The sequence below is a fragment of the Petromyzon marinus genome, chromosome 1 (genome assembly GCF_048934315.1).
Source record: "Petromyzon marinus isolate PM22_M1 ecotype Great Lakes invasive population chromosome 1, UKy_Petmar_22M1.pri1.0, whole genome shotgun sequence".
In the NCBI taxonomy this organism is placed as follows: Eukaryota; Metazoa; Chordata; class Hyperoartia; order Petromyzontiformes; family Petromyzontidae; genus Petromyzon; species Petromyzon marinus.
The window spans coordinates 12035139-12104784 of NC_133667.1; the positions used below are offsets into that span (position 1 = coordinate 12035139).

A 69646-nucleotide genomic window follows, 5' to 3' on the forward strand; every position below is an offset into this window, starting at 1 on the left:
ATACATACAACATCTACAATGACATCTAGTTTGTTAGTTTAGACGGGTAGTACGAACGAGACAAACGAATGCAAACAAGATGGAACATACAAGATTCACTCCGTGACCATCTGCGGTGGAGCACATACAATAAATAGAATAACAATATATACAATAATATCTATCACATACAATAACATCTATCACATAAAATAACATTTATCACATACAATAACATCTATCAAATATGAAATGTGAATTGTTATAATCACAGTCAGGCTATCTTAAACTATCATAAACCACGTGTGTGTGTTTGTGGGTTATCAACTTATTTTTTTCTCCCGAGACACCCAATCATTGTCAGCTTCAACACGAGCAGTGGGTGCGGGTGGCTGGGGGAAGAGTGGGGTGGCGACGGGCGACGTCTCACCGAGGAAGAGGATTCGGGGGATGTAGCCGCCGTCCGGACTGAACTCCGGTGCCTCCGGCTCGTCCTCATCCTGCATGGACGACGCACGGGTAGGTCGGTTGCGGGGTTGGGGCAGCAAAGAAGCAGCGTCAGTCAACAAGCGGAGCGTCGGGCGGCCAGAGCACAGCAAGTTGGCATAGTAGGGGGCACAGGTGGTGCATTGGCCAGTCATCAGTCGGTCAACCTATGGCACCTGGGTGTGTTCCGTGACCTCCTGCCAGCGGGTGTTCCACACTTCACGTGGCCTTAAAGTGCACATAGCCTGGCACAAGCACCGCGAAGACATCAGCGCCACTTCGTGGTGAATGGTGGTTCTTGTTGTTGTTAGTCGTTGTGTGCCGTGCCGGCCTTCATAGGTGCTGATCGCTAACAGCACTTGCCCTAACATTTTGTTCAGCTATACGGGGGATCTTTGTCCTTTGTCTTTGCCCTCCAGCAACAATGGAGGGCAGAAGAGCGATGCTCACAACAACGAGCGGAGCGCTGGGCTGCTACAACGCACAACTGGTGCATCTGCCAGTCATCTCAGTCGGTCAACACATGGCACCTAGATCTGTCCCGTGACCTCATACCACGTGGCCTTAAAGTGCACATAGCCCGGCATAAGCGCCGTGGTGAAGTAACCGCCACTAAGTGGCGAATGACGGTTGTTGTGGTTATTGTCGGTGTCAAGATCGGCCTCTGTGGAGGAGGCTCGTGAGGGGCACTACTGGGCGGTTGAACGCAGTCACCCCACAACAACGGTGGAGGAGCAGAGGAGCGACACTCACAAAGTGGTACTCATTTGATCTATCCCGGAGGGTTATCCTTGACACAGCGCTGGTCCCAGCCACCCACCGACCGCTGCGCCGCTCACCTCCACGTTCACCATCACAAAGTTGTGGCTCAGCTCGGCGATCTCTTTCGACAGCGCAAACTTCGGCTTCAGAGCTGCACACAGCAGAGGTGGCATCGTCGTCATCATCGCTGTCGTGATTGACATCGTCGTCAATAATATTGGCAAAATCATTGTAAGAGATTGTCGTTGTCAGACCGAATTGTAGATATGTACGTTGAACTCCATTCGTAGCGTGCATAGCCAACCGTGCTCATCGGAGGTGCGGGGGAAAGACAACAAACTAAACGCATAAAGCAGTTCTAAATAATTGGCACTTCCAGCATTAAATATATTCATTGCCATTATCTTCATCGTCATGAATTATCATCGGCACCAACGTCATAATTATCATCATCATAAAACACCATCGACATTTATCTCCATCGGCATCATTGGCATCGTCATTATCGCCGTCGTATTAATCACCATCATCGACATTATTAGCTGGATCACAGGGGTGATGCTTCAGATAATCGTCACCAGTGTTAGAGGCTTGAGCGGAAATCACACTCAGGTCGCCGGGTTCGTAGTGCAGCGAGCCAATCGGTTACACTACCGCTCCCCTATAGATTGATGCGTCGTGCGTAACGCTTGGGTGTGTGCGTAGTGTAGCGGGTAGCGCGCTGCGCTACGAACCTGGCGACCCGGGTTCGATTCCCGCTCGCGGCCAACGCCGGTGACGATTATCTGAACCAGTCCTGGGCCTCGCCTAGGTCGACTCAGCCTCGAATGAGTACCTGGTGCGGTTTGTAAACATCGCCACTGGGGAGACAAAGGCGGCCGGGCATGGTGCTGGCCACCCACCCCCTCGTGTGCCGTGTCGGCCTTCATAGGTGCTCGCTATAACAGCACTTGCTCCTACAGTCTGTTAAGGCTACACGGGGGATCTTTGTCTTTGTGCGTGCACGTGACATTAGTCTGTACATAGACTATACTAATTTCTAATTGCCATTGTGACTTCCGGCACAGTAAAAAAAACACACACACAACAGCTTTCAGGCATGCAGGAATACAGGACAGGCCACCACTAGCTGTCTCTGGGGGAGGGGTGGGGAGAGGGGGGAACAGACCCGGCTAAAACAAATACGTGGATAATGCAAACCATATGTAAATGAGGCGAAACCAGCGGTCGGAAACCAAAATAACAAGAGGGGCCATTTTTTTTTCGAATTCGGTAACACAAAAAAAACCCGTCAATATTTCAAGAGCCGCAATGCACTGTGATGGTGAATACTTAGACGGTGGTGGGTCCTTAATAAATAAACGTCACGAAGCAGTCCCCCTGAGGTGCCGCACGCGGCTCTAAGAGCCGCAGTGGTTTTGCCGACCCCTGGGCTATACACACCCAAATGATCGTTTCCCTATGCAAAACACAGGGGGTGAATACAAAGGACGTCTGATCTGGTTTCACTGCTTCTTCAAGCCACAGGGGACTCCTCCACTTACGAGCTATCAGAGATACGACCCAAAGCCGTCCGGTTGCCCGTTCGGACCGAGAGTCGTAAGTTCAACCGCCGCGCAATATATGCCGGTGGTTGTTCGGCGTCATTACCCAGCATTCCCGGCATTTCTGCCTGGGCCCCCGCCGTCGTCTGTTGTTGCCGTAGCTGTCGCTGTGCGGTTCACTGCGACGTTCTCTCTGTGCCTTTCACGAACATCATCAACCCCCCCCCCCCCCCCCATCGTGTCTCAGAAGCGTAAGAGTGGTGATGGTGTTGAGGGTGGTAAGAAGAAGAGGCGCACTCTCAGTGTGGAAACTAAAGTGGACATTATAAAGCGTTGTGAACGAGTGGCATCTACACCTACAGGATATGATACAACTTGAAAGACATTCCCCGTGTTTGGTGTACACGCCGTACAACATGTTTGGAATCGACGGGAGTAAAGTTGGATTAACGAGCAAATCGACTTGCGAACAGACCTCTGGAACATAACTCGTTCGTAAGTAGAGGAGTCCCTGTAATAGGATTACTTGCGGAGGTTTTACGGCCACGTGGGCAGAGCCACTGAACCTTCGAGGAGTTAAGGAGGGGCAACTAATAATCAAGACAGCACGCACGTAAATAATGTCAGCTGCTGCAGCGCGCAGTTTTCTCTCTCCATCAAAGAGAGAAATACGTAGAGGAATGCAGAACTTGGGCAAATTGTTGGCACCGGCTCATCGCGTGGCTGCCTTGTTGCTGGTCTGTGGTTCCTCCTCACGTCCCTGAGTCTACAAACATAAAAAATGTTTTGCTTTACCATGTAAGGCCCGACTGAGCTCTTTTTCAGAAGCGACCTGTCTATCACAAATTACAGCTCAACTAAGTGGCTTATCACGTGGAAATCTAGAGCAGCCAAATACTCTAAACGCATGCTTCTAAACGTGGAGGGATAAACCGGAGGACCCGGGAGAAAAATCCACGCGACCACGGGGAGAACACGCAAACTCCAAATATACAGCAGGTGTCGGGGTCGGGGTCAAACCCACGACCTCCTGCACACCAGACGACGGAGTTAACCTCTCGTCAGCGAGGCGCCCCAACGTCGGTGAATGGCAAGGCGTGCGGGTTACCTTTGCACGCACCACACCAGGACTTGTGCACGATGAGCATTATGGGCAGTCCGCTGTCAGAGAGAAGGGGTAGGGGGGGGGCGCATTTTACACTGTTGCATACGAAACATCGTACGTCATCATTCGCCCGTCCCCTTCAACTTCTGGATGGTGGTGTCTCTTTGAGCGATATATATGCCGGGCGGTGGTGGCTATGCACGTGGCCTTTAATCCGTCACTGTGGAGGCGAGGGTTGGTGTATCACGCGAATGCTGCAAAACATCCTTCCAGTTAAGTATCGAAGTAAATGAATGTATAAATGCGCAACTCTTATCACCTAGGTGATCAGAAGTGTGCACTATTCATACATCATAAGCTCCATTAAACTGGTTAAAGGTCTACTGAACTGGTTAAATGTCTGTAAAGAGTCTCAAACATAATGCAGCGGAAGAGTTCCACGCCGATAGATCGCTGAGTAGGTGAGTGGGTGGGTGAGTGGCTGAGTGGGTGGGTGGCTGAGTGGGTGGGTGGCTGAGTGTGTGGGTGGGTGGCTGAGTGAATGGGTGGGTGGCTGAGTGGGGGGGTGGATGACTGAATGAGTGGGTGAGTGAGTGGGTGGGTGAGTGGGTGGATGAGTGGATAAGTGGGTGGGTGAGTGGGTGGGTGGCTGAGTGAGTGGGTGGATGACTGGATGAGTGGGTGGGTGAGTGGATGTACTAGCACACACACCACGTGTCCATCAGACAGAGTGGAACAGATTGGTGTAGACACTTGTACACAAAAGGGCACACAACTCCTAAATCAACCCTTTGTTTTATTGCTAGCCAGTGGAAGTAATCATGAATGCTCGGTGTGTGTACGTATGTGCTCAGCTGCTCTCGCCAGGAGAAGGCGTTATAGCAAGTGTGGTCTAATATCAGCCGTTTCATTCTCATGGGATAGTGTGTTGCCCCCCTAGCACGTGTGGGTTTTCTCCGGGTGCTCTGGTTTCTTCACCACATGCATAAACACTCAATGAGTTATTATTCTTAGTTTTTTCGGTAAAGTCACGTTGAAGGGAAACAACAAAATAATAAAATATATATAAAACAATAAAAAATTCTCACGACGTTTCGACCATACTGCAGTCACGAAAGCTTTAAATCAAAATTTAAAACTCAATTAGTTCTCTGAAAATAAACTCTTTATATAAAAAAGCCCCAATACAGGACTTTCCTATAAAAAAATAGTAATTGGACTGAGTATGTGTATATGTTGAACTTCTTTCACACCGTACGTAGCCAACCATGCTAAACGGAGGTGCAGGGGAAGGACGAAATTATTCTTATAGCTATTCATTCATTGATTAGCTATTCATATAGCTAATCATTCATTTATCAATTACATGTATGTGCTGAGCTGCATGAGTATATAAGTACAGGTTCCATTGCGAGTGTAAATACAGCCTGCATGTATGTTGAACTTTTTTTGCACCGTGCGTAGCCAACCGTGCTATGTATGCATCTATGTTGAACTTCTCACGCACCCAACCATGCTATGCTATGTATGTACCGCTGGGAACTAAACACGCGTGACGGTGAATACGAAACACCCTCGGTGTGTTCGTGCGTTTCACCTGGCCTTCGCCTCCTTTAGCGCGTCATCGTACGGCCGCCAGTTAATGTGCTCTCCAAATCCTGCGGCGACAGCAACATCAGCGTCAACGTCAGCACATGGGTCCATCCGGTGAGCCGGGGGGGGGGGGGGTAACACTTACAGGTGCCTTCGTCTGCCTCTCTTGAGCCTCAGAAAACGAAAAAAAAAACTGAATCCTAAGATGCGCAATAGTGCCACGGTCTTCCCGATTGAAAGTTTGACAATGTAGGATACTAAGAATCCTTAAGGTGGCTTATTGTGATTCCGATCGTCAAGGCATTATTAATCAAATAAAGTGTTCACTCGTTATGCACGAGAGATAAAGTGATGAGATAATTTTCACGTATTTAATAGCATATTTAGGTATTCGTATACGGTAATAGGTTTTCTTAGGCCAAAATCTATCTTGTACATTGACGATGAATCTTAAAGGTGCCTTAGTCTGGCTCTCTGAACCTTGTTAATTAACAGTGAATCCTAAAGGTGCCTTAGTTTGGCTCCTCTGAGCCTCAAACATTAAACAATGGTGTCAGTCTGGCATTATTAACAACTCAGCCCTATGATTCCTAAGGAGGCTTACCTGTCAACCCCTTATCAGTGCCTACCTTTTTACAGACCAATTAAGACCTAATTGGTCACCCCGTGCCCTTATAAATCTAAACGTTCACGCTACAAAGTGCCATCACAAGGGAGAAACACAAACAAATGGACAAAAAAAAATTGCCCGTATTGAAACGTCTGTACGACGTATGGACCGGAAAACTCAATTTCCCTGCACATGAATATGGGGTAAACCGTATGGGTTGACAGGTAGGCTTTCGTTTGGCTTGGACGTGTCTCAAACATTAACAATGGAGCCTAAGGAATTACAAAGGTGCACTTGGTCTGGCTCACCCGGCGCTGATTCACAACCCTTCTGAACCGACAGATCTGCTGGAGAACACTGACTCACTTTCTGTGTCGTGTCAAAACAGGTTGATCGAGAAGCCACGTGTACAATTGACATTCTTTTGCACATCATAACTGCCAACTTTGTGCGTATGTTGAACTTCTTGAGCGCCCTACGTAGCCAACCGTGGTGATCGGGAGGTGCGGCAAAGGACAAAAGGGCACTCGCCACTACACACTACTCGCGCCTACACACTCACTACTATACTACATTCACTACTACACTACACTCACTACTACACTACACTCGCCACTACACATTCACCACTACACACTCACTACTACACTACATTTACTACTAGACACTCGCCACTACACACTACTCGCTCCAACACACTCACGACTATACTACACTCACTACTACACTACACTCGCCACTACTATCCTTAAATGAGTACCTGGTGCGGTTTGTAAACATCGCCACTGGGGAGACAAAGGCGGCCGGGCATGGTGCTGGCCACCCATCCCCTCGTGTGCCGTGTCGGCCTTCATAGGCGCTCGGAGAAAAATCCACGTGAACACGGGGAGAGACAGAGACACCGCAAACTCCAAATATACCGCAGCAGGCGTCGTCAGGTTCTGGATCGAACCCACGACCTCCTGTACACCAGGCGAGGTTGTTAACATCTCCTAGCCACTGTGATGATGATGAGAGAGATAGACACCGCAAACTCCAAATATACCGCAGCAGGCGTCGTCAGGTTCTGGATCGAACCCACGACCTCCTGTACACGAGGCGAGGTTGTTAACATCTCCTAGCCACTGTGATGATGATGAGAGAGACAGACACCGCAAACTCCAAATATACCGCAGCAGGCGTCGTCAGGTTCGGGATCGAACCCACGACCTCCTGTACACCAGGCGAGGTTGTTAACATCTCCTAGCCACCGTGATGATGATGAGAGAGAGAGAGACAAGCAAACTCCAAATATACAGCAGCAGCAGGCGTCAGGGTCGGGATCGAACCCACGACCTCCTGTACACCAGGCGAAGTTGTTAACATCTCCTAGCCACTGTGATGATGATGAGAGAGATAGACACCGCAAACTCCAAATATACCGCAGCAGGCGTCGTCAGGTTCGGGATCGAACCCACGACCTCCTGTACACCAGGCGAGGTTGTTAACATCTCCTAGCCACCGTGGCACTCGCCACTGTCGCGGAACGCTTCTCGCTCGTTAAGCGAGGTGGCGCCTGCAACTTTCCCATTAACACGCGTCGCCTGTCGATCTCTCCCGAGGGGCTCTCTCTGTAGAGCTGCCTCTGAGGCCGTGGTTTTTTTACCAGGGGGTGCACGCATCACAGTTGCGAGATGTTGACTACCTCGCCTGGTATACAGGAGGTGTCGTGGGTTCGATCCCGACCCTGACGACGCCTGCTGCTGTATATTTGGCGTTTGCGGTGTCTCTCCATCATCATCATAATCATCACAGTTGCGAGATGTTAACTACCTCGCCTGGTACGCAGGAGGTCGTGGGTTCGATCCCGACCCTGACGACGCCTGCCTGCTGCTGCTGCTGTATATTTAGAGTGTGTGGTGTTTCTCTCATCATCACCATCACAGTTGCGAGATGTTGACTACCTCGCCTGGTACACAGGAGGTGTCGTGGGTTCGATCCCGACCCTGACGACGCCTGCCTGCTGCTGCTGTATATTTAGAGTGTGTGGTGTCTCTCTCTCATCATCACCATCACAGTTGCGAGATGTTGACTACCTCGCCTGGATTACAGGAGGTCGTGGGTTCGTTCCCGATCTCGACCCTGACGACGCCTGCTGCTGTATATTGGGAGTTTGAGGTGTCTCTCTCTCATCATCACCATCACAGTTGCGAGATGTTGACTACCTCGCCTGGTACACAGGAGGTGTCTCTCTATCATCATATTTGCGAGATGTTAACTACCTCGCCTGGTACGCAGGAGGTCGTGGGTTCGATCCTGACCCTGACGACGCCTGCCTGCTGCTGTTGTATATTTAGAGTGTGTGGTGTCTCTCTCATCATCATCATCATCACAGTTGCGAGATGTTGACTACCTCGCCTGGTACACAGGAGGTGTCTCTCTATCATCATAATCATCATAGTTGCGAGATGTTGACTACCTCGCCTGGTACACAGGAGGTGTCTCTCTATCATCATCATCATAGTTGCTAGATGTTAACTACCTCGCCTGGTACACAGGAGGTCGTGGGTTCGATCCCGACCCTGACGACAACTGCCTGCTGCTGCTGTATATTTAGAGTGGTGTTTCTCTCTATCATCACCATCACAGTTGCGAGATGTTGACTACCTCGCCTGGTACACAGGAGGTGTCTCTATCATCATCACCATCACAGTTGCGAGATGTTGACTACCTCGCCTGGTACACAGGAGGTGTCTCTCTATCATAATCACCATCACAGTTGCGAGATGTTGACTAACTCGCCTGGTACACAGGAGGTGTCTCTCTATCATCACCATCACAGTTGCGAGATGTCGACTACCTCGCCTGGTACACAGGAGGTGTCTCTCTATCATCATCACAATCACAGTTGCGAGATGTTGACTACCTCGCTTGGTACACAGGAGGTGTCTCTCTATCATCATCACCATCACAGTTGCGAGATGTTGACTAACTCGCCTGGTACACAGGAGGTGTCTCTCTATCATCACCATCACAGTTGCGAGATGTTGACTACCTCGCCTGGTACACAGGAGGTGTCTCTCTCCCCGTGTTCGCGTGGAGTTTTCTCCGGGGTCACCCCCCCCCCCACAAGCCCCTCCAAATTTACAATCAACATCACGCGTTTAATAGTTATTTGACGAACTGCTATACATTTTCCACATCATGATGATGATGATAAAAGCGCACACTTTCTTGAGCCGATCATTTGCGCTGGCCTTACGCCCGGTTCAAAATAAAACGTGGACATTACCTCAGAAAATCGAAGAATAGGAAAAGGGATCAGTGGGACAATGTAAATGTGTTTGCAAGGCGCACGCGTGGGGGAGTTGAGAGCCGTAAAACGTACACATTGGCGCAAGAAACCCTTTAGCCGTAACTTTAACATTAAGTATTTTTTTTTAGCATTCAATGAGATAAAATCTGCTCAATTTTTTGATGTTTGATGTTCGGCCGTCTCTCTCTCTCTCTGTGTGTTATCTACGAGTCCGCAATGAAGAAATCAACTTTATTTTTTTTGTTTGACCAAAGGTCCCATTGACGAGCGACATATACAATTAAACGAGACCGGGTAGGCCTTCTCGCGGAGCCTTACGGCTTTCCTAGCCGCGCTGCCGGCTTCGGCTCTCCAACCCCCCCCAACCTCCCCACCACCCCCCACCCGGCTTCGTGGTTTTTTCACCTCGCACTCACCGCGGCCCCGGTTCCCTTCCTGCACGTCGGTCGCAGATCCCCACGGGAGAAGCAACATCGTCGGCACCACAAGCAACAGCAGCAGCAGCATCTTTATTGTTTACGAGGCGCGTCGAGGCGTTCCTCCGTTTGCTCTTCGATTTTAAAAAAACTTCGCCTGAGCAAGAGCGGAAGCGGCGTTTTAAGGGCACGAAATGTCGCGATCCCATTGGTCGCTTCGCAGTTTCATCGCCATCGAATTTTGCATAGACATCGCAAAAAAATGTCAACTCCCTAATATCAGTGGTCCTTACATAATCACGGATCAATGCAGAACTTATTGGTCACCTCCTTGCCCATTGTGAATCGCAACGTTCATCCTAATCACAACTACACCATACACTGCATTGTACACTACACTACATTGTACACTACACTAGATTATACACTACACTATATTATACTATACACTACATTATACACTACACTACAATATACACTACACTACAATATACACTACACTACATTATACACTACACTACATTGTACACTACACGACATTAGAGACTACACTACAATATACACTACATTACAATATACACTACACTACATTATACACTACACTGCATTATACACTACAATATACACTACACTACAATATACACTACACTACATTGTACACTACACTATACACTACACTATAACATAGCTGTCCACCCCATTATATCAGTGTCCTACCTTATTACGGACCAATTTAGACCTTATTGGTCACCCCCGTGCCCCTTATTAATCTCAACGTTCGTCCTGCAAAGCCCCATCACAAGGCAGAAACACAATTAAATTGACAATTTTTATTTGCCCGCATTGAAACGGCTGTACGGCGTATGGACCTGAAAACTCAATTTCCCAGTACAATAATACGGGGTAAACCGTATGGGTTGACAGGTATGATGTGTTGAGTTTTTATTTATTAACACGTAGCAGTAGTGGTAGCAGGGGTCTTTCTTGACCAATATTATTCATGATAGACAGGGTTTTTTGTCGTTGGGTTAGAGCACGTAAATATGAATGTGTCCTTAACCCCGCCGCCACCCGACACGCCGAAATTCAGTAAGGGTTTGTGTCACATCAACAAAACGTGGCCAATTCGTCACTAGTTCTGCACACCGGTGCGTTAGAGAAATAACCTTATTATTTGGCTGTCGGGTGGTGGCGGGTTTAATGACACATTTATCTTCTTTGGTTCTTTCGGTAAAGTCACGTAGAATGAGAATAAAATAATAAATTGATAAAATAAAATAACACAATAATACACATTTATAATACACATTTATGTTTACGCGATCTAACAAAAAACCCAATAATCTTGATTTGAAGCTTTACGTGACTGCAGGAATCCATACTCTTTGTTTCTTTCCGTAAAGTCACGTAGTAGGTAGAAAAATAAAATAAATCACGACGTTTCGGGCGCAACACAAGCGTCCATCATATCGGTAGTGAAAGCCAAAATGCATTAAAACCAATCATGTTTACCATAGACAAGCCGGAAGGCAGCAGCAGCAGCTACCTGATGGTGGCGAGGAGAAGTTTACTCTATCGCCTGGTATGCAGGAGGTCGTGGGTTCGATCCCGATCCTGACGATGCCTGCTGTATATTTGGAGTTTGCGGTGTCTCTCTCTCTCTCTCCCGCGTGGTCACGCGGATTTTTCTCCGGGTCCTCCGGTTATCTCCTCCACGTTTAGAATCGACATCACCACGCGTTTAGAGTTAATTTGTCTGCTGTGCGTTTCCACCCGACGGATAAGGCCACTTCGTTGAGCGATCATTTGTGGCCAGGTCGCTTCTGAAAAAGAGCAGCCGCGTCGCTCTTTGGGCCTTACCGTGTAAAAATAAAAGAGTTTACATTAGCAGGTGCCAAAAATTGCCAAAAGCTCTGCAGTCCTCTATATATGTCAATGCGTTATCGGCCAAGTTATGAGTATTTACATGTGGGAGGAAACCGGAGCACCCAGACAACAAAAAAAACCCACGCGTGCGAGGGGGAAACACTCTATCCCACACAGATGGAACCCGTGGAGCCCACGCATCTTGCCGTGCTGCCTTCTCCTGGCAGAGCTCGGGGTTACGGGCAACTCCTCGACGCTCATGCGAGTTTCACAGCAACATCTGTGTGCGGTGATCCACTAAACCCTCGCTGCTGCTGCTGCTACTGCTGCTGCCTCCACATTGCGCTGGATTGCAGAGAGCAACGCGGGTGGAGCAATCCACAGCCCACTTACCACCAGCGCCCGGCTAAACGCTTCTTCAGTGCCATCAACATTGCGAACGATGGGCAAACACGCCGGCAGGAGGCAGTATAACACAGCACGGAAGACGCAGACTCTTACCACTGGTAAAATAGGTAAACTCCCCCCCCACCGCGCCAACCGGCATGTGCACCCGCATGTACACCACCTCTATGCTAAGTCGGCCAATCAAATGCTAATTTTTTTACGCTAATTCCTTTGTCAAGGCACCTTGTTTCCTCGCACGCAGCTTAAAGGTCGCGGTCTGAGCGTGGCTGTGTTTCACTCCAGCGCTGTCCTCGAGACAGCCCGATCCCTTCACCTGATGAAGGCCGCTTGCGTTGTGGCCGAAACGTCGTGATTTTTGTTGTTTTATTTTTTTACCTACGTGACTTTACCGAATAGAACCAAAGGAGTATGGATCCTTGCAGTCACTAAAGCTTCAAATCTAGAATCGTACCACTGCCCCTGCCAGGCGCGAGGTGGCCCAGTGAAGGTTCGGAGGTCAAAGCCATGAGCTCCTGCCCGCCACCCGCCGAGATCCTGGGTTGGAATCTGGGCAGACGCCCGCGGACTCGGCGCGATCACCAATTATCGCTCAAAACGATTGCATGATCTTCTTCCTCCTCGATCGTACGGCTTACAAACTATTCGATTGCATTCACGCGCCGTGGTGGCGACATGTTGTTATCTCGAGCCTCGCCTGGTGTGCAGGAAGCCGTGGGTTCGGTCCCGATTCTGACGGTGCCTCCGTATTTGGAGTTTGCATGTTTCTCCCCGTGGTTGTGTGGCGTTTGGAATCAACATCACGCGTTCAGAGCATTTGGCTGCTATGTATTCCCACACGATAGGCCGCTTCGTTGAGCCCTATCGTTTCGCGAAAGCCAGGTCGCTTCTGACAAAGAGCTACGTTGCTAAGTGGGGCCCTACACCTGGGGGGGGGGGTGGGAAATAAAAAGTTCAGTTTCGAGATCGGCGATCGGGGGACTTTCTCACCAATGCCATTTTGGCGCCCGTGAAAAAAAAACTGTCGCTAGTTATCTGCAGCGGCGCTAAAACCAAAATGTTTTACGGGGGGTGGGGGCCCATCGGCTGGACAATTTGTCACGACCTGACCCGGCGGTTCGCTGGACTCTGTAGATCTCTGGGCAGATTTGGATTTGCCCGGATACGCAGCCGCTCTTTTGCTCGTCCTGCAGAACTCGCGAGGAGGGGGATGTCGAACGGGCCGACATCCACTCGTGGAGGGAACCGTTTAAGAATCGTCCACGGTGGCCGTATTCTTTTCACGGCACGGTGGCAAATGGCGCAATGAGGAAATACGGTCGATTTGGATTTTTCATAATCATGACATCCATTTCGCCTGTGGAGGCTATGGCAAGTCACTGTTAGTCTGCGCTCCTTCAACGGATGAGTAACAGCAAAACTACGGCAACTCTCTCTCCTGAAGTCCTCTCGTCCCGGCTGGCAGACCTTGACATTCGCCACGAAAGAGGGGTTTTTTCGGTAAGATCGCGTACATATAAATGCGTCGTTAAACCCGCCGCAGCCAATGAGTAAGGTTTGTCACGTAAACAGAACGCGTCAATTCGTTACTAGTTCAGGACACCGGTTGTGTGCTGGAGAGGGAACCCACAACATTTACAATACGTTTCGCCGGTAATTACAACAACCAGCCTCATCAGGCGACAGCCAGAGTTGTGGAGAAATCCTCCTGTTTGGGAATTTTGCTCCTAAACCATATTGCCATCTTAGGCTAGACTAGAATAAAAAAGTGTAAATGAATGACACACATTCTTACAAATTACTCCAAAAGTGCTTTAATTACAGGCATAATGTGTATAAAAATTATAGTCATCACAAACACAGTAAAGCAAAGGAATTTGTTTAACACGGTCACAATGACCACCGGCACAAGATTCATAGACAACTCTGCGGGTTTTAGCATCTTCCCCGAGATTCATTTATACGACTTCTGTCTTGCCAACCACTGCACCACCGATCCACTCATGCACCACTTGGTTACGAAGCCCAATTCTCATGGGCAACAAGGGATGCTCAAGTGGGGTGCCACGGTGGCTAGGAGATGTTAACTACCTCGCCTGGTATACAAGAGGTCGTGGGTTCAATCCCGACCCTGATGACGCCTGCTCTATATTTGCAGTTTGCGTGTCTCTCTATCATCACGGTGGCTAGGAGATGTTAACACCTCCGCCTGGTATACAGGAGGTCGTGGGTTCGATCCCGACCCTGACGCCTGCTGCTGTATATTTGGAGTCGTCTCTCTCCCCGTGGTCACGTGAATTTTTCTCCGGGTCCTCTGGCTTTTCCCTCCACGTTTAGAATCAACATTCGCGCGTTTAGAGAATATTGGACTGTGGCTGTAAATGTTCACGTGATGAGCCACTTCCGTTGGGGCTATCATCTGTGGCCAAGTCGCTTCAGAAAAAGAGCAACATAGCTTACCTGATCAAATAAAACGTTTAAATACTTTACATAGGAGATGGATCGCAGCAGCATTGGAACCGCGAGGAATCTGCAGCACCAGTGCTGGTCTGGCAAAGTCTGCCGAACAGCCGTGATTTTCGGCGCCAGTCCATCTCGGATGTTTTTCGTTGTTGCCGAATATGGAGCGTTATTAATTCTTGGACTGATCGATTGAGGAATAGAGACAGCGAGGGAAGATTTGAACTCGGGTCGCCGGGTTTGTAGCGCAGAGCGGTAACCGCTACACCACCGCTCCCCACGAAATACACATACACACAAACAAACACACACAAAATGCACAAGCAGATTCCTAGGTTGTTTTCACTTTCGGCTCCAAGCAGGGCCGTCCATAGAGGTTGGGTGCGGGGCCCCCCATAGCACGGGGCCCGGGACCATCACCCCGATTCGCCATACCCTAGGTGGGACGTGTCTGGGTTGCGAGCATCATACCCTTTGGTGTACACATTGCATTCAACATCTTATTAGTTATTCTTGGTTCTTTCGGTAAAGCCGCGTAGAAGGGAAATAATAAAATAATACAAATAAAACAATGGAATTCTTAACGTTAAGAAAAAAACGCCACTTTCTTCAAATTTCCTTGCTGTGGCTTTCACACCTGATGATGATTGCTTGTGTTGCAATCGAGACGTCGTGATAATTTTATTGTTTTATTACCATTATTGTATTATTTCCCTTGTACGTGGTGACTTTACCGAAAGAACCAAGAATATGAATCCCTGCAGTCACGAAGCTTAAAATCGAAATCTTATTGCTTACCATGGAATCGCTAAATCCGGTTTTTTTTTTACAAACGAATGCATAATACAGCACAGCACTCCCTCGTTATTCGCGTGGCACAGATTCCGGAGGAGTTCTTGAATAGCAAAACTGTCGCGGGTGATACTGGCCTACGAACATCGTACACGCAACGTCTGCAGATGATACTGAAGCTTCGAGAAGTTCTCTCTCTCTCTCTCTCGCATCACCTTTGCTCTCATCACTTTCTAGATGCTGCAGCCGTGCAGCGTTCCGGATGCGATTCGCGGACAGCCAAAATCGCGGACGGCCAAGTTCGTGAATACGGAGGGAGTGCTGCGAAGCAGTCGCACGCACGCACGACCGCCACCTATCCGCCCCGACGAATTAATCGCCCATATCCAGTGCAGTATTTCAAAGTTAGCATAGTCTTCATGTCTAAAGCACCGGTGAAACATTGCCCCACCCCCAACCCCACCCCCCCCCACCCCACGTGTAAAGCACCGTAGTTTACGCTTTGTAAATATATATCCAGTAACGTTTGTTTGTGTTTGTGCGATGGTACAACTGAAATTTACGTAGAATGGGTTTGGAGTGGGTAGCGGTTAGTGGTTAACGCTACCCTGCGCTACGAACCCGGCGACACGAGTTCGATTCCTGTTCACGGCCAACACCGGTGACGATTATCTGAACCGTTCCCGGGCCTCCCATAGGTTGACGCAGCCTCAAATGAGTACCTGGTGCAGTGTGTAGTAAACATCGCCACTGGGCGTGGTGCTGGCCACTCACCCCTTCGTATGCCGTGCCGGCCTTCATAGGTGCTGCTTCTCGCTAGCAGCACTTGCGCCAAAAAGTCTGTTAAGGCTACACGGGGGATCTTTGTAATTTCCATATATGCATGTTCACATGTGTGTGACCTTTTTACACATTGTTAGCTCGTTAGCTCAACATACATCAAGTCCCCCAGCGGGTCGGACATGTGCGACGTTTGTCCCTGTACACATTATTTCCGGCAAATGTGGAACGCTGCCCCCCCCCCACCCCGATTAGGTTTTCGTCACCAAATGCCAACGTCACATATTTGCTGGGTTGCCGCATTGCACTGCGCAGGACTTTGGAAAACCGCGACCCGCTGAAGTCGTGCAGAGTGGTATAAACGAGGGATTGTCGTCCCGCACGGGGAGTTGTAATTTTCACCGTCGATAAAATTGGGGACGTATTCTTGTCTTTCGTCTTCCTCTTCTTCTCCGACACGTATTGGGAACAAAACGTAGATTTTTTTTTTCAAGTTTGAAAGCAATATATATTTTTTACGTTTAAAAAAAACACAAAAAACACGAGTTCAATTTACAACACCACGGGCAAAAAAGGAAAAATAAAAAAAAACACTTTTTTTTTAAACAAATTTTTACCCGACAATGAGCGCGCACAGGCTGAAAAGGGGACTTTTGTGGGAATCTCAAACAGGCGAGGGAGGGAGTGGAAGCTAATTAACCCTTTCCCGATCCGAGACGTCCTGCAAGTTGCAGCAGGGTGGGTTGTCACCCCGTTGCGCCGCCGAATCTGTGAAATACTCGCGCGAGCGACTCGGCGTTCGTTTTACTTTAAGAGAGGCGTAGCGGAGGCGCCGTTGTTTTTATGAAGACGCCGTCGCTCGCCGCGGAGAACCGCGGCGACACCACCGCCGGCACCTTACGATAGCCGGCGGCCAACCAACTGCGCCACGTGTACACGTGCACACGTCATCGAAGCGAAATCGGGAGACAAATCGATGACGAGGGAAGGGTTAAAAGCTTCACGCTACCTGTCCAGACCTCTCCACTGTGAAGGAGAATAGAGCCACATTTGGTTCTCTCTTACAAGTGAAATGAAGGGACATCGTGAACAACCGATTGCTATTCTTTTTAGTTTGCGGTGTCTCTCTCTCTCCCCACGGTCGCGTGGATTTTTCTCCGGGTTTTTCCACTCCCCCACATTCAGAATCGACATCGCGCGTTTGGGGGGCATTTGGCCACTGCTAGCGATTTTCGCACGGCGATAAGCCACTTCGTCGCACTATCGTTTGTGATGGCCAGGGCGCTTCTGACGAAACAGATATATAGCTCATGTGCGCCTTAACTGCTGAAATAAAAAAAATATATATCGTATAGTCTAATGGTTTTTGTTCATTGTTATTTGGCCCTGCAAAAACATAACACGGTACGAGCCAGATGTACATTCATCACGTTGGTGGGCTACCACGCTATGATGGGGTCATTGCCCGATATGTTGCCTGTTTTATGTATACCTTCTTCATTTTTCGGGCCGCAAACACACGCGGTGGTTCTGCAGCTGCCAACCGTAGCTGCGGATTGCCAAAATAATTTGCTTGCCACAAATCTGGTGGGGGGGGGGGGGGGGGCGCTATGTTGGCACGCTACAGCTTGTAAGAAAAACTCACCGTCGTGGCCTTAATAGAAATAAATTAAACAAAAATATATAGAAATCGGCGATGTGTCCGAGAAATGCTTTACCGATCCTAAATTTGTCACTTTTTTTTATTGTTTGTTGCCACACTGGCGAGATGTTAACTACCTCGCCTGGCACACAGGAGAACGTGTGGTTCGATCCCGACCCCGACACCTGCTGTGTATTTGGAGTTTGCGCGTTCACTCTTCCCGTGATTTTTCTCCGGGTCCCCAGTTTTTTTCCCCCACCTCCCCCTCCGCATTCAGAATGAACGTGCTGTTTAGAGTGTGCGGCTACTGCTATGAATTTGCACGCGATAAGCCGCGTGGAAATTTAGCCCGCGCAGCTCAAGGGGGCCCCCCCCCCTTGCCTGGTAAAATAAAAAGAGTGTAAATAGTTCATAGTTCCCAGCGACACAACCCAAGCGCCACTAGTGGGCTGCGCAAGATGAGACCCCCTCCGGCTGGATTGTGAAAGAAGTTTCAGTGCAAGGGTTAACGAACCTCCATTGTGCGCACGCTGTTCGTTAGGCACCGCGGCAGGACGTGGCGGCGGACAGCTGAGAGAGAGGGTCGTCAGACGAGACATCTTCATCGACCCGCCGCTGCTAGCTCGTTCCGCCGCCGCCGCCGCCGCCGCCACCACCCTCTTTAACCTTCCATAAATATTCTCGCCGCGGGGCGTTCCAGTACGAGGAGTCCCACGGGCCTCGCCAAGAGCCCCGTTCGCGATCGGCCGATCGCCGCAAAATTGAACGGGGCATTTTCCCCCCCGAGCGATGGCGGCAAACAAGGCGGTAACGTCATGCTGGCGAGGCGTCCCCGTCGTTGTCGGTTCACAGTTGTGCGCCTGTGGGTGTCACAGTGTTTTTTTTATAAGTATGAAAAAAAATCAGCACTCGCTTTAAAAAAAAAAAATATACCTGCAAATATATAAATATAGATAGAAAAAAAAACCTGCCTCTCGTTTTCAGCAGAACGACGCTCATCCCAACGCACCTCTCTCCTGTCAGGGTTTACCGGGCGACCGCACGTTGCACGTGGCGCGTGAGAGGGCACTGCAGGACACGCTCGGGGGCACATTCCCGCAGTCCACGGCCACGCGGGAAATAAAATCCATCCCCTCCGGCGGAGCAGAACGTCGTGACAATGCCGTCATAAACAACGCCTTATAACCGAGACGCGTGCGCGCGTGTGTGTGTATATATATGTAGCGTAGGCTAACGTTTCAGGCATCGGGCCCCCTTTTCACAACTCCTTAAATGGCCTAGATCTGCGAAATAGAATTTTCTTTTTTCTTTACAAAAAAAAAGGCGGAGAGCCTTGACAACAACAACAACAAAGAACACTGGTCGCCGTTTTCTTGAGACGGGAGCAGTTCTCCAGAACGCAAATACAAAGACAGCGAGCGGTGGGACGGTGGATTGCGATGCGCCGGGCGGGTGGGGGGGGGGCGGCTGCGTTAAGCCCCCTCCCAATTAGCACGGTTGGCTACGTACGGCGCGAAAGAAGTCCAACGTACGTACACAAGCCCTGCTCGCGACGCGCTCGTTGGCCCCACCACTCGGGTGGGAGGGGGTGGGGGGGTCAGGAGGGGTCGGGATTATGGGGGGCGGGGGGGGGGGAGGGATCTTCCCCCACCCACGCCAAACTCCGAGCGGAACCCCCTGGTAAACCGCCGCCGACACGTGAACGCGCTCCCGCGGGGGAGTTCGGGGGGGACCGGGAGGAACGACGATGACCACCACCCACCCCCCCCCCCCCCCCCCCCGCAGGGCCCGCTCGTCATTTCACGACCCCCAAATCCCCCTCCCCACTGTGGGGAAAGCGTCGCGAGAGTCCCCTGTCCGCGTAACAGCAGCGGCAGGCGTCGCGCCCAGCCCGCGGGTCAACGCCTCCGCTCTCCTCCGGGTGTCGCGAGATCATCTTCTACTGCATCATCACCGCCACCACCACCACCGCCACCACCAACATCATCGTCATCCTGTGACGTGTCCCCGCTCAAGAGGTGATGGACCCTGAACTCGACCCCCCTGGCCCCCCCCCACCTCCTCCCAGACCCCCCCCCCCCCCCCCCCCACCCCACCGGCCGTCACATGGGCGGCAGCTCCTCGGCCTTGCCCCCGCAGCGGATGCGGTAGCGCACGTTGCGCCAGCCGATGGTGGACGCGCAGAGCGCCGACACGAAGATGAAGACCGTCATGGACTCGCGGATGAACCAGGCGAGGGTGAAGTCCACCTTGGAGAAGGGCAGCGGCCCGCCCTGCAACGCAACGCGCCGACGGAGGCGGCGGAGATGCCGGCAACCCCCTCCGATTAGCGTGGGGTGGCTACGCACGGTGCGCGAGACAAGTTCTACTTACGCATTCTTTGGGCCTTTCGGTAAAGTCACGTAGATTTGTTCAAAGAAAATAACAAATAGCAAAAAAAACAACGACGGCGTTTCGATCGCTGCTGATGACGACCGCTTGCGGTTGCGACCTATCTGCGTTACTTTACCAAAAGACCCCAAAGAAAATGAATGCCTGCAGTCACGAGAGTTTTAAGTCCAAGATTCAAGTTCTACTAAGGTGCGTGCAGTAGCGAGTGTGCGGTGCGACGGAAGAAACGCGCGACGTTGCTTAGCAACGCGCGACGTTGCGCCCGGCAACGCGCGACGTTGCGCCCGGCAACGCGCGACGTTGCGCCCGGCAACGCGCCCCGCTGCTGCCCAAGCTGCCGCCACCCCTGCTGCCCCCGCCGCCCGCGAGGGATATTCGTGGGGGGGTAGGGAGGGAGGGAGGGAGGCACCTGGATGAGACGCAGTCGCAAGTAGTCGAGCAGCATCCAGGCGAGGCCGTGCGCCGCCAGGAAGATCGGCACGGGCGCGCCGAGCGCCAGGTTAGCCGCAGCGCCCGTGATCATGCCGGCCAAGATGCACTCGGACATGGGCTCCAGCAGCACCGTCTGCGGCAGCATGTGGAAGCGCAGGCGGGCCCACCTGGACGCACGCACGCACGCGCGCGACCACGCACGCACCCACGTGTCACACCGAGTGTACGTATGTGCGCATGTATGTTGAACGTCTTTCGCACCAGACGTTGTTACATTTTTTTTAATTGTTATTTTCTATCTATGTGACTTTACCGAAAGAACCAAGAATATGTAGTTACGTAATTTTTTTAATAAATGTTAAATATTGTATATATATATAAATATCTAACTACGTATAGTTATAAATGTGAGCATATAAGTGTATTAATATTTATTTCATTTATAATAAAAAAAAATATAAATATAGTTTATATATTAATGTAAAGTTATATATAAATAACTATATATTTATTTCTGCATACAACTGTATATGAATTGTATATATATAAAACTATATATTTGTGAGAATGTTGACCTCTGTGGGGGGAGAGGGGGGGGGGAGTTTTGCGTTGTTGTGGCTTTTTGCACAAGGTAATAACTTTTATCGTTCACTAGATATACTTGATATTTAAATATTAACACGTAGGCTTTCGCGACCAATATTATTCATAATAAACGTTTTTGTTGGGTTAGATCACGGCACAAACAGTTCACTGTTTTGTCTTTTGTTAATGTGACACTTTTTTACTGATTGGCCGTGTCGGGTGGTGGAGGGTTACGACACATTTATAAATAACGCGATCTAACCCATAAAAAAAAAGTTTACTTATACAGTAAAACCTTGGATTGCGAGTAACTTGGTCTGCGAGTGTTTTGCAAGACGAGCACATTTTTTAAATAAATATTAATTTGATAAACGAGCGAGGGTCTTGCAATACGAGTAGTAGTACGTATACACTTTGTACTGCCGAGCGTCACGTGATCACAACTGATATACGAGTGCTTTGGATTACAAAACACGTTTCCGGAACGAATTATGCTCCTCGCAATCCAAGGTTTTACTGTATATAAATTTGGCCATCTGGGGTGTGTACCGTGCCGTAATTATTTTATTTGTCACTCACTGCCCTCCTCCCCCCCCCATCTCGTTTGCGTGGCGTTTGTCTCGGGGTAGGGGTTTAATGACCACACTTCACCACGCCGGTCAGCCCGGGTTGGTGAAGGGGGGAAATGAAAACCCTCCCGTATGACCACGTGGACGTTGAACTTCTTTCGCGTCGTACAGAGACCGACTGCACTTAATTGGAGGTGCCGGGGGGGGGGGGGGCTGGGGAAGGACAACAAACTAAACTCAAAAAACACTTGTAAAGAAATGAGTTTTCAATCTACTACACACTACTACAAAGACAAATATCCCCCGTGTAGCCTTAACAGACCGTTGGGGCAAGTGCTGTTAGCGAGCACCTATGAAAACGGCACACGAAGGGGTGGGCGGCCAACACCGCGCCCGGCCGCCTTTGTCTCCCCAGTGGCGATGTTTATGACACACCGCACCAGGTACTCACTTGAGGCTGAGTCGACCTAGGGGAGGCCCAAGACCGGTTCCGATAATCGTCACCGGTGTTGGGCGTGGGCGGGAATTGAACTCGGGTCGCCGGGTTCGTAACGCAGCGCCTTAACCACACTACACTACCGCTCCCCACACTCACTACTACACACACGGCTATACATTAATTATGAGACACTACTTGCTACACTCCTATACTACTCATTACTACACACTACCTGCTACTATTCACTCACTATTATACTACACTCACTACCACACAACACATACCACTGTATGTACGCTGAACTTATTTCGCACCGTACGTAGCCGACCGCGCTTAAATCGTAGGTGCCGGGGGGGAAGGGCAACAAACTAAACACAAAACGCAGTTCTAAACGAATGAGTTTGTCAATCCAGATGATGATTTAAAAGTTGCACAGCCCCGGTGGGCTTCCTAACATCGGAAGGAAGAGAGCGTTCCAGACGGTCGCGGAAGCGCGGCCTGAAAGCGCTGCGCAATGCGCTGCCCAGGTACTCATTTGAGGCCGAGTCGACCTAGGGGAAGCCCAGGACCAGTTCAAATGCTCGTCACTGATGTTGGTGGCCGCGAGCGGGAATCGAACTCGGGTCGCCGGGTTGCCGGGTTCACAGCGCAGTGCCCTCACCGTCACACGGGCACGCCCCACACGCGCACGCACGCGTGGGGTGTGTGCGTGTTGATGACATGCGTGACAGCGTGTAACGTACCGATGACCTGCGTGTGTGCGCGTGTAGTCTGCACGTCGATGATATTCATTTTCCCATGGGCGCGGCGATTTACGTCACACAGTTAATTTTAAACGCAGACACACAACAGCTTTCCGCAGGAATACCACAGGGACACGCTACCTACCACCCTGATGTGTGCAGGGTGGGGGGGAGCAGGGGTGGGTGGGGGGGGATGTCCCCTCTTGCCCTCTGCCATCAATTACGGCCCATCCCTTATTTACAAGCCTGGCAGGTTGAATTAAAGCGAGGAATTCCATTCTCTTGCCAGAGCCTAATGATGTCACCCCAAACCCCAGCGCCTGCCTCCTCCCCCAAGTCTCTGAAACACAACGCATTTTTCTCATAATAAATCACACCTCTAAGCTCTGTGGCAGTCGTAAAAAAAAAAAGTATACATGTGTAGAGAAAAAAATACATCTCGCTGCGGTGCCGTGGTGCGTGCCGTGATTCGCGCCTCCAATTGGCACGGTTTGCTAACGTACGATGCGAAAGAAGTTCAACATACCCACGGTACATTCACGCACCGTTCCACGAGCCTCAGCAACCTCGAGTGCGATTCCTAGGACACGGCTAACATCGCCGGTGAGCAATATCCGAACCGGTCCTTGGTGGTCACCGCGTCGCGCCAACTTTCAGGTGCGCCGGATCTGCGGCCCTCTGGAACGCTCTTCCTTCCGATATCAGGAAGCGGCTGGATCTGTGCAACTTTTAAATCTGAATTGGAAACGAATTTCTTTAGAACTGCTTTTTGGGTGAAATTTTGTTGTCCTTCCACCCCCCCCGCCCACCCGCACCTACGATCAGCACGGTCGTTCTACGTATGATGTAGCGGATGAGGTTCAAAGTATGCTCATAGATACGGGAGGGTTCTTGTCTTTGCCTTGTGTGTGTATGGACGTAGAACTTCTTTCGCACCGTGCGTAGCCAACCGCGCTTCACTAACCCGCACTGAGCCGGCGTGGTGAAGTACGGTCATACAACCCGTGCACCCCCTTCCCCCCCCTTCCCCCCCCAGCCACCCTCGCCACCTCCCGAGACAGGCAGTGAGCGACAGAACGTCATTACGGCGGCACGGTACACACCCAAAATGGGCAGATTATTCTTTTCTATACGTGTATAAATATATTTATTTTTTTTAAACATAGAAATGATTACCTTGTGTGCAAAAACCACAAAAATAATTCGGCGTCCCTCCACCCCCAAATGTCAACAGCGTCACACGGGGAACCTCGCCGCTGGCGCCCCCCCCGCAACATCTAATTCTAACCACTCGAGGGGGGTGGGGGGGGGGGGTTGTCCCCGCGACCGGTCTCTCCGCTCTCTCCAAGCATGAACCATCGTCACGCTGGGCACGTGTCAGAGCCAGGGTGTTACTGCCGTGCTGGGTGAGTGTTGCCGGATCGGGGCGGGCGAGGGGTACCGGATCATGCGGGACTGGAAGAGCGCGATGGAGTGAGTGCCCGCGTTCTGCAGAGCCACGTCGTGTGCCATGGCAAACTTCCAGCCCCTGCGGCGGAATTGGCGCGATGTCACAACGGGCACGGTCACGCAGCGCAACAATGACATGGCGCTCGCACGCACGCACGCACGCTCGCACACACGCACGCTCGCGATCGTCGCAACCATCACACCGCATCGACGCAAAGAGGGGCCCGGCTGGAAGGATAACCCCGGACCCGGCGACGCTTCCCGGGAACTAAACCCGGCACGACCTGCACACTGGCACCGTAACCCTGACCCCGTAACACTGGCACCGTAACCCTGGCACCGTAACCCTGGCACCGTAACCCTGGCACCGTAACCCTGACCCCGTAACCCTGACCCGTAACCCTGACCCCGTAACCCTGACCCCGTAACCCTGACACCGTAACCCTGACACCGTAACCCTGGCCCCGCTATGACCCCATGAAGACCTCGTGAAGAACCCGTGGCAACCCCGCGTCAACCGCTCGCAACCCGGCGACGACCTCGTGATGACCCCGCGACCTCATGAAGACTCCGCGACGACCCCGCGACCCCGCCCGCCACCCCCCCCACCACCGCGACGACCCCGCTCACGTCCTGGCGACGGCGTCGGCGATGAAGTAGTCCTCGGCGAGGTACGGCGAGAAAGCGGCGAGGCCCCCGGCCTGCTCGAGCACGGCGCGGCGCAGCAGGCACGACATCCCCGTCACGCACTTCACGCCGACCGCGTGGGCCGCCACGTAGGAGCGTGCGTGTGCCGTGCCGAAGTACACCTGCGGGCAGCAACGCGCGCACACGCACGCACGCACAGAGACTCAAGCGGCGTTCTTCAACGCAAGGCCCCCGCACGGCCACTGGCGGCCACTGGCGGCCTTTTTAGCGCGGCCCACTGACGTGCCGTCCCCCGCCAACCGGCAGTACACAAATGTGAAAATACCCCCCCCCCCCATCATCATCATCATCGTCATCATCATCGTCATCGTCACGCTGCAATGGTCGCAAATGTGTGGCGGCCCTCACGCACCGATGATGTCTTATCGGCGGAAGTGGACCACCTCCCTCTGAAAATTTGTGAAGAGCACTGGACTAAGCGATGTAGGACGAATCGGGGCGCCGTGGTGGACGAGATGTTAACTACCTCGCCCGGTATACAGGAGGTGTCGTGCGTTCGATCCCGACCCTGACGCCTGCTGCTGCTGTATATTTGGAGTTTGCGGTGTCTCTGTCATCATCATCACGGTGGCTAGGAGATGTTAACTACCTCGCCTGGTACACAGGAGGTCGTGGGTTCAATCCCGACCCTGACGCCTGCTGCTGCTGTATATTTGGAGATTCCTGCGTGTCTCTCTCATCATCATCATCATCACGGTGGCTAGGAGATGTTAACTACCTCGCCTGGTATACAGGAGGTCGTGGGTTCGATCGCGACCCTGACGCCTGCTGCTGCTGTATATTTGGAGTCTCTCTCTCTCTCTCTCTGCCCGCGGCCGCGTGGATTTTCCTCCGGGTCCTCCGGTTTTTCCCCTCCACGTTTACAATCGACATCCACGCGCTTTAGAGAATTTGGCTCCGGCTATGTGAATGTCCACGTGATGAGCCACTTCCGTCGGGGTCATCATTTGTGATGTCGCCTCCTGAACAAGAGCTACACAGCTCAGTGGGGCCTTACCTGGTACAATAAAAAAACAGTTACGACTAGCGAGTCCGTAGAGATGACCGCATAGAGATGGCCCTGAGACTAAAATGAAACCATAGTAAATCCTTGGATTTACTATGGTTTTTTGCCAAGACGAGCAAAAAGTTGTTAAATGAATATTAATTTGATAAACGAGCGAGGGTCTTGCAATACGAGGAGCAGCACGTATAGACGCATTGTACTGCCGAGCGTCACGTGATCACAACTGATATACGAGTGCTTTGATATACGAGTGCTTTCGATTACAAAATGCGTTTCCGGAACGAATTACGCTCGCAATCCAAGGTTTTATTTGACCAGGTATGGCCCACTGAGCTATAGAGGGGGGGGGGGGGGCAAGGGGGGGGGGGGTGGGTCACCTGCTCGAGCGTGGCGGAGAATCCGCGACGGTCCGCCACGTAGGGCAATCCGTGCACGAGCCCCACGCGCTCCGTCATGAGAGCGGCCATGCGCTGCAGCGACTTCTCGACCACTGCAAAAACGACACGGGCAAAGATGAAGGCCGCCCCACCACACCGCACAGCCACGGGCAAAGATGAAGGCCCCCCCACCACACCGCACAGCCACAGGCAAAGATGAAGGTCCCCCCCACCACACCGCACAGCCTCGGCAGACTGCCGGGGCGAGTGCCGTGAGCGAGCAGCGGCACGGAGGAAGGGCCCGGCACTGCGGCACATGCGATGTTTACCACACGCCACACCGGGTACTCAGTTGAGGCCGAGTCCACCTAGAGGAGGCCCAGGTCACACACAAAGACTAAGATCCCCCCGTGGAGCCTTAACAGACCTGTTGGGGCAAGCGCTGTTAGCGAGCAGCGCCTATGAAGGCCGGCACCGTGGGACACACGAGGTGGGTGGGTGGCCAGCAACCACGCCCGGCCGCCTTTGTCTCCCCCAGTGGCGATGTTTACACACCGCACCAAGTGCTCATTTGAGGCCGAGTCGATCTAGGGGAGGCCCAGAACCGGATCAGATGATGGTCACTGGGTGTTGGCCGTGAGCGGGAATCGAACTACACGCACGCACACACGGCCGTGTCTGTGACCATCAACGGCACTCGGGGCCAAGCCAAATTTACTCCCGGCGGGAAAAAAAATTGCGGTCTCGGTATTATGGATGGCACTGTGGAGATATAATCCTGGGTCTTTCGGGTCAAGTCAAGAGAACATAACAAATTAACAAAAAGCTACGACGTTTTGATCGCAACACAAGCAATCGTCGTCCATCAGGAACGTGGAAATTCGTCATTAGTGCAGCAACGCACAGGTTGTGTGTTTGGAGAGCAAAGCCATTAACAATCCGAGTACGACGTTTCGCCAGTAACGACAGCTAGCTTCACCAGGCGGTGTGTCATCACATCGACCCCTCTCTCTGTGTGTTGCGATCGAAACGTCCTAGTTTTTTTTGTTATTTTCTTTGAGCCTATCTACGTGGTGACTTTACCGGAAAAAAAAACCCAAGAATGTGAATTCCTGCGGCCACGAAAGCTTTCGGTCAAGATTTAGCCGTGGAGATATTTATAGCAGCTCGTAGTGGGGCGGGGGGGCGGGGGCGTTTGTGACAAAGGTTAGCGCCAACGCCGATGGTCGTAACGCGGCGACCAAGGTCCCCCCCCCCCGCTCTGTGTTTGTTTGCGGCGGATCCGGCTCGGCAATAAACGCAACAGTAAAAAGGGGGCCGTTTGTCCGGGTCACCTGCGTGCGCTTGAGAGGGCGAGTGCGCGCGTCTGTGCACGACGGGGGTCACGCCGCCGCCGCTTAGTGGCGAACGGCGGCTGTCATTGCCGTTGTTGTTGTTGTAGTGCGTGTGTGCCTGCGCGTTGATTTGCCGAAGACCGGTATCAGGGGTCACAAGGTCGGCTCCTGTGGAGGAGGCTCGTAAAGGACGCTGCTACTGGACTGTTGGAGGCGGTCGCCAACAACAACAACAGAGGGCGGAGGAGCGACGCTCACAACAACGAGCGGGGCGCCGGGCCGGTTAAAACGCAGAAAGTTGGCACAGTAGGGGGCACAGGTGGTGCATCTACCAGTCATCTCGGTCAGTCAACCCAAGGCACCTGGGTCTGTCCCGTGTGACCTCCTGTCAGCGGGCCTTTGACGCTTCACTTGGCCTCGGAGTACACCTAGCCTGGCACTAGCGCCGTGGCGATGTCGCCGCCACTTAGTGGCGAATGGCGGCTGATGTTGTTGTGTATGTGCAGGTAGAGATGGGCGCTGTGGTTAGTGTGCTGCGCTACAAACCTGGCGACCCGCGTTTGATTCCTGCTCATGGCCAGCACTAGTGACGATGATCTGAACCGGTCCTGTAAAAGTGTCGGTAGTGGGGAGGCAAAGGCGGCCGGCCGTGGTGTTAGTCACACACCCCCTCGTGTGCAGTGCCAGCCTTAATAGGTGCTCGCTAACAAGACTGTGCTCCAAAGGTCTCCTCAGGGCTATGCGGGGGGATCTCTGTCTTGCAGAGGGGGCCCCAACTCACGCGGCACAGGAGGATGTGGAGCTGAGTGGACTTGCCGATGACCGGTACCAGCGGTGTCAAGATCGGTCTCCGTGGTGGTGGGGGGGGGTGGGGGGGGGGTGGTGAGGAGGCTCGTCAAGTGCCGCTAGTGGCCATTCGGAGGCGGCCGCCCCTAATGCCTCCTCCAACGTGGCAGCGCGGTCGATGGCCGATGACGACAACGCTGGCGACGGTGGCGACCGACGGAACGCCGGGCTCACCTCTGATGCCGCTGTCGCAGATCCACACGAGCTCGTACCGGGCCGCCTCGTACGCTGGCATCAGGTTGTTGATCTTGGGGTTGATGCCGACCTTCTTTCCTCCTGAGCGTGCAAAGACAGAGGTGGGGGTGGGGGGTCCCCCGGCATAGCCCTTTAGCAGACGGGTCGGGGGGCAAGCGCTGTTTCGCAGCGACATGGCGCCCGTGAAGGCCGGCGCCGTGGCCCACGACCTTGGCGGGTGGCCAGCGCCACCGCCCGGCCGCTGTTGTCTCCTCGGTGGCCGACGGTTACTACGCGCCGCACCGGGCGCTCATTCGAGGCCGAGTCGACCTAGGGGACGCCCAGAACCGATTCAGGTAATCGTCACGTGGTGTTGCGCCGTGAGCGGGAATCGAACCCGGGTCGCCGGGTTCGTAGCGCAGCGTGGCGATAACCGCTACACTATCGCTCCCCTACACCACCACCACACCACCACCACCACACCACCGCCACCACACCACCACCACCACCACACCACCACCACCACACCACCACCACCGACGACGACGATAGACATGGTCCGGAGCGTGGCGATAACCGCTGCTACACCGCCGCTTCCAAAGACAAAGATCCCCAACCTGTATAGCCTGTAACAGACTGTAGGGGCAAGTGCTGCTAGCGAGTAGCAGCACCCGCGAAGGCAAGGCACAGCACACGAGGGGGCGGGTGGCCAGCGCCACGCCCGGCCGCCTTTGTCTCCCCAGTGGCGATGTTTACTACGCACCGCACCGGGCGCTCACTTGAGGCCGAGTCAACCTAGGAGAGGCCCAGGACCGGTTCAGGTAATCGTCGCCGGTGTTGTGCCGTGAGCGGGTATTGAACCCGGCTCGCCAGGTTCGTAGCGCAGTGCAATAACTGCTACACCACCGCGCGCACACCACACACACACCACACACACACACCACACGCACACACCACACACACACCACACACACACACCACACACACACACCACCGCGCGCACACCACACACACACCACACACACACCACACACACACCACACACACACCACACACACACACCACACACACACACCACACACACACACCACACACACACCACACACACACCACCGCGCGCACACCACACACACACCACCGCGCGCACACCACACACACACCACACGCACACACACCACACGCACACACCACACGCACACACCACACGCACACACCACACGCACACACCACACACACACCACACACACACACCACACCACACACACCACACACACCACACACACACCACACGCACACCACACGCGCACCCCACACGCACACCACACGCACACCACACACACACACCACACACACACCACACACACACCACACACACACCACACACACACCACACACACACCACACACACACCACACGCACACACCACACACACCACGCACACACCACACACACACCACACACACCACACACACCACACACACACACCACACACACACCACACACACACCACACGCACAATACGCAAACAGGCATGCGGGCACACTCACGTACCTATGAAGAGCCGTGCGTCAACATGGGGGTATTTGTTGATGAGCTTTTTGCAGACATCAATGGCTGGGTCGTCCGAGTCTTGAACGCAGAGCAAAATCTCGTACTGCACACAGAGACAAAGGTCACCCATTTAGCCTCAACAGACTGTTGGGGCAAGTGTTGTTAGCGAGCAGCACCTATGAAGGCCGACGTGGAAGCTGAGAAGGTTGGGATGGGTTGGTTGGGTAGGTGGGTGGGTGAGCGAGTGGGTGGGTGGGATGAGTGGTTGGGCGAGTGATTGTGTGGATGAGTAAGTTGAGTAAGTGGGCGAGTGAGTGAGCGAGCAAGCGGATGGCCGAGTGGACAGGCAAGTGAGTGAGCGAGCGGGTGGGCGAGCGAGCGAGCGGGAGAGTGAGCGAGGAGTAGGTGGGTGAGTGACTGAGGAGTGGGTGAGCGAGTGGGCGAGTGAGAAGCGGCTGAACTAGTGGGTGAGTGAGGAGCGAGCGAGTGAGTGGGTGAGCGAGGAGTGGGCGAGTGAGGAGCAAGCGAGCGAGCGGTTGAGCGTGCGAGCGAGTGAGCGAGCGAGTCGGCAGCGTCGAGCAGTGTGACGGGCGAGAAAAGACGGTCAGCCCCGGTCGACAAGTGGGGTGGATTTCGATTTAAAGCTTTCGTAACTGCAAGCATTCATCTTCTTTGGTTCTTTCAGTAAAGTCACGTAGAATGATAATAAAATAATAAATTGATCAAATAAAATAACACAATAAAATTCTCACGACGTTTCGGCCACAACACAAGCGGCCTTCATCAGGTGAAGGGACGAGACTGTCTGGAGGACAGCGTTGGAGCGAACACAGCCACGCTCAGATCGCGACCTTAAAGCTGTGTGATCTGAGCTTGGCTGTGTTCGCTCCAGCGCTGTCCTCCAGACAGTCTCGTCCCTTCACCTGATGAAGGCCGCTTGTGTTGTGGCCGAAACTTCGTGAGAATTGTATTGAGTTATTTTATTTTATCAATTTATTATTTTATTCTCATTCTACGTGGTGACTTTACCGAAATAACCAAAGAAGGTGGGGTGGAATCGAGGGGCGCGCTTCGCGGGAGGCAGAACGGGATTGGGCGTTGGGGGGGGGGGCGCTCGTACCTCCGGGTAGTCGACCTCAAAGAACGTCTCAAGGTTGTCCTCCAGGTTGGGGTCGACGTCGCACAGCGGCTTGAGCAGCGAGACGCCGAGCGGCGGCTTCCCGTGCGTGGGCGGAGCCTCGGCGGTGCGGCGCCTCAACCAGAACCAGCTGCGCACGCGGAGAGACGAGCGGAGAGACGGCGTGGGGACACGCGAGGGTCGACGCACTCGGGGGGGGGGGGACGAACGTACGCACGCCTGGGACAACGCGGACGGACAAAGATTTCGACAGGCGTATACGGTCACCACGGCGCTTGTGCCAGGCTATGTTTCGAACGCCCGCCGGCAGGAGGTCACGGGGCAGACCCAGGTGCCACGGGTCAAATGACTGAGATGACTGGCTGGTGCACCACCTGTGCCCCCTACCGTGCCAACTTGCTGCGTTTTAGTCACCCGGCACTCCGCTCGTTGTTGTGAGCGTCGCTCCTCCGCCCTCCGTTGTTGTTGGAGGGCGACTGCCTCCAACTGCCCAGTAGCGTCCTTCACGAGCCTCCTCCACAGAGGCCGATCTTGACACCGCTGGTACCAGTCATCGGCAAGTTCACTCAGCTCCCCGTCCTCCTGTACCACATCACTCCATCTCTTCTCTAGCCCGTGCCGTGCCCGTTTAGCCCCCTCTATCCGGCCGAACAAAACCTACTAGATAATATGATACTACATTCACTACTAGATGTTAACTCCCTCGACTGGTATACAGGAGGTTGTGGGTTCGATCCCGACCCTGACGCCTGCTGCATATTTGGAGTTTCCACGTTCTCCCCGTGGTCACGTGGATTTTTCTCCGGGTCCTCCGGTATTACTCTCCACATTTAGAACCAACGTGCGCTTAGAGTATTTGGCAACTGCTATAAATGTCCACATGACGACGAGCCACTTCGTTGAGCTATCATTTTTGGCCAGCTTGCTTTCTGAAATAAAGAGCTATATAATATCTCAGTGGGCTTTTCCCAGTAAAATGAAAAATAAACAGTAGTAGTCGGTTCCACTGCCGTGGGATGAATTCACACAATCCCCGACTCCCACCCACGCATGCACCAACAGCAACAGCAACAACATTCGCCACGAAGTGGTGGGGACGCCAACCAGGCCGGGTGCACTGGCCATGAGGAAACACTTGCACGTGCATCAGCCGTGCCCCCTGAGCGTGCCACACCCTTTTCCCACGCTCATCACCTGTCTTGACCAGGATAAAACTAAAACTAATAAAAACTCTTCATTTTACCATGCAAGGCCCCAACTGAGCTACGGAGAGCTTTTGATCAGACGCGACCTGGCCATCACAAATGATAGCTCAACAAGGCGCCTTACCGTCGCCGCGTGGAAAATGTTTGTCGCGGCCAAAATGCTCCGTAGAGGCGTGACGTCGATTGGAAATGTGGAGGGACAAAACAGCGGGAGGCACCGGAGAAAAATCCACGCGAACACGGCGAGGGAAGAGAAACACCGCACACTCCAAACATACATCAGCGGGCATCGTCAGGGTCGGGAATCGGAACCCACGACACCTCCTGCGCACCCGGCGAGGTAGTTAACATCTCCGAGCCACCGTGATGATGAGAGAGAGACACGCAAACTACAAATATACAGGAGGCGTCGTTAGGGTCGGGATCAAACCCACGACACCTCCTGTATACCAGGCGATGGAGATAACATCGCGTGACCTGATACCTCACCGACAGGTCCTAAGCTGCAGGGGGGGGGGGGGGGGGGGAACGATTTACGATTAAAAGTGTTGCCTGTGCCGCACCTTCCCCCCCGAGTGAGGACGCGGGGCGTGCGGGGACCTGTGGAGATTCGTCGGGCGACTCTTTCTCCTGTTAGTTTTGTTGTCAAGGCAGAATCGAGGCTTACAAGCACCACGATTTGTATGCAGGAGGAGGGGGACGGGGGGGGGGGGTTTCACTGCCGCCGTGGGGAGTCGTGGTTTAAAATTTACAAACCAATAAAACCGGTTTATTTTTTGTCTTTTAATTTTAACAGGCAAGGCCCCAACCGACCTATTAATGTAGTCTCTCCGATTCAGAAGCGACCCCGCGATCACAAACGATCGCTCAACGGAAGCGGCTTTTCCGTCACGTGGTCATTTATAGCAGCGGCCAAATGCACTCGAAACGCGAGGATGTTGACTCTAAACGTGGAGGGGAGACCCGGAGAAAAATCCACGCGACCACGGGGAGATACCGCAAACTCCAAATACACAGCAGCAGCAGGCGTCACGATAAGCCACTTCGTTCCACGTGATAAGCCACTTTGTTCCATGTGATAAGTCACTTCTCGTTCCACGTGATAAGCCACTTCTCGTTCCACGTGATAAGCCACTTTGTTCCACGTGATAAGTCACTTCGTTCCACGTGATAAGCCACTTCTCGTTCCACGTGATAAGCCACTTCTCGTTCCACGTGATAAGCCACTTCTCGTTCCACGTGATAAGCCAATTCTAGTTCCACGTGATAAGCCACTTCGTTCCACGTGTTAAGCCACTTCTCGTTCCACGTGATAAGCCACTTCTCGTTCCACGTGATAAGCCACTTCTCGTTCCACGTGATAAGCCAATTCTAGTTCCACGTGATAAGCCACTTCTCGTTCCACGTGATAAGCCACTTCTCGTTCCACGTGATAAGCCACTTCTCGTTCCACGTGATAAGCCACTTCTCGTTCCACGTGATAAGCCACTTCTCGTTCCACGTGATAAGCCACTTCTCGTTCCACGTGATAAGCCAATTCTCGTTCCACGTGATAAGCCACCTATCGTTCCACGTGATAAGCCACTTCTCGTTCCACGTGATAAGCCACTCCGTTGAGCTATAATGTGTGGCCAGGTCGCTTCTGAAACACATTACAGCGGAACGTGGAACGGTAACGTATGTGCACCTGTACGGCAAACTTCTTTCACACCGTGCGAAGCCATCCGTGCTAATCCTGGAGGAATCCGATGAGCTGCGTGAAGCTCGGCAAGTTACAAGGACAAAAAAAATACGGACAAAAAAACCCCGATAAGAGTGTAAAATAGAGAAAAGAGTGAGCGAGTCACGGAAATAATTACAAATTTATATAAATCGACCTCCCCCCCCCCCAAACCAACACCTCTCTCCGAGCTACGATTCGCCCACGCACACACACACACACACCAAAGCAGTGCGTGATGACGTGAGTTAATTGAAACAACTAATCTGGCCATCGTGAGCAGAGGCAAAAACCAACCCCCGCGCAGTATTGTGAGCACCTTTTAGTTTATAACAGGAGGGGACGGACCGTCATTGGCCACCGCCGCCGCCGCCGCCACCGACGACAGGGCCACCGTGTCCATTCGGCAGTCGTCAATTCTTTACGGTGGTTCACTTAGGGGCTCGTTAAACGCGTCCGAATGCAAAGGAGACACCAGACTTTCTCCGACGTGCTTTGGGGTGAGGTGGAGCGGACGTGTGGCCACTTGCACGAGGTGTGACGTGACCACCACCCCTCCTGCCCCCCCCGCCCACCGACCTAACCCCTTAACATAACCGCCCCCCCCCCCGCCCGCACCCTACTCGGTAACTATAACCCAGTAGCTATGAATTAAACATTTTTGTTGTTGTATCTTACCGCTAAACTACGCAGCTCTTTTTCAAAAACGACCTGGCCACAAACGATAGCCCAACGAAGTTGGCTTCTCGTCGTCACGTGGAAGTCCACAGGAGCAGCATGGTGACTCTGAACGCGCGATGTCGATTCTAAAACGTGGAGGGGGAAACACCAGAGGACAACGGACAAAAATCCACGCGTCCACGGGGCGAGAGAGAGCGGAGAGAGAAAACACGCAGACTCCGAATATACAGCAGCAGGCGTCGTCAGGGTCGGGATCGGACCCACGACCCTCCTGCATACCAGGCGAGGGAGTTAACATCTCGCAACTGTGATGATGAGAGAGAGAGACACCGCAAACTCCAAATAAACAACAGGCATCGTCAGGGTCGGGACTGAACCCACGACCCTCCTGCATACCAGGCGAGGGAGTTAACATCTCGCCACCGGCGGTGCCCCGGTGAAGGGGGGGGGGGGGTTAGGGCGCATTTAGGGTAGTTTCATCCGGGGTAGTTTACCCCACTTCATTTTTACACTCAATATCGTAAATATCACCTCCGAATTTTGAACACCGTCATCATTTCTGGATCAACCTGAATTTGAATCACAGCCCCACGGACCACTTGCATGTATGTTTGTACGTTGAACTTCAGCCAACCGCGCTAATCAGAGGTGCAGCGTTGTGTCTATGGCGAGTGTTCGTCTATGGGCAGTGTGCGTATACGTTTGGCTCATTTTTTGCAATGTACAGCACTTAGGTAACAGCGCCAATCGGAGGTGCCGGGGTAAGGGCAACAAACTAAACACAAAAAGCGGTCATGAAGAAACGAGTTTTCAATCTAGATGACTGAAAAGTGCACAGCGCTGGTGGCTTCCAGACGGCCGCGGAAGCGCATCTGAAAGCGCGCGGTGATCCGGAGACCACCGTCTCTGCTCGGTGGCTTAGCCAAAAGCCGCTGCTGCTGCTGTGATGACCGAGGATGACTGTGGTTCATTTGTGGCCAAGAAACTTTGTGTGCTAATGAGCTGCATTGGCGTCCAGGAGGCAATTGTAGCTCGGCAAGCACTGGTTGGGCATGGGGGTCGGATCTTGCAGCACCCTTCGCGACACGTGACAAAGAGCTTTGTGTAGATGCTGCAGCCTCGGTGCCTGCACGTTTCTCCTTCCCCATTGTTCTGCTCGGGGTTTTTTGTTCTTGTTGTTCTTGTTGTTGTTCTTGTTGTTGTTGTTGTCATCCTCCACGGTTCTCCGGTTTCGTTCCCTCCTCCCCTGGCTACAAAACCACCCCAGCGGACACGCGACGTGCTTAAGGACAGCACGTTCCAGACGACCCCGCAGGGGCGCGTCCGAACAGCACGGTGCGGTGGCCCAGTCTTCGTTGGATGGCCGGCCGCCCCGCCCCCCCCCCCCCCCCAGAAAAAATAAAAAAAAATAAAAAAATAGCACGTGGAGGACCACTTTTTTGAGAGCCACCACGTTGGAGAGGCCTCCTCGCACGGTCTCCGTCCCCCCTCCTCGTTTCATCGACAAAGAAGACAAAGTCGTCGTCGTCGTCGCAGAAGGTTTCCCAGCTGGAAGAGAGAAGAGACAGAGAGAGAGACCACGAAGCCCTTCACCCCCCCCCCCCCCCCCTTAAGTGATTGGAGGAAACCATGAGAACAGGAGGAGCAGTGGGGGCGGCAGGTGGTGTGAGCGCGCCACGAAAATCCCGGCAGGCCCCCAGGGGTCCGAAGTGGTCCTGGGCGGGCCTCTCCCCTAGGTCGACTCGGCCTCAAATGCGTAGTAAACATCGCCACTTGGCGGAGACAAAGGCGGGGGGGGGGGCGTGGTTGCCGGTCAACCGCGCGCTCCCCCCCCCCACCCCTCGTGCGTGTGCCACAGTCCCGGCCGGCCCTTTCATAGTCTGTCAAGGGGATGGATCTTTGTCTTTGAGCATGGGTGGGGCGGGTGGGTGATTCCAGGGGCAGGGGGCAGTGCGCGTGTGGTGGTGGTGGTGGGGGTGGCGGTAAACGGCTCTTAAAAATGCAGCTCAGCCAGTTTAGTTGCTCACGACCGGTCACGCTCGGGTGATGAGACGAGGTTGGTGTCTCCGTGACGGTGCTCTCACCTGGCTCCCTGGCTCGCTGGTGAGCCAGCGAGTAGGCAAGACGTCACCGGCGGCGGTCAAAGCAGCGGGGGGGGGGGGGACGCTTGATGCGGTGTGCCGGGTACCAGAAAATAACTTTTCCCCTGTGCACAGATCGGACTCAAATTAACCTGTTTGTGCTGTCAAATAAACATCGCTGTGGGTATGTCAAACACGGTCCAGAGTTTGGTTGTCTTGTCCTTGTGCTTGTGCTTAACTTCTTTAGCGCCATACTTAGCCAACCGTGCTAATCGGAGGTGCGGGCGGGCGGGCGGGCGGGGGGGGAATGACAACAAACTAAACGCAAAAAGCCGTTCTAAACATATCCATTTTCATCCAGGATGATTTAGAAGTACATCGCTCCCAGTGGCTTCTGAACGTCGGAAGGAAGAACGCTTCGGATGGCCGCAGAAGCGCATCTGAAAGCGCCGTGCAGCAATGCGGTGGCCACCGTTTTTGTCCGATGGCTTAGCCAAAAGCCGTCGCTGTGAGGAGTTTGCGTGGCGGTGGTTTATGCTCCCCAACGAGATCAGCGGCGAGGTGATTGCGAGTTCAGCACGTCGGCTTTGGCGACCAATATCATCCAAAACGCAGGTTTTTACGGAACGAAACGGGAGCATTTCTCCACAAATCTGTCACGCACGCGTGGCGCACGGCTGTATTTGCGTTGTTGTTTTGCTAACACGGTACAAACAGACAAGCAGACTGCGGATGAAATTGAACGAGGCTCATCAGCGGGGTGGAGGGCCCGTGGAGTCGGTTCAACGCGGAGGCGTTCGCGTCCGACATTATCCACAATTCTGGGCGGGTGTCAAATACCGGCGAAGCGTCACGCGGTACTCGAACTGTAACCGTCGTCGTTGCTGTGGATTCACTCTCCCAACACGCAACCGGTCAGTGCTGAACCAGGTGAACGAATTGGCCGACGACGCGTTGACGCGACGCCAACCCCCCTTACTGATTTGGCTGTGCGTCGGGGCGCCGGGCGTCGGCGGATTTCAACGACGCATAATCGCGCGATCCAACCCTCAGACGCCGCCCGCCGCCCTCCACGATGGCCATTTAATATGCTGACGTCGATAGAATGCAACTGGTTTGGATTGCACAAAAAAAGAGGCGAGAAAGAGGTGGCCGGCTTCGGGTTGGCGGAAGGGGAGGGGAGGGCACGTTGCACCACGACGCCGCACCGTCACGATCTCCTCGCGGCTCCACGCACGTCGCTCTCGTGATGCCGCTCCTGCGACGCCGTGCCGGTGACACTCAGCCGGCGGCGGCCGGATTTGTGGAGCAATCCGCCCGTTCAATTGCTTAAACGGAGGGGTAGATTTTGATGACGGATCGCCTGACGATGCCGGTCGTAATTAGTGGCGAAACGTGTCTCTCCAGCACACAACCGGCGCGCTGCTGTACCAGGGACGAACCGGGCACGTTCCGTTTGCGTGACAAGCCTCAAACGATTGTCGGGTGGTGGCGGCGGACTTGGCGACACATTTATATATGTACGTGCTCCAGCCGAAAAAAAAAAAACACAGAGACAACCCCGCATCATGGGGGTAATTGTGGTTCGTTTGTGGCGAACAGCTTTGCTTGCAATGAGCACGAAAGGATGCTGCCGAACCGACGCGCTCGCAGAAGGACGTGCGCGTGGCCGACGGCGTCACGTGACCGCGGTCTCGCTGGCCCCGTCTCTTTCTTTACCGCAAATCCGTACACTGTATGCGTATAAAAGGGAAATTTGTGCACGTGTGTGCCCGTTCCAAATGTTTAGCATACTTCCCGACATGCAACAAACTTGAAATTTGGCATGTGGGTAGCTTCCAGACTGTACACAATGCAAAAAGTATAAAAATAGACTTTGTATTTTGGGGGGTTGGGGGGGGGGGCGCAATAATGGATGTAATATTTTGCACGGCAAGTGAGCGGTGACGTCACGGATGTGACGTCACCGCTCACATCCGTGACGTCACCCGCATGCGGCAGCGTCACGCGGTGTGCCTGCTGACGTCACGCATCCCCCCTCCCCGCACCCTCCGCGTAGGCCGTGTATTAATCCAAGACAAGAATCCAAGTCTCGGGCGAAGCCGGCTAGCAAAGACAGTCTGTGATGAGAGCCTCATAGGTCGTTGGTCCCTCCAGTCCAAATGAAGGTTCCAACGAACGGGCTTTTAAATTTGCCTAACGGTGCGGCGGGACAAAGGGGCCGTCCATAAATGACGTCACGCACCTGGTGGGTGGGGGGGGGAGGTCAGACATTTGTGACGATGTGTGACGAGGGGGGAGGGGCGGGGGGTTTGAGAAATGTGACGTCACGTCAAAATGCGCAACTTTAAATAAATATAGAATTGTTATAACAACACTAATTGTTATAACAGCACTCCTACAACGTCAGAGTGCAGCGCCACATTCAATACGCACTACAATGATAATAGTTTAAAGCGATTTGAAGCATGTTTTATTTTCAAAATGGAAATATGGTTTTGGGGGGGGGGGCAGAGCTTTGTGACGTAATATTTGAGGGGAGGGGGTCTGACTTTTTGTGACGCCGTGTGACTAGGGGGGTGGGGGTTGTCAAAAATCGTCCAAAATCGCGTGAAGTCATTTATAGACGGCCCCAAACACAAACAGACTAAATCAAAGCTGGTTTAACACGTCGGCTTCCGCGACCAATATTATTCATAATAAAGGTTTTTGGGTTAAATCGCGTTATTTATAAATGTGTCGTAACCCTCCACCACCCGACACGGCCAATCAGCAAAAAAGTGTCACGTTGACAAAAGACAAATAGTTCACTACTTTAGCCCACCGGTGTGTTGAAGAGTGAATCCACAACATTTACAGTTTGAGTGCGACGTTTCGCTGGTAATTACATCCAGCATCATCGGGCAATTCGCCAGAATGGTAAAGCCCTCGCTTGCTCCCGGTCTTAAATAGAGCAGCAGGGTGACGTCATAATTTAACTCATTTCAGGTGCAGTGATTTGAGGCGGAGGGGGTATTGTAATTATATAATCGATTGGTAATCAGTCAATGGTTATGATTAGTAATGAGTTGTAGATTAGTAATTAGTTGTAATGTGTGTTATTGTGATTATATGCTACGTTAGTAATCCGTTAATTAGTATGCGTTTCCCCTATAAGGAATTGTAATATGTATTATTTAATAATACGCTTCCAAGCCGCACTAAGCCTATAGCTATCAGAGCGATTATTACGAATAAATTAAAGCCATTTCATTTTCGCAGGCGAAGCCCACCGAGCTATTTGGCTCTTTTTCAGCAGTGACCTGGCCACCACAAGTAATAATGGCTGGACGAAGTGCAGCAGCCAGACACTCCAAATGCACAGAGATCATCCATGGAGACCCACAAGACTAAAGCTCAACTATTTTATAATCACCGGGTAAAGTGATGGCGACGTTGAAAAGCAGAAACCTCGCGCTTATTTACTTTGCCGTTTTATATTCTCCAACAGGAAGACGCATGTCGTCTGTAAAACAGAGAGGGCCGCATTGAGCCATTGCCCCATCTCACTCCACTTCCGCATGCACAGCGCAGCGTTGGGGGGGGGGGGGGGAAGAGGGGTTGACGGAACTAGAACAGAATGCGCGCCCCCGTGTACATATTTGCATACCACCATCCCAAAGATCCCCCCTCGTGTAGCCTTAACAGACTGTAGGCCGGCGCTGTGGCGCACGAGGCTGTGGGTGCCCAGTAGCACCACACCACGCCCGGCCGCCTTTGTCTCCCCTAGTGGCGACGTTTACTCCACACCGCACCAGGCATGACTCACCGAAGGCCGAGTCGACCGAGGGGGAGGCCCAGGATCGGTTCAGATTACTCGTCATTGGCGGTGGCCGCGAGCGGGAATCGAACCCGGGTGGTCGGGTTCGCGGCTCGGCGCCGCTCACCACTCGCCCTACCCCCACCACCCGGGACAAAGATCCCCCCTTGTATAGCCTGTAACAGACTGTAGGGGCAAGTGCTGTTAGCGAGCAGCACCTGCGAAGGCTACCGGCACCGTGGCGCACAAGGGGGTGGGTGGCCAGCGCCACGCCCCCGACCGCCTTTGTCTCCCCAGTGGCGATGTTTACCACGCAACTCACCGGGTACTCATTTGAGGCCGAGCCGACCTCGAGGAGGCCCGGGACCGGTTCAGATAATCGTCACCGGTGTTGGCCGTGAGCGAGAATCGAACCCGGGTCGCCGGGTTCGTAGCGCAGCGTAGTGCTAACTGCTACACTACCGCTCCCATACACCACCACCACACCACCACCACACCACCACCGACGACGATAGACATGGTCCGGCCACGGGATTGGCTTCCAAGCGTCGTTAGCCTTGCGGGGTTGGTCACGCGTTTCTGGGCGCTTGAGAGGTAAATGTGCTCGTGGAAGAATTCTGGGTGACGAAAAAGAAATCAGACATGTTAAGTGGGGGATACAGCGTAAATGAAGTGAATATTCAGTGGGGGATGCAGTGAATGTTCAGTGGGAGATTCCGTAAATGTTCAGTGGGAGATTAAGTGAATATTCAGTGGGAGATTAAGTGAATGTTCAGTGGGAGATTCAGTGAATGTTCAGTGGGAGATTCAGTGAATATTCAGTGGGAGATGCAGTGAATATTCAGTGGGAGATTCAGTGAATGTTCAGTGGGAGATTCAGTGAATGTTCAGTGGGAGATTCAGTGAATGTTCAGTCGGAGATGCAGTGAATATTCAGTGGGAGATTCAGTGAATGTTCAGTGGGAGATTCAGTGAATGTTCAGTGGGAAATTCAGTGAATGTTCAGTGGGAGATTCAGTGGGAGATTAAGTGAATATTCAGTGGGAGATTCAGTGAATGTTCAGTGAATGTTCAGTGGGAGAAGCAGTGAATGTTCAGTGGGAGATTCAGTGAATGTTCAGTGGGAGATTCAGTGAATGTTCAGTGAATGTTCAGTGGGAGAAGCAGTGAATGTTCAGTGGGAGATTCAGTGAATGTTCAGTGGGAGATTCAGTGAATGTTCAGTGGGAGATTCAGTGAATGTTCAGTGGGAGATTCAGTGAATGTTCAGTGGGAGATTCAGTGAATGTTCAGTGGGAGATTCAGTGAATGTTCAGTGGGAGATGCAGTGAATGTTCAGTGAATGTTCAGTGGGAGATTCAGTGAATGTTCAGTGGGAGATTCAATGGGAGATTCAGTGGGAGATTCAGTGAATTTTCAGTGAATGTTCAGTGGGAGATTAAGTGAATGTTCAGTGGGAGATTCAATGGGAGATTCAATGGGAGATTCAGTGAATTTTCAGTGAATGTTCAGTGGGAGATTAAGTTAATGCTCCATGGGAGATGCAGTGGGAGATTCAGTGGGAGATGCAGTGAATGTTCAGTGGGAGATGCAGTAGAAGATAGACGAGGGGATGCAATGGCGATGCAGTGGGAGATTAAACAAAACGAAACTATTTTTTACTTGACCAGGTAAGTCCCACCGAGCTCTTTTTTCAGTAGCGACCAGGCGATCACAAACGACAGCTCAACGAGGTGGGCTTATCATCACGTGGAAATCTAAACCGGTGGGGGCCTTATAATCCAAACGTTCGAAACGCGTGACGTTGAATCCAGTGGGAGGACTCGGCGAGAGAACAATCGCCGCTCAAAATAGTTCCCGCTATCGCAAGTTTCCGAACCCTCGACCTCCGAGAGGCTCAAGAGTCGACCAGGTGACACACGCGCGCACGCGCGCGTGTGTCACCTGGTATCCACGGGGACCCGCGTGCACTCCGGCACTTAAACGAACCCACGTGGCAGTCACGCAGTCCCCGCTGAACTCCCCTCTCATTCGGATAACGAAAGACGAACGGACTTCAACCCCTTTCGGCAACATCTTAGCGGGTGTGAAGATGCTCCCGACGCCAAATCGAGGATTGTCGCCATCAGCTGCGCACAACCGTTGCACGTGCTCGTGGGAAAACACGTAAAGTGTACGTGTTCTGACGATTGAAAGCGATCGCTCTTTTACTATTTTACCAGGTAAGGCCCATGGAGCTCTACGGCTATTTTTTTCAGAAGCGGCCCGGCCATCACAAATGATAGCTCAACGAAGCGGCTTATCGTCACGTGGAAATTTATCTAAGACGCGCGGTGTCACTTCTAAAAATGGGGAGGGAAAAACCGGAGGATGCGGAAGAAAAATCAACTTGAGCATTGGGGAGAGAGAAAGACACCGCAAACTCCAAATATACAGCAGCAGCAGCCATCGTCAGGGTCGGGATCGAACCCACGACACCTCCTGTATACCAGGCGAGTTAGTTAACATCTCCTAGCCACCGTAATGATGATGAGAGAGAGAAAGACACGCAAACTCCAAATATACAGCAGGCGTCATCAGGGTCGGGATCGAACCCATGATGAGAGAGAGAAAGACACGCAAACTCCAAATATACAGCAGGCGTCATCAGGGTCGGGATCGAACCCATGACCTTCTGTACACCATGCAAATAAACGCCCTTTGATAACGTAGGCATTGTCCTTGCCTACAATCTCCATTTTGGCCTTATCTCACCGGTGTTAAGACACCCACCTCCCCGAGAAACGCCAAAAGGCCGAAGGGGTGCAAAAGCGATGCAAAACGGCAAAATCATCTCGGGTTGGACCAGTTGCATCGTTGGGACCCTTTGGTTTGCCAGCGTCAAGATGATAAGAAAAACAAATCAGACTACACCCTTTACACGTCATCTCGCTTACGCATCATGTTGCCATTCCGCCGGGTTTTTTTTGTTCCCTCGTTCAGAATGTTTGGCTGCTGCCGAGAAAAAAAAACACCCCTGTGGCGACGATGAGAGAGCCGCTTTGTTTGGCCGTCATTCGCTGTCGGCCAGCTCGCTTCTGAACAAGAGCTACTTAGCTCGGCGGGGGGGGGGGGGGGCTTGCACGTGGTAAAACAAACAAAAAAATTACGAGAATTAAAAAAAAAGTTGACTATCCGTCCGTCCGTCCGATCTGTTCGTCAAATACTCTGAACACGTGTTTCTAAATGAGGGAAAAACCGGAGGACCCTGGAGAAAAATCCACGCAACCATGGGGGAGAGAGACACGCAAACTCCAAATATACAGGTGTCGGGATCGAACCCACGACCTCCTGTATACCGGGCGAGGTAGCTAACATCTCGCCCCTAAAAAATTCCGAATCTCTCTTCCCACATCCCCGACCTTCGTCTGCATCTCGTCTCCCCTCGTCCAACCCCCATCTCGTTCTCTCGTTGACATCTCCCCTCCACAGCACCGCATCGCCCTCCATCTCCTCTCACCGCCCTGCATTCCACCTCTCTCCTGTCCCCTGCCTGTCGTCTGGCGACGCGTCCGCTCACCCCGGAAGGGCCCGCCAAAATAAATTTCGCGGATCCTGTCCGTCGTCTGTAATTTAACCGGGACAGCTACCGGGAGCTACCGGGAGCCACCACTAACCCTCCCGCCACGACCCGAGTTCGATTCACGCTCACGGCCACCAACACCGGTCCCCCCCCCCCCCCCCCCCGAGGTCGACTCAGCCTCAAACGAGTACCCGGTGCGGTGCGTAGTAAACATCGCCACCGGGGAGACAAAGGCGGCCGGGACGTGGTTGCCGGCCCCACCCACCTACCCGCCCACCACGTGTGCCACAGTGCCGGCCTTCATAGGTGCCACTCGCCGACAGCACTTGCAAATAACGCCGTGGTCTCGAACAGCTAAAAAGTAAACATTCGACAACGCCCACCGCGTCAAACCCATGCCGTTCAACACCAGTATTCTTGTCGAGGGAAACTGAGCTCTCAGGCCCACACGACGTACAGGCGTTTTCAATACGGGGGAAAAAAATGCGTCTATATGTTCTAGATTTGAAGTTTTCGTGACTGCAAGGATTCATTCTCTTTGGTTTGTGTTTCTCCCTTTGCGATTGGACTTTATAGGATGAACGCTGGGATTTATAAGGCCACGGGGTGACCAATCGGATTCCTCCAGGATAAATAAATATTTTGATTATGAGCGAGGGCTCACCGGTTTTGTCCGTCTTTGTGTTTTTTTCTCCCCCCCCCGAGCCAGTGAAGTACTTGGGGCTGCTCGCCATGTCCAGGATCCTAATCTCGCACCCCAAGGCCGTGCAACCGCACAAGGACCTTATCCTGCAGTGCCTGGACGGCAAGGACGAGTCGATCCGCCTACGTGCCCTGGATCTGCTCTACGGCATGGTGCGTGCGTGCGTGTGTGCGTGCCGTGGGGAGCCAGTCATTTCGGTCAGTCTACCCATGGCACCTGGACCAATCGCGTGACCTCCTGGACATCGGTGAAAAAGAGCATCACACAGCTCATCGAATTTCTCCAGGATAAAATAAAAAGCGGTGAAAAAAAACGACGTGAATTTGCTGGCGAGATTTATTGCTGGACCTCCCACCTGTGCCTGCACGATATCGATTCGATGTGTTTTTTTTTTGGTCGCGTGCACCACGCCAGTTGCTCCCGATCTAAAATCCGTTTGCTTCGTTGGCCGTCCTGCAGCTGTAACTTAAGATTTGTTTCTTTAAAGCTTTTTTTGTCATTTTGATGCCGACCCTGGCCCACCTCTTGCGAATGAGGCCATATTCCTGGTCTCTTTGAGTTCGCAACGGTATGGGGGCTGCCACGGTGGCCGGATGTTAACTACCTCGCCTGGTATGCAGGAGGTCGTGGGTTCGATCCTGACCCTGACGCCTGCTGCTGCTGTATATTTGGAGTTTGCACGTCATTCTCTCATCATCATCATCATCACCACGGTGGCTAGGAGATGTTAACTACCTCGCCTGGTATGCAGGTCGTGGGTACGATCCCGACCCTGACGCCTGCTGCTGCTGTATATTTGGAGTTTTCGGTGTCTCTGTCTCTCTCCGTGGTCGCAGATTTAGTACATCGACGCGCGGTTAAAGTATTCGGCATACTATAAAATTCCACACGATCATAAGCCACTTGGCTGAGCTATCACTTGCGATGGCCAGGTCGCTTCTGAAAAAAGAGCTCTGAAAATCATTAATTTCAAGAATGATTAGAGAGTCAGGCTGTTGAGCCAGATGCCACCGGTTGGCGACACACTCCGACAATGCAGTTGCAACGGAGTCCGCCAGACCGAGTGTCGTACACTTATACGCAGACTTTCACCCCCCCCTGGCTCCGCCCCTGATTGTACCCACCACGGCCTCCTGTACACCAGGCGAGGGAGTCAACATCTCGCCTACCGAAAGGCGAAAATGAACCACGCGAAACGCCGCGGACCAAGACGGGGAACACGAGAGAGAAAATCGCAGTGGGGTTGGCGGCGGCGGCGGCGGTAAATCGCGACGGCTAAAGTCAGTCCGCCTGCATTGGTCCGTGGGTCATCGCATCAAAACTGTTCACGAAGTGTCGCGCGCGAGCCCTCCTCGGGACGGGCGACCAGCGGGGCCCAGGGCCGGCGACGCGCGCTGCTGATCGCGTCAAGGGGCATGAACTCTACACGTGAACTCCGGTCGTCCTTTGCAGCGGTGGTGGAAGCTTTCAGCTGGCCGTCGAACAGAGACGGCCTGCCCACATCGCGCGCTTTCAGATGCGCTTCTGCGGCCCGTCTGGAACGCTCTTCCCGTCCGATATTAGAAAGCCACCGGGAGCGACGGCGCTTTTCAATCGTCAAGGTTGACAAACTCAATTCTCGAGACGCTGCTTTTCATGTTAAGTTTGTTGTCCTTACCCACCGGCCCACCTCCGATGAGCACGGTTGGTTACGTCCGGCTCTCGATGCAAATCCACGTGTACCCGTGTCAATCTCGGACACACACACACACACTCACACTCTCTTCATAAATGTGTGTGCGTGTGCCACTGCAAACATGCCACATGGCTTTCGTGCGGCACCCGCGATCAGCCAACGACGCTACGCGAGGACGCATTGTGTGCGCGCGCGCGCGTCGTGTGTACGGACGGAAACGGATCTCTCGATACGGGTCCACAATGCGCGCCTTCCACCGCGGCGCGGTCACGTTCCCCAACGGCTCGGTCACGCGAGCGGGGTTTTTTTTTATTTTTTCAAGGGTCTCTTTGTGAGTCTGTGTGGTTTCTATGCAAGTCAGCCGCGGGTATTTATACGATCGGCCGGATCTCTAAGTGTTCAGGCGGCGTCTCTCTCTCTCTCTCTCACATTAAATAATACGGCGACGCGTCCCGCGAGTAGCGTCCCCTATGCGGCCAAACGTGTCGCCAGGGCGACCTTGACCGCTCGCTCTGTTTCACCCCCCCCCCCCCCCCCGATTGGTTCGTATCACGTTGGCTTTCCTTTCGTTCGTTCGTTGGTTTGCACCGATCCGGTTTGCACGGCGGAGACCAGATCCGGCGGGGGGGGGGGGGGGCGAAACACGCGACGGGTTTTAACCGGCGGCAAAAAGGAAAAAAAAATTGAGACACACCGAATGAACGCTGAACATCGCGTAAGTGTAGATGTGTCAAAATCCTCCACCAGCCGGCAGAGCCGGTAAGCGTTGTCACGTAAACAACGCACCAATTAGCTACAACTTCTGCCCACCGGTGTGTTGGACAGTAAATCCACAACGTTTACAATTTGAGTCCCGTGACGTTTCGCTGGTAATTGCAACCAGCATCATCGGGCGATTTGGCAGAATGGTGAAGCAATTCACCTGCTTCTGGTGTTAAATAGAGCAAGATGACTTCATCACTTTTAATCCATCAGCTGCAGAGATCAGAGTAGGGGGGGGGGGGTTATTGTATTTTTGTAATTATATATTATGAATCAGTTCATTAGCAGGGTTACGACGCATTTACACTCACGAGATCTAACCCAAAAAAAACCTTCATTACGAATAATATTGGTCGCGAAAGCGCCCGCCGCTACGTGTTGAACTGAACGTGGAAGAATTTCGTCCCTTCTTTGGTTCTTTCGGTATTTTATTATTTTATTCTCATTCTACGTGACTTTACCGAAAGAACCAAAGAAGATGAATCCTTGCAGTCACGAAAGCTTTAAATCGAAATTTCGTCTCTCTCTGTGCACGACCGCGTTCCAGCCGTCCCCACTGGTTCCTGTGCAGCGGGCTCGCAACGCGGCCGCATCTCGACGCCGAATACATCCGCCCAGCCTGCGTTGCGATTCGCGTCGCGAGGACACCGATCTATTTGCTTGGCAACGAGCAACGGCTGTTACCCATGGAGAAAGGCGCGGAAAGGGCAGAGTGGAATTGAGGGTGTATAAACTGAGCTATTGTTTTTATTTTAACCGGGCAAGGCCCACTGAACAGCGTGGCTTTTCTTTTTCAGAAGCGACCTGGCCAAACGCAAAATGATAGCTCAACAAAGTGGCTTATCGCGTGGAAATTTACAGCGGCCAAGAGTTACATAAAGACCCCATAGACTAAATGTAACTATTTTTTGTTAAACCAAGTAAGACCCCACTGAGCTGCGTAGCTCTTTCTTCAGAAGCGACCTGGCCAAACACAAAATGATAGCTCAACAAAGTGGCTTATCGCGTGGAAATTTACAGCGGCCAAGAGTTACATAAAGACCCCATAGACTAAATGTAACTATTTTTTGTTAAACCAAGTAAGACCCCACTGAGCTGCGTAGCTCTTTCTTCATAAGCGACCTGGCCAAACGCAAAATGATAGCTCAACAAAGTGGCTTATCGCGTGGAAACTTACAGCGGCCAAATACTCTAAATGCATAGAGATGCATAAATAAATACCCATAGACTAAATCCAACAATTTTACTTCACCAGGTAAGGCCCACCGATCTGCGCGGCTCATTTAGAATCAACATCCACGCGTTTACAGTATTTGGCGACTGCTATAAATTTCCACACGACGATGATAAGCCATGGATTCATCTTCTTTAGTTCTTTCGGTAAAGTCACGTAGAATAAGAATAAAATAATAAAATAAAACAAATAAAATCCTCACGATGTTTCGGCCACGACACAAGTGGCCTTCTTCAGGTGTCGGGACGACAGAGCTTCTGTCGTCCCGACAGGTTTGTTCCAAGGCCACTTGAGTTGTGGCCGAAACGTCGTGAGAATTTTATTGTTTTATTTTATTATTCTATTCTCATTCTACGTGACTTTACCGAAAGAACCAAAGAAGATGATAAGCCACTTTCGTTGAGCTATCATTTGCGGGCCAGGTCGTTCCTAAAAAATAAAAAAAGAGAGCTGAATAGCTCGGTGGGCTTTACACGACGGTGGAATAAAAAAGTCGTTTAACAAAAATGTTTATTGCTCCACGTGCCGTTGTTCTCCCCATCGCTCTCGTGGCTGCGGACCAAACGGAGGGGGGGGGGTGGAAATTCCACACTCCCGTGGCGGAGGCTGCCGGAGTCACGCTCCTTGCGCCTCAATTTCATCCGCCGCCGAAAAGGGGAGGGGGGGGGGGTGATTGCGTGGCGGGGCCTCCAAAGTTTCACCGCAAACGCATTAACGCTTGCGTAATGCCGCGTTATTCTCCACTGTTACGTTGCAATTATGGCTTTATTTTTTGGCGATTTGGAAAACGTTTTTTGGTTTGGACATGTTTGTTTTGTTGCAGTACGGAGTTAAACTGATGGCCTTGAGCTAAGTTTTCTTGTGGTTGTTGTTGTTGTTTGACTTGCATCCCACTGGGATTTTTTTTGCACACAGCGTTGGTGGTGTACACGGTGCTTTTCGCAGGAATATTTTGCTGGTTTTTTTCCATGGATTTTCTGTTTTGCACAGTCAACACGTAGTCACTTTAAGATGTTTTTCTTGTTCGTGTTTCTGTTTTTTTGTTTGTTGCGGTTGCACCCGATTCAAGAGCCGAATGGCTCACAGGGCTATACCAAAATAAATCAACTGAATTTTAAAAAAAATGCTCCATAGGCCAAGGCATTAAAATCTTGCATTTATGAAACCCTCAAGTGCTGCGGGGGCCGCTAAAGCTGGCAGTAAGGCGACGGCTATAAACCGAATAATGAAATTGTCTGTCTCGTTTACGAAAACCTCCTCCGGGTAATGTTTAACTCACCGCCCTGGACACCGAGCACACCACCGCAACGCGGCGCTCGCAAGTGGCGCTGCCCGCGTACCCCAACGCCCTTTCTCTCTAGGCCCAGTAGGTTCTTAACCTTTACCGCAGCCTCGCTTTCTCAGTCGTTAAACATTTTTTTTATAAAGTTAATAAGTGCGGAGTGTTGGACGAAATACAGCAGTTGTCGTTACTCACGCGCCCGTTGCTCAATTTGTGTTTTCGGCGATTAACCTTTGGAAAAAAAAAAATCTAATCCGGCCATGTCTCGCACCCCCAGAGCGCGCGTCTCTCGCACCCCCAGGTTAAGAAAGAACCACTGCCATAGCCCCCTTGTCCACACATCACTACTAGAAGTCGCCCTCCCATCCGTTGTCATGGGGAGACATAGGGCCGGTTTCGACATCTCAGCGTCTCATCAGCAGGCTGCTTCTCCTCCGCTTGCCCTCGCCCTCTCTGGAAGGCCACTTTCCGATTGCTACTGGTCGCCCACGCCGATGGCTCTTTCTCCGCCTCCATCTTTCCTCTTCAACTCACTCTCTGCTGCGCGGTGGTCAATCTTTCTCCCCCTTCCGAACGGCGGTGCAGGCTCGAGTCCATCCACATTCCACGTACGTGTGTGCGCCGAACCGCCTTCGCACCGGACGTGGCCACCCACGGCTCACAGGAGGTGGCGCGCGGGAAGGACAACAAACTGAACGCAAAAAATATCGATTTAAAGCCTTCGTGACTGCAGGGATTCATCTTCTTTGGTTCTTTCGGTAAAGTCACCACGTAGAATGAGAATAAAAAGAATAAAATAACACGATAAAATTCTCACGACGTTTCGGCCGCAAAGAGGCAATTCAGATCTACAAACACAGACGCAATTTCAACCGAGAAGATGGTTTCAAATTAAGCAACCATTGGAAAGATGTTCTAAATCGAACCAAACATTAAACTAATTTTCAATGGTACAGTATATTTTTCAGGTAGTGGTACCCCAAACTTTCGCAGCTCTTAAAAATTCCCTTTTCACACCATCAATATGTAAAATCCTCCCCCCCCCCCCCGCGCCAACCGGCATGTGCACTTGCATGTACACCACCTCTATGCTAAGTCGGGCAATCAAATGCTAATTTTTTTTACGCTAATTCCTTAGTCAAGGCGCTCTGTTTCCTCGCACGCAGCTTAAAGGTCCGCGGTCTGAGCGTGGCTGTGTTTCACTCCAGCGCTGTCCTCTGGACAGCCCGATCCTTTCACCTGATGAAGGCCGCTTGTGTTGTGGCCGAAACGTCGTGATTTTTTTGTCGTTTTGTTTTTCACGCGCCACCAACGTCCCCCGTCGCAGCGGACATCCTTGCAGCGAAACGACTGGCGGCGCTGGGCACGGCAAACCACATTGGCAGACGCGATTTGCAACTCCCGAGCCTCGGCAAATATTCACGGTGCGGTTTCATTGGAGGGACTTGGCGCGTGGCGCTGTCTTGGTGTGGGGTCTGGCACGGTTGCTGTTGTTTTTGTTTTTTTGCGGCATTTCCCAGGCTTGCATTTTAGTTGTTTTGAAAAATCTGCAGGAATGTACGTACGCTTATACAATTTGCATTTACATAAGCTTTGTTCATTTATTATTTTTTTTTAGTTGCATTCTTACCTTTCCAACGCTTTAGCACGCCTAACGCTTTGTGTATTGTTTGTCGTCGTAACTTTTTGAGACGTTAACTACCTCGCCTGGCACACAGGAGGTTGCGGGTTCGATACCGATCCTGACGCCTGCTGCTGCTGCTGCTGTATGTTTGGAGTTTGTTTGGAAGTGCCCGACTCTGATGGCGAGACCCAGAAAGTCGTGAACTACCTCGCCTGGTATACGTCGTGTGCACGTCTCTCTCTCTCTCTCCTCGTGGCCGTGTGGATTTTTCTCCGGGTCCTCCGGTTTTTCCCCTCCACGTTTTCAGACTCGTCGCTTTCAGATGCAACGACGGCGATGATTGTGGCGGCGGCGGCGGTAACGATCACCGGCTGGCGATGACGTACGGTAATGGCCCATGGTGAACTTCGCCGTTCGCACCGTACACAGCCGGATGTCGCGGGAGGGTGGGGGGCAGCGATCGTGAAGCTCTCCGGGTATCAGGTGAACGGCAGCCATCGTTACCTGGGCCCCCCCCCCCCAATCACAGACCGCCAAGTCCCCCCTCGCAACCGCCACAGTCCAAACAGAACGGCTCACCGGTTGCCTAGGCAACAATTCGGAGCTTAAGAGAAGGATCGCATTTCCACGAGTCCACGGGCCGCCGCCCATGGCCAGCGCCTTGCTATAGGCGCGCTTGAGGCATCCGTTTGTTGGTGGCGCTGGCCGGAGGCGAGGAGATGAAAACGTCACCGAACAATCATGGTACACGAAGACGAGTCGAAATAAGTACGGTGCGTAAATCCATGCCGACTCTGTTGAACGCGAAAGGCAAAGCTTGGTGGCAAAGCCGGCATCGGAAGACGGGATGGACGGACCGACAGGGAGAGCGGATGGAAATGCGAGACTGCACTTCATCCCACGCCCTCCTGCATACCAGGCGAGGTAGTTAACATCTCCTAGCCACCGTGATGATGATGATGATGAGAGAGACACCCAAACTCCAAATGTACAGCAGCAGCAGGCGTCAGGGTGCGGATTGAACCCACGACCTCCCGTATACCAGGCGAGGGAGATAACATCTCGCCACCGTAGCACTCATAGTACACCCTCGAAATCAGAGAGGGGCCATGTGAAATCCATCGCCGGGTATGCAGGAAGTCATGGGTTCAGCCCCGAAGCTGACGCCTGCCGTATAATTGGAGTTTGTGGTGTGTCTCTCTCTCCCCGTGGTTGCGTGTTTTTTTCTATTTCTCCGGGTCCCTCCGTTTTTCCCCCCCCCCCCCTCCACATTTAGAATAAGCGTCACACATTTAGAGTAAAATTTCGACTTCGTAGAGCTATCATTTGTGATTGGCCTGGTCGCTTCTGAGAAAGAAAAAAAAAGAAATCATCGGTATAGCCTCAGTGAGTCTTGCACCTTGGTAACATAAATCAAATAAAATTCTCCATCGGTAAAAAAAAAAATGCGACGAGTCGCAATGTCATCGTCTTCACAGACCCGCAGCACTTGCCCAGAGCGGCGGCGGCGGCGAAGTACGGTCCAAATAATCCACACGATTCTAGATTTGAAGCTTTCGTGACTACAAGGATCCATACTCTTTGGTTCTATTAAATGCAATTTTTTCATGCTAATTCCTTTGTCAAGGCACCTTAATTACACTCGCACAGCTTAAAGGTCGCAGGTCTGAGCTTGGCTGTGTCTCACTCCAGCGCTGTCCTCGAGACAGCCTGGTCCCTTCACCTGATGAAGGCCGCTTGGTGTTTGTGGCCGAAACGTCGTGATTTTTGTTTTATTTTTTACCTACGTGGTGACTTTACCGAATAGAACCAAAGAGTATAGTCCACACGATCCTGACAAGACATGGTGGTGGAGGGGAGGGGAAGAATGTACCAAGGAGGCCTCCCCCCCCCACCCCATGGCATCCATCCTCTGCCGGATGCGATAAAAAAACACAACCACGCAAGTTCCCGGTCGACTTCCCTAAAGAGTGGTACCAGTGAGACTCCCGCTTGCCACCGAAGGCGAAGACCACCACCACCGCCACCGTGTAGCCTTCACTGTTGGGGCAAGTGCTGTGAACGAGCAGCAACGCGTGAAGGCCCGGCAGCCTCTGTCTCGCTCAATTGCCAGGCACTCGGGCCCCGAGGAGATGCCCAGAATTTAGAAAGATCCCCCCCTTGTAGCCTTCAAGGACTTCTGGTGAAAGCGGCTGTTGGCGACTATGTTTCCACGCACCCAGCACCAGGCAATGCTCATTCATGGCCGAGTCGACCTAAGGAACCGGTCGCATACCTGTCAACCCCTTATCAGTGCCCTACCTTATCACAGACCAATTCAGACCTTACCGATCACACCATGCCCTTAGAAATCTCAACGTTCATCCTATACATTATACTACACTATACACTACACAGCTGTCAACCCCTTATCAGTGCCCTACCTTATCACAGACCAATTCAGACCGTGTTGGTCACCCCGTGTCCCCTTACAGAGCTCAACGTTCATCCTACAAAGTCCCATCACATGGGGGGGGGGGGGGGGGGGGGAGAAACACACGAATAGACGAACCATTTCGAATTTAAAGCTTTCGTGACCGCAGGGATGAACATTCTTGGTTATTTCTGTTTCTTCACCTGAGGATGGGCAGCTTACGTCGTGAGAATTTTATTACGTTTTATCTTTATTATTATTATTTCCCTTCTACGCGACTTTACCGAAAGAACTGAGAAGACTAAAAAAAAAATGTTGTTGCCCGCATTCAAACGGCTGTACGCCGTACGGGCCTGAAAACTCAATTTCCCTGCACAGGAATAACAGAAACTGTGGGGAGGAGGAGGAGGAGGGGGGGTGGGTGAGCTGCATAGTTCATCGGATTTTTCTAGAATAAAGATTCTCATTCTCAACGTGTTCACCATCTCGGCGGCGATGCGGACGAATGGTTAACGCCGTTCAGGTAACAACGGGGAGTGGTGGTGGGTGGGCGGTCCACTTCGCGATTGGCGACCGCACGCGTGAACTTATATTAATCCCTCAACAAATACGTATTGTGTCTCTCAGCAAACACCTCGCACACAAGGGTTGTGTGCGAGGTAGACCCATTGTGCAGCACTCTTGGCTGTTTTAAGGCCGAGCCGATGTAGGGGTGGCCCACGCGCAGTGCGGAAACCACCACGCCACCGCTCGCCGCCACGCAGACACGCAGAGAGACACGCAGAGACACAGAGACACACAGAGAGACACACAGAGACACAGAGACACACACAGAGAGACACAGAGACACACACAGAGACACACAGGGAGACACACAGAGACACACAGAGAGACAGAGTCAGAGACACACAGAGATACAGAGAGACACACAGACACACACAGAGAGACACAGAGACACACAGAGACACAGAGATACACAGAGACATACAGAGTGACACAGTCAGAGACACACAGAGATACAGAGAGACACACAGAGACACACAGAGACACAGTCAGAGACACACAGAGATACAGAGATACAGAGAGACACACAGAGATACACAGAGAGACACACAAAGACACACAGAGAGACACACACAGAGACACACATAGAGACGCAGTCAGAGACACACAGAGAGACACACAGAGAGACACACAGAGACACACACAGAGACACACACAGAGACACACACAGAGATGCAGTCAGAGACACACAGTCAGATACACACAGAGAGACACAGTCAGAGACACACAGAGAGACACGCAGAGACACACACAGAGACACACACACAGACACACACACAGACACAGAGAGACACACAGAGACACGCAGAGATACAGAGACACAAATAGAGACACACAGAGACACACAGAGACACAGAGATACACACACAAAGACACACAGAGAGACACACACAGAGACACACAGAGAGACACAGTCAGAGACACACAGAGAGACACAGTGAGAGACACACAGAGAGACACGCAGAGACACAGTGACACAGAGAGAAACAGTCAGAGACACACAGAGAGACACGCAGAGACACAGTGACACACGGAGAGACACAGTCAGAGACACACAGAGAGACACGCAGAGACACAGAGACAGACACAAAGACACACACAGAGACACAGAGAGACACACAGAGAGACACACACAGAGACACACACAGAGACACAGAGAGACACACAGAGACACGCAGAGATACAGAGACACTCAGAGAGACACACAGAGACACGCAGAGATACAGAGACACACACTGAGACACACAGAAAGACACAGTCAGAGACACACAGAGAGACAGTCAGAGACACACAGAGACACAGAGACAGACACAGAGACACAGAGAGACACACACAGAGACACACAGAGAGACACAGTCAGAGACACACAGAGAGACACAGTCAGAGACACACAGAGACACACAGTCAGAGACACACAGAGACACACACAGAGACACAGAGACACACACAGAGACACAGAGAGAGACACACAGAGAGACACAGTCAGAGACACACAGAGAGACACAGTCAGAGACACACAGAGAGACACGCAGAGACACAGAGACACACAGAGAGACGCACAGAGACACACAGAGAGACACGCAGAGACAGAGAGACACACAGAGACACACAGAGATACAGAGAGACACAGTCAGAGACACACAGAGACACACAGAGACACACAGAGACAAACACACAGAGACATATACACAGACACACGCAGACACACAGAGAGACACACAGAGACACACATAGAGACACAGAGACACACAGACACACACAGAGACACACACAGAGACACACAGAGAGACACACAGAGATACAGAGAGACACAGAGATACAGAGACACACAGAGAGACACAGAGAGACACAGTCAGAGACACATAGAGATACAGAGAGACACACAGAGACAGACACAGAGATACACACAGAGAGACAGAGACACACACAGAGAGACACAGAGAGACAGAGAGACACACAAAGAGACACAGAGAGGCACACAGAGACACAGACACACACAGAGACACACATCGAGACACACAGAGAGACACAGAGACACAGAGAGACACAGAGACACACAGAGAGACACACAGAGAGGCACACAGAGACACACAGAGACACAGAGACAGACACAGAGACACAGAGAGACACACACAGAGACACACAGAGAGACACAGTCAGAGACACACAGAGAGACACAGTCAGAGACACACAGAGACACAGAGACACACACAGAGACACAGAGAGAGAGACAAAGTCAGAGACACACAGAGAGACACAGTCAGAGACACACAGAGAGACACAGTCAGAGACACACAGAGAGACACGCAGAGACACAGAGACACACGGAGAGACACACAGAGACACACAGAGAGACACGCAGAGACACAGAGACACACAGAGAGACACACAGAGATACAGAGAGACACACAGAGACAAACACACAGAGACATATACACAGACACACGCAGACACACAGAGACACACATAGAGACACAGAGACACAGAGACACACACAGAGACACACACAGAGACACACAGAGAGACACACAGAGATACAGAGAGACACAGAGATACAGAGACACACAGAGATACAGAGACACACAGAGAGACACAGTCAGAGACACACAGAGATACAGAAAGACACACAGAGACAGACACAGAGATACACACAGAGAGACAGAGACACACACAGAGACACACAGAGAGACAGAGAGACACAGAGAGACAGAGAGACACACAAAGAGACACAGAGAGGCACACAGAGACACAGACACACACAGAGACACACATCGAGACACACATCGAGACACACATCGAGACACACATCGAGACACACATCGAGACACACAGAGAGACACACAGAGAGGCACACAGAGACACAGACACACACAGAGACACAGAGAGACACACAGAGACACACACAGAGACACACACAGAGACACACACAGAGACACACACAGAGACACACACAGAGACACACACAGAGACACACACAGAGACACACATAGAGACACACATAGAGACACACAGAGAGACACACAAACACACACAGAGACACAGAGAGACACAGACGCAGACACACACAGAGACACACACAGAGACACACACAGACACACAGAGACACAGACACACACGGAGACACACAGAGAGACGCACAGAGACAGACACAGAGAGACAGACACAGACAGAGAGGCACACAGAGAGACAGAGATACAGAGACACACAGAGACACACAGAGACACACAGAGACACAGACACACAGAGAGACACACAGAGAGACACACAGAGAGACACACAGAGAGACACACAGAGACAAAGATAAAGATCCCCCATATAGCCTTAACAGACTGTAGGGGCAAGTGCTGTTAGCGAGCACCTATGAAGGCCGGAACGGTACACGAGGGGTGGGTGGCCAGCACCACGCCCGACCGCCTTTGTCTCCCTAGTGGAAATGTTTACACACCGCACCAGGTACTCATTTGAGGCTGAGTCGACCTAGGGGAGGTCCAGGACCGGTTCAGATAATCGCCACTGATGTTGGCCGTGAGCGGGAATCGAACCCGGGTCGGTAGGTTCATAGCACAGCGCGCTAACCGCTACACTATCGCTCACACAGAGACACACAGAGAGACAGAGAGAGACACACAGAGAAACACAGAGAGAGACAGAGAGACACACAGAGAGACAGAGAGAGACAGAGAGAGACACACAGAGACACACACAGAGAGACAGAGAGAGACAGAGAGAGACACACAGAGACACACACAGAGAGACAGAGAGAGAGACACAGAGAGACACACACAGAGAGACACAGAGAGACACAGAGAGACACACAGAGACACACACAGAGACACACAGAGACACACACAGAGAGACAGAGAGAGACACACAGAGACACACAGAGAGACACAGAGAGAGACACAGAGAGACACACAGAGACACACACACAGAGACAGAGAGACACAGAGACACAGAGAGAGACACAGAGAGACAGACACAGAGACACACAGAGAGAGACACAGAGAGAGACACATACACAGAGACGCACACAGAGAGACACACACACAGAGACACACAGACACATACAGAGACACAGACACACACAAAGACAGAGATCCCCCGTGTAGCCTGTAACAACAGACTGTCAGGGACAAGCTGCTGCTAGAAGGCCGGCATCGTGGCCCACCAACCACACCACCCCCGGGCCGCCTTTGTCTCCCCACCCCCCGTAGGCGACGTCTAAACAACAACAACACCGCACCAGGCACTTAACTCATTTGAGGCTGAGTCGACCTAAGTTCAGATGAACGTCGCAGGAACCTAACTCGGGACGTGGCCTGGTTAGGAGTGCGGCGTAGCGCTAACCGCTGCGCCACCGCTCCCCCAGTTGCCACACACACAAACACAAAGATCCCCCGTATAGCCTTAACAGACTGTAGGGGCAAGTGCTGTTAGCGAGCACCACCTATGAAGGCCGGAACGGTACACGAAGGGGTGGGTGGCCAACACCACGCCCGGCCGCCTTTGTCTCTCCAGTGGCGATGTTTACACACCGCACCAGGTACTCATTTGAGACTGAGTCGATCTAGGGGAGGCCCAGGACCGGTTCAGATAATCGTCACTGGTGTTGGCCGTGAGCGGGAATCGAACCCGGATCACACACAGAGACAAAGATCATAGATCCCCCGTATAGCCTTAACAGACTGTAGGGGCAAGTGCTGTTAGCGAGCACCTATGAAGGCCGCACAGAGACACACACAGACACACACACACACAGACACACACACAGAGACACACACAGACAGACACACACAGAGACACACACAGAGACACACACACAGAGATGCACACAGAGATACACACACAGACACACACACAGAGACACACACAGAGACACACACAGAGACACACACACACAGACACACACACAGACAGACACACACAGACACACACACACAGACACACACACAGACAGACACACACAGACACACACACAGACACACACAGACACACACACACAGACACACACACAGACACACACAGACAGACACACACACAGAGAGATAATCGTCGCCGGGTTTCTGCTACCGCTCCCCCCGCACGCCCCCCTCCCACTCCCCGTTCCTCCGTGAGCTCTAGGAAGTCGTCTCCACTTCCTCTCCCTGCAGGGAGTTAACAAACAAACAAAAAAAACACCCCATCGCGACATTGAGTCGGCAAAACACGCGCTACTTACAGGTATCCTATCGAGATGAGATGCATGAACCACAGCGCAGTGAAAAGGACTCCCCCGAAGGCGATGAAGCCTGCCTTGACGAGGGCCGTCAAGTGCACCGTGGTCATCATCATCCTGGCCGCGTGCATCTGTCCCGGAGGCGCGAAGTTCCCGGCGCCTCTCTTCCACCTCCACCACCACCGCCGCCTCCTCCTCCTCCTCTATAAAGGTCGTCTCAGCCGGCCCCGCTTCAACAAGTCACTGTCGCGTGACGTCACTCCCCCCCACCCTCTTCACCCACCCACCCCCCACCCACCCACCCACCCCCCACCCACCCACCCACCCCCCACCCACCCACCCACCCCCCACCCACCCACCCACCCCCCACCCACCCACCCACCCCCCCACCCACCCACCCACCCCCCACCCACCCACCCACCCCCCACCCACCCACCAACCCCACCCACCCACCCCCCACCCACCCACCCCTCCATCCCCCACCCACCCCCTCCATCCCCCACCCACCCCCTCCATCCCCCCCCCCCCTCACACCCAACACTCATCCTTATTCTTTGGTTATTTCGGTAAAGTCACGGAGATAGAAAATAAAATAATAATAAAAATATAAATATATAAAATAAATAAAATAAAAATCCTTCCCACTATCCTCTCACCCCCACCCTCTCATCCCTCCCCCCACCCTCTCACCCCCCTCACCCTCTCACCCCCCTCACCCCTCTCACCCCCCCACCCTCTCACCCCCCTCACCCTCTCATCCCCTCACCCTCTCACCCCCACCCTCTCACCCCCCCACCCTCTCATCCCCCTCACCCTCTCACCCCCCTCACCCTCTCACCCCCCTCACCCTCTCACCCCCCCCCCCACCCTCTCACCCCCCCACCCTCTCACCCCCCTCACCCTCTCACCCCCCCACCCTCTCACCCCCCTCACCCTCTCATCCCCCCCCCACCCTCTCACCCCCCCTCACCCTCTCACCCCCCCCTCACCCTCTCACCCCCCCACCCTCTCACCCCCCACCCTCTCATCCCCCTCACCCTCTCATCCCCCTCACCCTCTCACCCCCCTCACCCTCTCACCCCCCTCACCCTCTCACCCCCCACCCTCTCATCCCCCTCACCCTCTCATCCCCCTCACCCTCTCACCCCCCCCACCCTCTCACCCCCCACCCTCTCATCCCCCTCACCCTCTCACCCCCCTCACCCTCTCATCCCCCTCACCCTCTCACCCCCCTCACCCTCTCACCCCCCCACCCTCTCACCCCCCACCCTCTCATCCCCCTCACCCTCTCACCCCCCTCACCCTCTCACCCCCCCCACCCTCTCACCCCCCACCCTCTCATCACCCCTCACCCTCTCACCCCCCTCACCCCTCTCATCACCCCCCACCCTCTCACCCCCCACCCTCTCATCACCCCCCACCCTCTCATCCCCCACCCTCTCCCCCACCACCGTGATGCAACGATGGGGAATGATCTCATTGGCTATCGGAGACGTCATCACTTCACCGCGTGATTCATGATGTTCAAAATATTCAACTCTTTTTTTTAATTCAGACTTTCGTAACTGCAGGAATTCACATTCTTGGTTCTTTCAGTAAAGTCACGTAGATGGAAACATATTTTTAAAAATAAAAGTAAGTAAAATCATAACACAAGCGATCGTGTGTTGTGATCGAAACGTCGTAATATTTTTTATTTACTTTTATATTTTTTATTTTACCGGTTATGGTCCACTGAGCTAAGTAGCTCTTTTTTCATAAACTAAACTACTTTATTAATCCTACCAGCTGTAAAGCCTCCACTGAGCTGTTATAGCTCTTTTTCAGGAGCGACCTGGTCATCACAAAGTATATGCCGACGGCGAGTGTCTTATCACCATCGCGTGACAATTTATAGCAGAAGTCAAAATACTCTAAACGCGTGATGTTGATTTTAAATGTGGAAGGGGAGGGAAAAAAGACCGTAAGATCCGGAGAAAACTCGGCGCGACCGCCAAGGGTAGAGGGAGAGAGAGACACGCAAACTCCAAATATACCCACGACCTCCTGCATAGCAGGCGAGGGAGTTAACATCTCGCCAAACTGATGTAGAGACCCATAGGCTCACATGGAGACCCATAGACTCACATGGAGGCCCATAGACTCACATGTGACTCGATAGATCTCCGTGTGAGTCTATGGGTATCTATGTGAGTCTATGGGTCTCTATGTGAGTCTATGGTTCTGTGTGTGACTCGATAGATCTCCGTGTGAGTCTATGGGTCTCTATGTGAGTCTATGGTTCTGTATGTGACTCGATAGATCTCCGTGTGAGTCTATGGTTCTCTATGTGAGTCTATGGTTCTGTGTGTGACTCGATAGATCTCCATGTGAGTCTATGGGTCTCTATGTGAGTCTATGGGTCTCTACGTGAGTCTATGGTTCTGTATGCGACTCGATAGATCTCAGTGTGAGTCTATGGGTCTCTATGCGAGTCTATGGGTTTCTATGTGAGTCTATGGGTCTCTACATGAGTCTATGGGTCTCTATGTGACTCGATAGATCTCAGTGCGAGTCTATGGGTCTCTATGTGCGTCTATGGGTCTCTATGTAACTCGATAGATCTCAGTGTGAGTCTATGGGCCTCTGACGTGTGCCTACGGGTATCAGTGTACGTCTGATGTTGATAGCAACCGATGAGCCGGAGATAATTGACGTCCGGAGTGGCGGAGCGGTGAGTCGCTGCCGTGACGATGACAAAACCTCCCTCCCCCGCTCCATTCCGTATTTGTGAATGGGTTCTTCAATTCGTCACTGCGGACTAACCCTACAACGCCGCAGCCTCAGGGGGCTGTTGTGCATGGCACGGTATGTTGTCCTTGACGATTGTGTTGAAATGTTCCGTGACAGCGAGAGATTTTGTGACATAGCGGAATCTCTGGGTGAACGGGGAGGTGGGGGGGTTAGTTGGGTAGCGGTGAACCGGTCCTGGGTGGGCCGCGCTTGGCGCGGTGTTTAAACATCGCCACTCGGGCGTGGTGCTGGCCACCCTCCCAAGCCCCCCCCCCCCCCTTCGTCTGCCCGTTCCGGCCTTCATAGACGCTGCTCGATCACAGCAACTTTTCTCAACAGTCCATTAAGGCTACACGGGGGAGGGGGGGGGATATTTGTTTTCTGTACGTGTGTGTATGTATGGGTGTGCATACACAACTCCGGTTTCGCTAGCCGAGAATGTTCACTCCGCATCCTCGGTGGAGCGGCATTATTTCACGGTGTAACAGAAAAAAACACGTGTGTGTTTTTGTTATTGTTCCTGGGTAGTAAGTGTGATTTTCCAATTGCGCATGCCTCAAACAGTACGCGAAGATGGCTATTATCACCCCCACAAACTTTGCTTTTGTGACCAGGACAGTGATATTTTGAAATGTAAACCGATTGTCAACGAGAACACGTGTCGTGCATTTGCGTCATTGCTTCACATAATGTCCTGGTCACAAAAGCACAGTTTGTCGGGGAATAATAATCATAATAGCCGCTTTCTATACTTTGGAGGCATAAGCAATTAGCAAATAACGCTTACTACCCAGGAACAGAAGCATCGTGTTACAGAGTGGTATTACTCTTTGGTTCTTTCGTTAAATTCACGTCGAAGGAAAATAAATGTAATAATAGAGTAACGACGTTTCGATTGCAACACAAGCAACCGTCATCAGGTAGAACTAAATTTGAGAGAGACAGACACGGAGACACACGGAGACACACGGAGACACACGGAGACACACAGACAGAGAGAGAGACAACAAAGATCCCCCGTGTAGCCTTAACAGACTGTAGGGGCAAGTGCTGTTAGCGAGCACCTATGAAGGCCGGAACGGTACACGAGGGGGTGGGTGGCCAGCACCACGCCCGACCGCCTTTGTCTCCCTAGTGGCGATGTTTACTACACACCACACCAGGTACTCATTTGAGGCTGAGTCGACCTAGGGGAGGCCCGGGACCGGTTCAGATAATCGTCACTGGTGTTGGCCGTGAGCGGGAATCGATCCCGCGTCGCCAGGTTCATAGCGCAGCGCGCTAACCGCTACACTACCGCTCCCCACACACACACAGAGACACACAGATACACACACACACAGACACACATACAGACACACACACACAGAGACAACACACACAGACACACACACAGAGACACACACACAGAGAGACACACACACAGACACACACACACACAGAGACAACACACACAGACACACACACACAGACACACACAGACACACACACACAGAGACAACAACAACAACAACCGCCATTCGCCACTAAGTGGCGGTGACGTCACCACGACGCTTGTGCCAGGCTATGTGCACCCTGAGGCCACGTGAAGTGTCGAACGCCCGCTGGCAGGTCACGGGGCAGACCCAGGTGCCACGGGTCGACTGACTGAGATGACTGGCTGATGCACCACCTGTGCCCCCTACTGTGCCAACCTGCTGTGCTTTAGCCACCCGGCGCTCCGCTCGTTGTTCTGAGCGTCGCTCCTCCGCCCTCCGTTGTTGTTGGAGGGCGACTACCTCCAACTGCCCAGTAGCGTCCTTCACGAGCCTCCTCCACAGAGGCCGATCTTGACACCGCTGGTACCAGTCATCGGCAAGTCCACTCAGCTCCACGTCCTCCTGTACCACATCACTCCATCTCTTCTCTAGCCCGTGCTGCGCCCGCTTAGCCCCCTCAATCCGGCCGAATAAAAGCTGTTTCGGCATGCGGTGGCTGGGCATGCGGGCTACATGACCCAGCCATCGCAGCCTTCCCCGCCGGAGGAGCTCACCGATGGGACCTTGCCCAGATCTTTCAAGGATTTGTGAACTCCTCACACAATCCAGTCTGGTTAAACCCAGGATGGATCGTAGGCAGGCCAGCCTAAATGTTTCTAACCGGCGAAGATGGTCCATTAGGGGGGTCCACGTTTCGCAAGCGTAGAGAAGGGAGGGAATGACCGTGGCCGAGAAGACCTGAAGCTTAGTGCGGAGCGACAGACCAGGTAGCTTCCACACAGCGTTACGCAACCGATGAAAAGATATTGCCACTCGACTGATTCGGAGTGAGACCTCTGCTATTAAACTGGAGCCAGTCATAAGCACACTGCCCAGGTATGGGAAACTCTCCACTCTCTCCACAACTGCCCCATCACCGATTGGGAGCTGTGGGGGTGGAGTGTCCGATGGTACAAAATACCCAGGCAGGTGCTTAGTTTTGGTGGGGCTGATGGTAAGGCCCCACCTCTTAGTGGCACGCTCCAGTCTCAGCAGCAGCGTCTCCAACTCCTCCTCTGAATGAGCAGCTATTGCCAAATCATCAGCATACATAACGTGGTTGAGCAATAGGGAGCCATCCCTTGACCGCACCCGGGCATCGATCAGCCTACCATTATATCTGTACCATATGGAGATTCCCCCGGTACAGCTATTGAAGGCTTCACGAACTACGTGGTCAAAATAGATGTTAAATAATGTGAGAGCCAGAGTACATCCCTGTCGCACCCCAAGGTGTACAGGGAATGGCTCTGACTTCCGGCCATGTAGTTTTACCCGGGCCCGCTCACCATCATGAAGGTCCTTAATGATCTTGAGCAGAGGGTCAGGTACTCCAAAAGCACGAAGAACAACCCAGAGCCCAGGCCTACTGATGGTATCATAGGCCTTGACCAGGTCAATAAACAGAGATGTAGGTCTTGTTGGAATTCCCTACACCTCTGCTGTAGTAGAAGGACAGAAAATATAGCATCTGTGCAGGACCGCCCTTTCCTGAAACCGCATTGGGGCTCTGCAAGCCTCTCCTCATCGTGACTGGCAAGGCGATGTTGAATAATCCTTGCCAGGACCTTTCCCGGCACACTGAGGAGTGAGATGCCCCTGTAGTTGTTACAGTCTGTGCGGTCCCCCTTCTTAAAAAGGGGGACCACCAGGGCATCCTTCCAATCCTGCGGAACCCGTCCAGTGGTCCAGACTGTTGTTATGATGTCATATAGGGCAGGCTGTGCACAAACGCCGCCCTCCCTCAGCATTTCGCTTGGGAGATCATCTCTGCCCGCTGCCTTTCTTGGTCTCAAACTCCGGATCGCCTTCAGTACTTCCTCAACAGATGGCACCTCAGCCAGCCACTCACAGGGGGTGACTTCTTCCAAAATTTGAGGCACCACAGCCTCAGCAAGGTCATCCTCACTTTGTGCCACAATGTTTTCCTGGCTGAGGGATTTTCCCTCCCCCAGGACCTCACAGAAATGCTCACCAAATCTGCAAACCTGTTCCTGGGGGTCGGAGATTGGATCACCGTTTTTTCCCCTAATGATGGTAATAGGTGTGGCGCTGCAGATTGCTTTATGATGGAGTTAAATAGAGATTTGTGATCACGGGCCACTGAGGCAGACTCCATCTCCTCAGCAACCCGCGACCACCACCCATCCTTGCAGCGCCTCACGGCTCTCCGAACCTCCGAGCGAAGGCTGCGGTAAGCCTCCTCGTGCTCTGACGTGGGATTCTGTAGCCGATGACAGTGGGCCTGTCGCTTTTTCTCAACCATCCTGAACACCTCCTCTGTCAGCCAGGGTCTCTGGGGAGGTCTGGACCGCGTACCCAAAGCAGCCATTGCAGCTGCATGAGTCACAGTCCTAAACCTCGCCCATTTACCCTCGACATCAGGAGGAGTCGCGAAGGATGCCAATCCCAGCCGCAAGCGATGATGAAATTCTCGCTTGCAACTTTCATCAGATAACCGAGACCAGGCCACTTTAGGTTGGAATGGGGTCCTGGGTGTACACCCACCACCGGAGTGGAAGAATGGCAGGCGCATCTTACAGATGACTAGTCATTGGTCAGAGGGCAGATCAGCTCCACGGTAGGTCCTGGTGTCAAGGACATGGGCTCGCATCCGCTGGTCCGTCACTATGTAGTCCAGCAGATGTTCTTGCTTGGACCCGGCATGCATCCATGATGTTGTGTGGATGCGCCGATGCCGGAACAGCGTGTTGGTAATTACAAGCCCATGGGCTGCATAAAAATCTAGCAGCCTCCTACCGTTGTTATTGAGCTGATCTGGCCCATGCCCTCCAATCACTCCAGACCAGGTGCCAGTATCATGACCAACTCGGGCATTGAAGTCACCAAACATGATGACTCTATCCTGAGGGGCCACTTTAGCCAGCACCTGTGACAGGAGGTCATAGAAGGCATCTGACTCATCGGATTTGCCTGCATCCCTCCACGGATGTTCATCTTCGGTGGGGGCATAAGTAACCACGACCACCATTCCTCGCCTCCGGTTGATGGGAAGGCGAGCCCAAAGTAGCCTGGGGCTTACAGCTTCCCACACCTCACTGCCACGCTCCCACGCCCCCTCCATTATTTTGTTCAAAAGAAGAGCCACACCCTGTTGTTTGGCAGTCTGCTGCCCCGAGTAGAGGACTGACCACCCCTCATGGTGGCAGGAGCCAGAGCCGGTCCACCGGACCTCCTGAATGCCACATAGATCCAGGCGGTACCGGTCCAGCTCCCGACAGAGGAGTGGCTAAACGGGGGCTCTGGACGGGTGCGAGGGGCTGGTAACCCTTCCAACTTCAATTAATTACCACTAAACCACGAATTAAGTATATAACTAATAAGCTTGTGCCGGAGGCCCCGGGGGGCCAGGCGTCTATGACGTCTCCTGGCCAAACCCCAATTGGCGGAGCCAGGAGATTGAATATCTACCCTCGGGGCTCCTTGAGCAACAACGAAAAACCACTACGGGTGGCCACGTAGAATGTTCGAACGCTAACTGCGGAGGAGAGAGAGAGACACACACACAGACACACACAGACACAGAGAGAGAGAGAGCGGGACAACACACAGAGACACACAGAGAGAGACACACAGAGAGACACACAGCCACACACAGAGAGACACACACACACAGAGACACAGACACACACACAGACACACACAGACACACACACACAGACACACACACAGACACACACACACAGAGACAGACACACACACACAACATAAACACACAGACACACACACACAGACACACACACACACAGACACACACACAGACACACACAGACACACACACACAACGTAAACACACAGAGACACACACACACAGACACACACACACAGACACACACACAGACACACACACAACAACAACAACAACCGCCATTCGCCACTAAGTGGCGGTGACGTCACCACGACGCTTGTGCCAGGCTATGTGCACCCTGAGGCCACGTGAAGTGTCGAACGCCCGCTGGCAGGAGGTCACGGGGCAGACCCAGGTGCCACGGGTCGACTGACTGAGATGACTGGCTGATGCACCACCTGTGCCCCCTACTGTGCCAACCTGCTGTGCTTTAGCCACCCGGCGCTCCGCTCGCTGTTGTGAGCGTCGCTCCTCCGCCCTCCGTTGTTGTTGGAGGGCGACTGCCTCCAACTGCCCAGTAGCATCCTTCACGAGCCTCCTCCACAGAGGCCGATCTTGACACCGCTGGTACCAGTCATCGGCAAGTCCACTCAGCTCCACGTCCTCCTGTACCACATCACTCCATCTCTTCTCTAGCCCGTGCCGCGCCCGCTTAGCCCCCTCAATCCGGCCAAACAAAAGCTGTTTCGGCATGCGGTGGCTGGGCATGCGGGCTACATGACCCAGCCATCGCAGCCTTGCCTGCCGGAGGAGCTCACCGATGGGACCCTGCCCAGATCTTTCAAGGATTTGTGAGCTCCTCACACAATCCAGTCTGGTTAAACCCAGGATGGATCGTAGGCAGGTCAGCCTAAATGTTTCTAACCGGCGAAGATGTTCCATTAGGGGGGTCCACGTTTCGCAAGCGTAGAGAAGGGAGGGAATGACCGTGGCCGAGAAGACCTGAAGCTTAGTGCGGAGCGATAGACCAGGTAGCTTCCACACAGCGTTACGCAACCGATGAAAAGATATTGCCGCTCGACTGATTCGGAGTGAGACCTCTGCTGTTAAACTGGAGCCAGTCATAAGCACACTGCCCAGGTATGGGAAACTCTCCACTCTCTCCACAACTGCCCCATCACCGATTGGGAGTTGTGGGGGTGGAGTGTCCGATGGTACAAAATACCCAGGCAGGTGCTTAGTTTTGGTGGGGCTGATGGTAAGGCCCCACCTCTTAGTGGCACGCTCCAGTCTCAGCAGCAGCGTCTCCAACTCCTCCTCTGACTGAGCAGCTATTACCAAGTCATCAGCATACATAACGTGGTTGAGCAATAGGGAGCCATCCCTTGACCGCACCCGGGCATCGATTAGCCTCCCATTATATCTGTACCATATGGAGATTCCCCCGGTACAGCTATTGAAGGCTTCACGAACTACGTGGTCAAAATAGATGTTAAATAATGTGGGAGCCAGAGGACATCCCTGTCGCACCCCAAGGTGTACAGGGAATGGCTCTGACTCCCGGCCACGTAGTTTTACCCGGGCCCGCTCACCATCATGAAGGTCCTTAATGATCGTGAGCAGAGGGTCAGGTACTCCAAAAGCACGAAGAACGACCCAGAGCCCAGGCCTACTGATGGTATCATAGGCCTTGACCAGGTCAATAAAGCAGAGATGTAGGTCTTGTTGGAATTCCCTACACCTCTGCTGTAGCAGACGGACAGAAAATATG

At 52.6% G+C, this 69646-nt stretch overlaps 2 protein-coding genes across 2 annotated transcripts in view; both read right to left on the reverse strand.

Moving 5' to 3' along the window:
* LOC116943204 (thioredoxin domain-containing protein 12-like) overlaps nt 1-9981 on the reverse strand; it is a 23050-nt gene extending 13069 nt beyond the window's left edge. The window contains exons 1-5 of the mRNA XM_032955869.2: nt 9791-9981; nt 5474-5534; nt 3880-3932; nt 1305-1378; nt 410-479 (exon numbers count right to left, since the gene is read on the reverse strand). Coding sequence (XP_032811760.1) covers nt 410-479; nt 1305-1378; nt 3880-3932; nt 5474-5534; nt 9791-9881 — 349 coding nt within the window. The 5' untranslated portion in view covers nt 9882-9981. The remainder of the gene's footprint in view (nt 1-409; nt 480-1304; nt 1379-3879; nt 3933-5473; nt 5535-9790) is intronic.
* A 9829-nt stretch (nt 9982-19810) lies between these two features.
* LOC116942936 (ceramide glucosyltransferase-like) lies at nt 19811-60208 on the reverse strand. The gene is made up of 9 exons (XM_032955421.2): nt 60001-60208; nt 31460-31607; nt 30340-30442; nt 28789-28890; nt 26435-26547; nt 24974-25152; nt 24336-24422; nt 20536-20725; nt 19811-20008 (listed from the first exon to the last, which is right to left on the reverse strand). Exons 1-9 carry the CDS (start codon nt 60126-60128, stop codon nt 19838-19840), a joined length of 1221 nt encoding a protein of 406 aa, XP_032811312.1. The 5' UTR covers nt 60129-60208; the 3' UTR covers nt 19811-19837.
* Between the last annotated feature and the right edge of the window lie 9438 nt (nt 60209-69646).

Excerpts from the sequence above, each read along its gene's own strand:
- LOC116942936 (XM_032955421.2), bottom strand. The coding sequence starts at position 60,128 with ATGCACGCGGCCAGGATGATGATGACCACGGTGCACTTGACGGCCCTC. Across the intron at positions 31,608-60,000 it reads CTCATCTCGATAGGATACCT|CTGGTTCTGGTTGAGGCGCC; the intron begins GTAAGTAGCGCG and ends CCGCGTGCGCAG. Across the intron at positions 26,548-28,788 it reads CTGCGACAGCGGCATCAGAG|TGGTCGAGAAGTCGCTGCAG; the intron begins GTGAGCCCGGCG and ends TCGTTTTTGCAG.